Source organism: Lemur catta, chromosome 11 (genome assembly GCF_020740605.2).
Source record: "Lemur catta isolate mLemCat1 chromosome 11, mLemCat1.pri, whole genome shotgun sequence".
Taxonomy (NCBI): Eukaryota; Metazoa; Chordata; class Mammalia; order Primates; family Lemuridae; genus Lemur; species Lemur catta.
In genome coordinates this window covers 42,444,171-42,516,259 of record NC_059138.1, presented here as the reverse complement: position 1 = coordinate 42,516,259, position 72,089 = coordinate 42,444,171, and the positions used below count along the sequence as shown (strand labels likewise).

General features: G+C 35.9%; 1 long non-coding RNA gene across 2 annotated transcripts; it reads right to left on the bottom strand.

The window, feature by feature from the left end:
• Positions 1 to 41,987: 41,987 nt before the first annotated feature.
• LOC123647573 lies at positions 41,988 to 64,623 on the bottom strand. 2 transcript variants are annotated; one of them, XR_006738286.1, is made up of 2 exons: positions 63,584 to 64,623; positions 41,988 to 42,457 (listed from the first exon to the last, which is right to left on the bottom strand). It is a non-coding gene; the product is annotated as an uncharacterized LOC123647573 (long non-coding RNA). The 2 variants fall into 2 exon arrangements; XR_006738287.1 differs by having other exon boundaries at positions 63,628 to 64,623.
• Between the last annotated feature and the right edge of the window lie 7,466 nt (positions 64,624 to 72,089).

Genomic DNA, 72,089 nt, shown 5'->3' with positions numbered 1-72,089 from the left:
TCCTTCTGAAATCCTCTCTAGGATTTCAGTGGGGTTATTGCATCTATATTGAGTTCATTGCTCCAGAATTCTTTTGGCTAGTGTTTTATAAGCTTATGAAAGGAAATAGAAACTAATAGTCCATTAAAAGTGTTTACTGTTTTAGATTTACACTAGTGGCCAATTCCCATGGAAGAAAGTAGCATTTTTGTTTTCTGATTGAAAACAAACTTTATGCTGTGACATATTAATCCCCAGTCCTCGCCAATGAAAAAATAGATATGTACTTATTATACAACAGAATTTCACTATTCCAATTTAACTATATAATATGACTACTTTACTAACATAAAAAACAAGTGTCTACTCATATTGCAGTTGTGACAAACATAGCACCTCTCTATTGGGCATTTGCTTATGCAGGACAAAGGCAATGTCTGCTCAGTTTTGTATCTACTGTACACTATATATAGTCATAGCATAGTTCCTAATGCCTATATGCTAATAAAAATACATGGAATAATTATTTTTGTTATTGTTCATAGTGTCACATAATAGTAAGTTTCAAGAAGCATGGGAATGACTGGTAAACAAAGATAAATAGTTGCTATGTTTTATGTCCTCCTAAACACCGTTATTGATGTTATAAACATCAGTTTTCCTGTGTTCCTTCCTCTTTCGTCTCACTCTAGAAGGTACAATGCTATCAATTCTATCTAATAATAAAAATAATTAATAATTTAATGCACAATTATAAATGCCAGACATTATGCTAAGCATCATAAATGTATTATTTCATTTCATCCTTACCGCAATCTTGTGAAGAAAGTGTTATTAATATCTACATTATACACATAAGAAAAATGAGATTTCAAAGAGAAACAGTTACCAATCAACACTCATGTGCACAGATGGAAGTAAAGCTCAATGGAAATCATGCAGCAGGGCAGGGGGAGGAGGGGATGGGTTAAATCACACCTAATGGGTACAATGTACACTATCTGGGTGATGGGCATGCTTATAACTTTGACTCAACCCATACAGAAGCAATCCATGTAACAAAAACATTTGTACTCCTGTAATAGTCTGAAATAAAAAAAATACAATGAAAAAGAAAAATAAATTAAAAATCAATCAATCAGTAAATAAATGAGAGACAGTAACTAAATCACCCAGTCTTAAGTGTCCAAGCTGGAAAACAACCCAGCATGTCTAATTACAAAGGCTGTGCTTTCCACCTCTACCCCAAACCACTCCCTGTTTTGTGTATTTTCTATTATAATTCCATATTTTCCTCCATTTTCATTGCCATGAGATGCAAGCCTCTATCATTGATCCTCTACACCACTGGTACCAATTGTTAAAGGACATTTCCTAATAATCAAAATGATCACAATACTCCTATTATTAATATATATCAATGTGAAATCAAAAAAATCAGATAAAATCCACATTTCTGCTTTGGCAAACAATGTCTTTTATTATCTATATCTAGCATACTTTTCCAGCCTCTTTTTTTTATAACTCGTCTACATACTAGATTTCTATCTGGCCCTACAGTATCTGCAATATGCTATATTCTCATTTTATCTCTGTAAGATATATATTATTATTATCATTTTACAGTTAAGGATACTGAAGTTACTAGCAGGTTAAATACATTGCTCAAGTCCCCTTACATTTTGATGGTAGAACCATAATTTTAAGCAAGGAAAACTTTGATTCCCAATCCTATGTTACAAACCAGTCTACCACAATGCAAATATTAAATAACTAAATATTTTTTTCTTTAGCTTTATCCAGTTTTAATCCTATCATCCAAAATGCCAGGCTCAATATCCAGATATTTATCAGTAAGTAAGACAATGTAATTTATCGGATCACCACATCTTACCTTAATGTTTCCAGTACCATTGGAACTTTCATTGCCAAGTTCATCGAATGCCCTGTTTATATTTACAATAAATAAAAACAATGTTACAATAAAACAAATATAATATACTTCTGCTTTAATTGATTTTCTATTACCTAAGAATTAATTTGCAAAATAAATATAATTAGAGGATATTTTAACAAGATACAGGAACAAAGAAACACATTAGTTACAAACATAATCAAGAACACAATTTCTTAGGAAGAAATCAAAACAATTTTTTATATTATCTACTTTTTTATGTTAATCTGAACTGAAGCTGAAAACACATTAGATGTTTTTTTCAAACAATAGCTTATGCCAATGTTTATTATCCAGCTTCCTTGGGCACCAACTTAAAAAACCATTTTATCTTTGGCATAAAATTTGGCATAATCTTGTTGTAAAAGATTAATCCAGACCAACAAAATATATTTGCTCTCATTATTATATCTTTATTATCTTCTCTATATATTGTATTTAAAATCTAATTCTGGAGTCTTTGTGAATGAATGCTCAGGCAAGAGATTCTGTGTAAATAAAAGTTGTCAAGATTATAGTTATTTTGGGTGATGGCTTAAAGTAGTTGATACATTCTCTTTGAATGTAATAGCATAATAAGAAAAAATATCCAAGAAATTATATTAAAAATGGACATAATCCAAATTATCATTCCAAGAGAAATTCACTAACTTTATATGATGCCTCTTCCAGTAACTAAATGAAGAAAGCACACATAATTATATAATAGAAATGATGTAATGATTAATGGGTTGAAAGGAATAAGAGAATGTGATTCATCAACAAAGATACATTTTAAGGAAAGAGCAAAGGGTGGATTGAATTAAGGGGCTATAATTCAATAGTTATCATTTCTGAAGCTTAGAAGAAAACTTTACCATAAAAAAAATGAAATGGTAACAATGGTTGCTGATGAAGTCAGCTGGCACAAGCTCAATTTTTTTTTTTCTTTTTGAATGGGAAAAGAGAAAGTAAGAGAGGGAAAGAATGTGAGAGAGGCTGTATGTAGTAAGAGATTAGAAAAGAGAGGGAAAGAAAGATGCATTTCTTGTATGGTAGAATTCTTATTCAAAAGAATTTTGGAATAGTTCTCTTCTGGATATATTTTCTCAAAGACCAAATTTGAAATTCATCTGTAATCTGTGGAATATGGTGGCACCTCAAGTCTATTTGTGTAAACTCTATGCATAATTGAATTATCAAGAAGGGAAGTAAAAAAGGAGCTAACTACAATTGTAAAAGGAGAATGTGGGACCAATAGGATCTACAAACTGCTTAAATTCTGTTTTCAAAGATAAGGTGTCCTCCACTTATAATTTAGCAAAGTCTAAGCCTCTGTCACAATAGTAGGAATTTTATGATTCAAGTAAAAGTTTCTTATATTCTTGCTCTAAGATCTACCTGACATTATTAATTAGCATTTTGCTAAATAAAAGTTTGCAAGCCTGAGCATATCATTTAGCAACTAAAATGCCTCCAGCAGTTTAGTATGTAAATGTGTCATAAATAATTTTTGTTGACTACTGTAAAATTAATGCTATTCTATTTATTTTCTTTTATGATATAGTGCCCCTTTATTTTCATAAGACTTTGCTGTGAACTAAGACAAATCAAAAATGAAAACTTCACAATGGCTTAAATTTAGATACAATGCCTGTTGGGAGTGGAAATAATATAACATTTGGAGACATGAGTCAATGGCATAATGGATTGCAGACCCCCCCCATTCAACATGGCCCTCTGACTCCCTCTCCTTGATTTATTTATCTCTATAATTACACCTTCTAATATACTGTGCAATGTATTTATTTGCATTTAGTATTCTATCAACTCCCTCATCATCAATTATAAAATGTATGAGAGGGATATATTTGTAGAATGAATGAATGTTTATAATAAACAAAGGTATAATTGAACAAGTCATTTCTCTCTTTTTATTAATATTTTTGGACTATGATATGGACTGAATATTTGCATCTCCCCTGTAATTTATATGCCCTAACCCTCAATGGATGGTATTTGGAGATAGGGCTGTTGTGAGAAAATTTGGGTGAGATTAGATCATGATGGTGGGGCACTTATGATGAGATCAGTGGATTTATAAGAAGAGGAAGAGGCCAGGCATGGTGGCTCCCACCTGTAATCACAGCAATTTGGGAGGCTAAGGCAGGAGGATTGCTTGAGGCCAGGAGTTTGAGACCACCCTGGGCAACATAGTGAGACCCCCATTTCTACAAAAAAAAAAAAAAAGAAAAAGAATAAGAAAAGGAAAATCTCTCTCACACTCTCCTTCTCTCTCTGTCTCTCTTTCTCTCTCTCATTTTGATTCTATGGGCAGGCACAGAGGAAGGGCCATGTGAAGACACATGGACAAGTTGGCTGTCTGCAAGGCAGGAAAGAGCCCTTACCAGAAACTGAAACCTTAATTTCAGACTTCTCAGTCTCCAGAACTGTAAGAAAATAACTTTCTCTTATTTAAGTCACACAGTCTGTGGTATTTTGTTATGGTAGCCCAAACAGACTAATATAAGTCAATAAACCCAAAATATATTAGTTGAGAGTCAATATGTGCTTGATGTGTCAATGTGGGTGATATGTGTGATGAATAGTATTCATTAGGTTGAATAATATTCTCATCTTTGATGAAATGCCTTGGTGATCTCTTAGTAAATTTCTGTTCTGCTAGAGACATTACATGAACAATCATTATGTAAAAAATCTTTAACAACAGATTTAAAGTACATATTTTCTCTGATTTGTTTATGGAAAGAAAAAAATTGAATCAAAATTAAAGGAAATAATTTGTATGCATGTTTTAAAATGTACTATATTTTCTTATATTTAGATCAAAATACAGTCACTAATTTAATGCATATTTATGTTTTTATCATGCCATTTTTGAAAAGTTTTCATTTAAGAACATGGTGAGATATTTTTAACGATCATATATAATTATAAAAAATTACTTGAATTTACTAATTTCAAAAACAAAATGCATTAACAAGGAAAGGAGTGTTTAATATATATTCCAAAAAGATATTCTGGGTTTTATTTATGTAGAAATAAAGTTATATATAAATACTTTGAGATTTTTATCTAAATATGAAAATTGAAACATAGGAAAGTACATATTACATACCAGATATAACCATAAAAATAATAAAATCTCTTCAGGGGATAGAAAAGAGTACCAAGTGAAAATTCTTTAAAAATATAAACTGGAAAATCCTTTCTTTTTAAGTTCTTTTCTTTCAAAGAAATAGATTTTTAGGCTTTGCTAATGGTTAAATATCATTCTTACACATAAAACCATGTTCTTGGGTGGCAAACTTGAATGCTTCATAGACCAGTAGGGTCAAATGATTTTCTTTCCTTTTATTTATCATTTGGTTTTATAAAAGATTTGGGGAATAGAATTCATCATCATTATATTTTCCAAAAGGGATCCAAGGTAGAAGTTGAGATTAAACACAGAGCACAGTTAACTTTCATCTTGTTTACCATGGTATTATGTGCCCTGATTTAAAGGCTATGGTAGTTAGTGGTGCTTTTCAGGGTTATTCCTGGTTACCTTCTTTCTGGGACATGGTAGAATTTCATTTACCCACCCCTGTGAAGTTAAATGTGGCCTTGTGACTTCTTCTGGAATTATTGTCACTACCAGGGATAAAGATTTTAAGTGTCAGCATGTGATCCCCCATGTTCTCTTTCCACTTCCTCAGCAATTAGTAACATTTCAGATACCGATTCTCCATTATCCTGAATTCTGGAGTAATGATAACATAGAGCAGACCCCTCAGCTGACTCTCAGTAGATATGTAGAATGTGAGAGAAATAAACCTTTGCTATATAAAGCCTCTGATATTTGGGGGTTGCTTGTTACTGCAGCGTATTCTAACCTGTCCTGAGCAATACAAAAATTGTTACATTAAACTGTGTACTACTATTTAAGAAAATAGAGTATGCAATCTTAGCTTCAGGTTTAGCTTTCTGTCAGCAAGATAACTGTCATGGTATAAATGAGGGTGTGGTGCTCATCAAATCCTTCCAATTGAACTCAGGGAAAAGAAACACTGGAAAGTATCATTTTTCTTAAATCAAGAAGGTGAAGTAAACATTCAGATAAAAATGTTCAAAAGAGAGGCTTTTGCTGTTGACTTGCATGAGTTGTAGAGGGATCAATGGAAGATTTTCCAGAGATGGGGAGAATATGACATGGAGTCAGAAAAAGTAACGTACAGAGCTAAATGGGAATTAGAGCAATGAGTAATGAGGAGTAATAGGTGTCCTGGCTTTCTGTGGGGTTTAAAATGAGGAGGAACGTAAAATATTACAGATAGTTCTGATGGTCTAAGGATGATAATTTTGGAAAGGCTGTGAATATTGAGGTAAAGGAAGGTTGTGGTGTTTCCAGGGATATATAGGATTCTGACATTCATATATGACTTCTGTTAATGGAAAACTCATGGCTTCAGAAGAGGAAGCTTACTCCTGCTATGCAGGCATTTTCTAGATACCCAGAAACAGAGGTCTGCAAAGAGGTGATTCTTCCCTAAGCACCTCAGCTGCCTCTTGACTTCTGCTGAAAAAGCCCTGTATGCTCCTTTAGGGGCAGTCTTTCTCCAAGTATTAATACATGGGCACTATGCTAATAGTATATTAGAGTTCTCCGCTTGTGACACTTCTTTCTACCTTGTGTTAGTAATATTCGTGTACAAGTTTTATTTATCTTAATGGACAATAGGCGTCCTGAAGGACTATATGACTCTGAATCATTTTAAAACTTGTCATATAGCATCTGAAATGTGATGGACAGAATATTCGTTCTTTAATTCAATCAATATTAAGTGCGTATTTTGTTCCAGGTACTGTGATAAACACTGAGAATGCAAAAATGAACAACATGCACTACCTGATCACAGTAATCACTAAATTGAAATCTAGTAAGGAAAATAGATGTATAAAATGGATTTAAAATATTGTATGGTGAAAAACTGGAAGAAGAGAGCACAATGAAAACACATTTGGAGTATGGAGTCCAAACCAAAGTGGGAGGTCAGAAAAGGTTTCTTAGAGATGTTAAGTTGTTAGTGAAATGAGAAGTTATCCTGATAGAGAATGTGTTTGTGTAGTAGTAGTAGTGGTAGTAGTATTATGGTGGTGGAGTAAGATTGGGCAAACATATCGTGGAATGATGGAATGGTGGTGCCATATGCAAAGGGGTAGAGATGGAAGAGGGCATTAGTGACTCAAGAACTACATGAAAAAGGAGTCTTGAAAAGTTATAAAAGTCTTTTCATGCTATCCTAACAAGCTTAGAACTTTTGTGAGGAAGTTGGTGTAGAATTTTGAGTTGGATGTGACAGAATCAGATTTGTATTTAATGACAATCACTTTTGTATCAGTTATTGGACTGGAATAAGGAAAAGCCAATAGCAAGAGGATCAATGTAGAGGGTAATGTCTGTATAAGTATTATTTAGAAACAACTCCAATTTCCAGGAGTACTAATTTATTGAGAATATTCCAATTATATTTGTCAACTAAAAGGCATGTGGATTTAGGTGAGTTACCTTAGACTTTATTACAGCTTTTCTCTTATGACTATTTTTGTTTAGGGTTGTTGAAATTAAATTACAGGGGTCCAAGATAATCTAAAGAATAATTGAACCTAAATATATAACATTGAGACTAGACATAGGGAGGCTATCCAGTGAGCTTGGAAGAAATCCTAACTTAATTGTGCTATGTGACAGAATTTTAAACAAACAACCCCCCTCACTCAACACCAACATTCCAGTTCTGAACCTCATCCACACTCAGCATTTCACTCCCCTTTGTCTCTCTTAGTTTAATCCCTTGGGTTGTTTCTGGGAGTGCGTTTCTCTCCCACCACATTTTAATGTATTCTGAGATCAGTCTAATTTTTATGTCCCATACCACAGATATTGGAACATACTGGGTTCTAAATAAATGTTGCATAAATAAATAGGGAAAGCAAACTGGAACATTTTCAACCTATTTGAAAATTTTCTTGATGATTCAAACACTAGGAGTGTTTTAGCTTGCTCAGGCTTTTATAACAAAATACCTTAGACTAAGTAATTTATTAATAACAGAAATGTATTGTTTACAGTTCTGGAGGCTGGGAAATCTAACAAAGTGCCAGCAGATTTGGTATCTGGTGAGGGCTCACTCATAGATGGCACCTTACTGCTGCGTCCTCACATTGTGGAAGGGATGAACAAGCTCTCTCAGGCTTCTTTATAAAGTCACTAATCCCATTCTTGAGGGCAGAGCTTTCATAACCTAATCACCTTCCAAAAGCCCCACCTATTAATATCATCACCTTGGGGGCTAGGTTTCAGCACATGAATTATACGGGGAAACAAACATTCAGACCATAGGACTCATGCAGAGTCCTTCTGAGTAATGACAGGAAACAAATCATTACACAAATGAAAGCCCATCACTTGTTAAATGGAATTATTCTAATTAAAAAATAGATAGCTGTAAATTGATTTCTGAGAGCATACTGTTTTTGATGTACCCATGTGAGTAAAGAAAGAATAATTGGATCATTGGTTTGTTTGAAATGTTGCTTGTGGAGATCTTCTGAAAATATTGCCCAGTTAAATGCCCTTGTTAATTGTGTTAATTTGAAATGATACTTCTGAATTTTAAATAATACAATATAGTGAGTAATCAAAACTACTTGTGATTAGGCTGGGTGCGATGGCTCACGTCTGTAATCCTAGCACTCTGGGAGGCTGAGACAGGCGGATCCAGATCGTTTGAGCTCAGGAGTTCAAAACCAGCCTAAGCAAGAGCAAGGCCCCATCTCTACTAAAAAAAAAAAAAAACAAATATATATATATAAAGAAATTAGCTGGACAATTTAAAATATATCGAAAAAATTAGCTGGGCATGGTGGTGCATGCCTATAGTCCCAGCTACTTGGGAGGCTGAGGCAGGAGGATCGCCTGAGCTGAAGTTGCTGTGAGCTAGGCTGATACCACGGCACTGTAGTAGCCTGGGCAACAGAGTGAGACTCTGTCTTCAAAAAAAAAAAAAAAAAAAAACTACTTGTGATTAAAATGAATCTCTATTTTGTATTCTAATATATATTAGCCCTTTAAATGAAATCTGGAATTTTTTTTTGCGTGATAGTGAATGAGACCTGAAGTCACAATCCTATGCTTGTGCAAACATTATTTTGAGCTAAGCCCATCTCAATGGGTTGTAGAAGGGAACTATAAGGACAAAATACTATCTCTGAATCTTAGCACCACTGGAATACATTACACTGTATTAAATCACCCTCTGGTTTTATGAAATGTAAACAAAAAGTAATGAACTGAGATAAAGTCAGACAAAGAGAAAAATATGTGCAAATCCAAAAGCACAAGGAGAAAGTAACTGCTTAGAACACTTCAGGGATAAAATAGGTATTGTAAAAAGCTCCTATAATCAACAACTATTTTTCTGCATCATCATAACATTCACATAGGTCTCTATTTTAGCAAGACTCTACTTACCATACTCATCTCTAAATGCACCACACCTCCTCTTGAAAAGCCACTCTGGACATGATTGCTGGTCTAATAACAAACACCAAATTCTGTAATATTCACACAGGAAATTTCTTCCCAGTGTTACCATACCCACCTAATTTCTGCCTGCGTCCACACAGCTGGACAGGACTGGTGAAAAACAGAATCTCACTGACTGACCTCACTTCAAATTTATGACTATTAAATCAAGGGGCTCCTCACTGCTGTCCATAAGTATATTATAATCCCCAAACCATACTTCTAGATGGCTATTTCATACTTTCACCTCTCTCCTTGAATACTCTCATTTATCTTTATTCTCAGACCATATTTTCTATTTATAATATAAAAAAGCAATGAGAAACTCTCTCAAGTTCCTACCACCGTATCTACCCACCAGGAGCATCAGTGCCCTTATACCTTAATAAACTCTCCTGGCTTTTAGCTATGATCAGTCCCTCCATTTTTGCTCAATTTCCTATCTCCTCTTATCTGCCTCAGGATATCTCTTAAGCAGTTCTCGCCTGACTCTATAACATCAGTGTTTCCTTTTCCACTGGATTATTCGATAAGCATAGAAGTATGTTCTTATTTCTTCATCTTAAAAAAGTACCCTCTCTTTTACTCACTTTCCTCTAAAGCTACCTCTGTATTTTTTCTGCTCCATTTCTAGCAAAATTTCTCAGAAGAATTAGCTGTGCTTGCTGCTACAATTTTTCTTTCCAGTTGTCTCTTGTACTCACTCCAATCAGGCTTTTGCATATCGTACTTAACATGTCCAAAATTGAGCTCCGAGTACTGCTGAGACTTCCATATGTGTTGTTCTTAAAATTTTTCCCATCTCATTTCTCCACTTGCTCAGTCCAAAACTTTTGGAATCATCTCTTATCCTCCTTTTTATTTTCCCACCCCACAGCCAATTATGCCCTTAAAATATATTTTTAAAACAGACTCATCCTTCCGTTTGCACTCCTACCAATTTGGCCCAAGGTATACCATGTACCTTCACCTGAAACCTGAAACCTTGTAACACCCACCTTATTGGGCCTCTTGCTTCTGCTTTTGCCCTGTGTCAATCTGTTTTTCACATAGTAGACAGAGCATGTCAATCTCTGCTCAATATCATGCAATGGTTTTGCAAGTCACTCAGAGTAAAAAGAAAATTCTATCTTCTAGGCCCACAAGACCCTCCATGAACCAACCCCCTCCTCTATTTACATCTCTGACATTTTATTCAGCACTGCAGCTGCTCCCTCTTTGCTCCAACCATTGTCCTCTCACCATTTTCCCAACACAGCAGACATGCTGCCATCTCAGAGTCCTGTTACTTATGAGTCCCTCTGCCCAGAATGCTCTCCTCAGCTTGCTCCCTCATGTCCTTAGACTGTTGTTCTACTCAGCAAAGCCTTCCCTGACTACCTCATCTAAAATTCAAACCTGCCACCCCACATCTCATCTTCTTCCCCTGTTTTATTTTTCTCATAGGTAGGTATCACTATCTATTATACTATATCAACTATCATAGATAGATAAAGATATAGATATAATCTTATTTTTCAGACTTAGATATGCTTGTAAACTGGATTTCTAGGGGAAAAGACAACCTTGATTTGTAGCATTTGCTGAATTCCACAGTGTAGATACTCTAACCATGACCAATTTCAGACTACCAACAAGATGTCACTGAACACAGAGATGTGAAGACATGCTCAGAGTCAGCTCTTGTGACCTGATGGGAGCTAGCTTCAGCATACCACAGCTTGTCTATTTCTCTTACTAGATAGAATATAAGCAACATAAGGAAAAGTATTTGAGTCATTTTTTTTTTCACAATTCAATCCCCAGTGTCTAGAATAGTGCCTTGTATGTAATAGGAGCTTGATAATATTTGTTGAATGAATGAATGAAGAAGCCAGGAGAATTCAGATGAAAGTGTTCTCTTATAACTGGGAGGAAACAAAGAAATTCAACACAGCAAATGGCACTTGACCTGGGTCATAAAAATCAAGGGGATTCTGGACATATGAAACATATGGGAAGGAACTTGAGAGAGAGATTCCAAGTGGAGGATTTAGTAAGAGTATGGTGAATAAGTGGTGGGAAAAAAAGGTAGTTTAATATAACTGGACTAAAGAGTATATACATAATAGAATATAATTTCATTCAGCTCACTCTGAATGATCACTACAAACATATTTACTGTAATAACTCACAAATCTTACTCAGAATTTTCAAGTTGAATTTTAAAATGCTATAATAAATTTCAATATACAATAGAGCAGTTGTGACTAAATTATCTCCTAGCTAGGATTTTCCCCACATTGTTGAGGGAAAATGTCTTCCAAGAAAGTGAAAAAGTCTACAAATAAACTATGTGAGTATATGAGACCAAAAAAGCCTATACATTTGGAAGAAAATTTAGAAGTGATAAAAAATACTGAAAGGGATAAATGTGTAAAGGACATAGCTTGGCACCTACATCTACTGTCTGTGTTATTTTGCTATGTGTGAGAAGATTTTAAAAATTGTGATAGTGTTGTTGTTTCCATAAAGACTCACCATGTTTCTCAAGCACAAGATGATATATTTGAAAAACTAGAGAAACATCTTTTGCAGTGAATTGATAGCCACAATAAATGTGGGATGCCATGAAGTGCTGCATTGCTATGGCAGAGTTCTTGGCAGAGTTCTTAGACATCTTTGAGGATCAGCAGAAGGTACTAAAGAGAGAGCGGATTTGGTGAAGGCAATGAGTTTTAAATCAAGTCAAGGATGGTTCAAGAAATTTGCGTGGCATGTAAACCTACAAGATGTGCACAACTTGGATAAAGAGCCTTCAACTGATATTGGAGCTGCAGTAGTTTTCCCAGTGAATTGCAGAGACCAAATGGCAAAAGTGCTGATAGTACAGTGCAAATTTTAAATCTTACCAAAACTTGGCTTTTTTTGTAAGTGCATGACCTCTCATATATTTATCTCAGAAGATGGGAACTAATGTGCCAGGACTTGTTACCAGGTGGGTTATATTGATAATGAACCTGAGTTGTATTAGAAAAATATCAAGGCCAGTCTTAACCTTGGGGAAATTCATTCTCCTCTTCCTCTAACCACATGAATCATATATTAATACAGTTGCAGAGAAGTGGGAAGAATAATAGATAATCTCTAGGTTCCTTACTGAAAAGGAAATTAAGACTACGTTACATAGGTTCTTGAATACAAAGTGGGTTGAGCTTTATTATTTAGATACTAAAGAAGTTTCTTTAAATACTAAAGACTAAAAATGTCCACCTAAGGAAGTGATGTGGTAAATTTTGTGCTTTTAGAATATTTTATCTGGCAGCAGTGTCTAGAAAAGATGAGAAAAGAGAGAGATTGAAAATGGAGAAAACAGAAAGCTAATGTTTTCATATAAGAGAGAAACAATAAAATCCTGAACTAGTAAACTAGCAGTGGAATGGAAAAAAAGTCATTATTAAAAGCCGTTGTTTGTTTGGAATCTATATAATTTGGGAACTGATTGAATTTAGGAGCAAAGATCATACAGCATTTCAAAGTTTGAGAGAGTGGCAGTACAATAACTTTAATTTGGCAACCCAGAAAGAGAGGTAGGTTTAATAATTCAATAAATATTTATTGAACTGTTACTATGCACCAGGCATTGAGCTAAACACCATGGATTAAAAGATGAATAAGGCATAATGTTTTCCCTTAAGTAGTTTGAAGTTTATTGGGCAAGATGTGAAGTAAGATGAAGAGTGAGATTTTAGAATGAATTTGAGTTGCCAAGAGATCCCCCAGGAAAAAATGTTCAACAGGCATTAGAAATGTTAAACTGAAAATATATTTAAGTTTATTATCCCATTGATATTCTTTATTTTAGTATAGTAAAAAGTTTTCCCTCCATATTTGCAGCTGTGCAGTGAGATCACCACTAGTATAAAGCTTAAGGAATCAATTTTGTACTTTTTTTGTTATATAAAGTGTCTTGTTAGAGAAAAATGCAAATAAAATCATTTTAACATAATTTATCATAATAAATCTATTCTAGGTCCCTATTGGGTTATAAATTTTATTATGAAAGATCTGACTTTGGAAAAGAAAAGTTATAGATGAAAAAAGAAAAATTGAGCATGTGATCAGGAAAAAAATGAAACTGCTTGCAATTTTAACCGTACTATCCTGAATTCTGTTCTGTAAAATTGATGGACTCTATCTTTGCCTGCTTATCTGATTAATCCTAGTCAGACTTTACAGGGAAAACAAAATGGAAAAACTTGCCCATTTTTAAGAGGGCATGCCTGCCATAGATGTCAGAATCTTCACCAGCCTAGAGCAAAATGACCATGGTCAGTTTGTCTCTGTAGTCTCAGTATCACATTTTTGCCACTGTAAATGTATCTCTGACTGCAATCTGCCATTGTATATTAAAGTTCCCACACATATAAAGGCACTGGATATAGCTTCAAATATCTAAACTGATGTTAGACTCATATATAGTCACAGTTACAAATATTTCTCACTGTATATTTCCTCTTTCTCACCCAATTCTCCCCTAGTGTCACTCAGAATTTGTTATACAGAGCAATATTGGGAACCTCTAAACTAAAGTAATAGTTGAAAAAAACCTTTTTGGAAAATACCACAGCTATTAATAGATGTATACATTATTTCCTTGCTATATGATCATTTCTTTTTTTTTAGTAATGAAAATTCATGCAGCGGGAATCAGGGCCTTTCATTCTGATATTCACTGTGTTAGGCACATTCCTCAGCATACCATTGCAAGTGAAGTGGTGCTTATCTTGTTCCACACACACTAGTCTCCTGGAATGAGAGGATTCCTGCTCTGAGATCTGTTGACTTGGCAAATGAAATTAAGGGAGAGACCTTAATGAAATGTTTGTTTAGAAAACAAAAATGTACAAAATATTCCACATATTTGTAAATTATGATATTTTTGCTCTTGTATCTTAAAAAAGCAACTTTGGTGAGATGTGGCTCCTGGTTTACTCTAAAGTAACATTTTATAGGTTTAAATGTGTTATCTATATGATATGATATGAGCTACATATAAGAGCTATACATATGATATATATGTGTGTGTGTGTGTGTGTGTGTGTGTGTGTGTGTGTGTATGAGGGAAGTGAGTAAAGAGTTAGATTCCAGTAAAACTTAAAGTACAGTTTGGTAAGTGGCTTTAGACAAACCTTAACAGCTCATTGATTCCTATCGTTATAAACAAGTAATGGAATTTTCACATTATAATCATGGCAGCCTAGCTAGACCTCTTCTAATTTTCAATTAAAATATCCATAAAAATTCGTAAAAGGAAAGAAGCTAGAGCCACAATTTGGACTGATAATACCAAAAAATCATATCCCAGATATCTAGTGAACGATAGCTAAGTGCATCACTAATTATGTTGAGTTATTTAAAATGCATTTCTGAATTGCACATGTTCTGCACTCTTAACCAGATTAATTTTAACTCTAAAGAAGGTAAAGTGAGGCTTTGACTTACACAACTGCTGGGTCCTTGCTTCAGGGCCCAGGGAATGTGAGGAATGTAAACTCAAATAGCCAACCCTTGTTCCACAGCATAGGAACAGACAGGAAGTGTACCTTTCATTCTCTCTATGCTCTACCTATTCATGCTGACTCCAAAAAATATTTAACTTCTTTTTTTCCCTAAACATTCCTACTGACAGTGCAAATGTGAACAGCAATAGAGATGGAGTGCTGAGAGGTGGTATGCTTCACTGTGAGACGGATTGTAGCACTAGAAAAGGCATTGGGGTGAGAGGAACAATAGGAAGTGTCTTGGGAGAATACAAAGTTAATATGGTACTGTGGCAAAAGCCTATCAATGAGAGAGACTGAATATATTCACATATGATAAAGATAGCACTGCAAATAGAGGGAAAAATGAGTGAATAGTTAATACAACTTGTTAAAATACTCAGATAACAAGCAGACAGACAAGGAAGGAAGAAAAGAAGGAAGGGAGAAAGGAATGGAGGGAGAACAATTGGATGTCTTTTACATGTTAAGTGAAAGTTTAGATGATTTATAATTTACATATATATTTATTAATTTTTCCTTTGTTTTATTAAAAAAAGGAAAATTTAAAAATAGAGAACACATAGATAAGCAATATTAATACATATTGCTTGGATTTTTATTCTGGACACTATGCCAAATCATTTAAATATACGTTTCATTCCTCACAAGTATTTATAAGCACATTAATGCCATAACAAATCATGACCTAGTGAGAGATGACATACGAAATAAAAGAAGGGTTTAAACTTAGGAAATGTTTTAACATTATGCATCCTTTTAGTAGATCTCAAAAAATCTTATATTCATTTCCATGGATATTTAAAATTTGGAGTTTGGCAAAATTAAACATAGTAAAATAAGAATAATAAAATATATCTATCTTAATGCCAAATGCAGCATTATGCTTCCTGGGAAAACCCTAGAAGAAACTCCACTAAATTCAGGAACAAGATACCGGTGACATTTATCACTACTAGTATTACCATTGATTAATCATAAAAACTACTAGAAACTAGCAGTGATTGCCTCATTTGCTATTTTAGTTGAGGAGATGGATCAGCACAGATGGAGATAGGGTTGTGTGATAGATTTTATTTATTTATGCTTTATAAATATTTGTTATTACTTTCTGGAATAGGATTATACTCTCCTAACCTATTGACATCAGTCTCCATCATATATTTTGCTTTGGCCAATAAATCATGATGCAAGTGATGTTGCTCACTTCTAGGTAGAAGATTTAAGCAACAACCATGATTAGTTTAAAGATTATTTTTCAAATCATTAAGAAAAAATATTCTTTTAAATAAGTGATGATGTAGTAACAAGATAGCTTTAGAGAGAAAGAAAACATTGGATTCACTCCTCACAGCAACCACCAGGCTAAATTACCAATGTATCAGAGATATGAATGTAAAAATTGAAGTAATGTAAATATCTAAAATTGTCAAGAGCTGAGCTGTAGAGAACTGAGCTGCCAGGTATCCAGGTGGTAAATTAGGACAACAGACCAAAGTGAAAGTAACAATCTAGCCTTTATGCACTCACTGAGATATTTTAAACAAGAAGCTAAACACGAAAAAGCACCAAAAGCACCACATTTTTATACTTCCCCTAGCATTGTCCAGGGGCAGAGTCAGGGTCAGACAGATCAGTGCAGATGGGGGGAATCATCTCACTGCCCAGGGAGCTCCAAGCAAAAGGCTCCTGCCTTTGTATAGCCCTGGGAAACAGGGAAGGGAAAGGAGAAACGGCTAGAACTGGAAAGGTACTGAATGTTGAGTCAGAGGGAAGAAAGTGTCTTCAAGGCCTCCTGATAAGTGGTATTGATGACAGAGGCATTGTAGAAAGTATCGAGCCAAGCATGTCCTCCCACCCCGACCCACCCACACACCAATGAGAGAATCACAACTCAGATCGTGAAGGTCCTGTAGCAAGGTCATGCTACATGAAGTGGAGGATTATAATAAGCCTTTTTAAAAACACCCCGTGGTGTGCTACTAGGACCTAATTGAGACAGAGTGCCTGATCATGGGACACTAAATGAGTAGACAGCCAACTTTGCCATATTCATACAAGGCAATGCTACTCAGCAATAAAAAAAAAAAAAAAGAAGACTAGCTACACAAAACAATATGGATGGGCCAGGCGCAGGGGCTCACACTCTGGGAGGCCGAGGCAGGTGGATAGCTTGAGCTCAGGAGTTCGAGACCAGCCTGAGCAAGAGCGAGACCCCCCATCTCTACTAAAATTAGAAAGAAATTAGCTGGGCAGCTAAAATATGTACAAAAAATTAGCCGGGCATGGTGACGCATGCCTGTAGTCCCAGCTACTCGGGAGGCTGAGGCAGAAGAATTGCTTGAGTCCAGGAGTTTGAGGTTGCTGTGAGCTAGGTTGATGCCACGGCACTCTAGCCCAGGCAACAGAGTAAGATTCTGTCTCAAGAGAAAAATATGGATGAATCTCAAAACTTTATTCTGAGTGAAAGCAGATAGGTACAAAATAATATATATTGTAAAAGTCCATTTATATGAATTTCTAGTACTGAAAAAAAATTTATAATGTTATAAATCAGATTAGTAGTTGTTTGGGGTTGAGGAAGGAACAGGCTGATTCTAAAAAAGCATGAGGAAGATTTCTGGGATAATAGGAATGTGCTGTATCTTGCCTGGGGTAGTAATTATATGAGTTTTTACATTTGTCCAGGCTCATCAAACTGAACGAGTAAATGCCAGGATTCTTTTGTATGCAATAAAATTGTTTTTAAAAAGGACTCAGAAACCAACTTGAACAAGCTCCCACTGGCAAACAATAGGAGAATTTGAACATTACCCCCAGACTCTAGAGTTTAAACCCTCTGTACCTCTCACCCCTTTCCCTGTGGTTTCAGGGAAGGTCCTGACAGCAGATGAAAAGGCATGTGGTGTGCTCAATGTAGGATGATGCCAGGTTCAATGAGTCTGATTTCCCATGGAACTGTCCACTGCGTCGGCAGCTAAAATCAGAGCTGGATTAAGCCACTTTGATGCCACAGCACCAGAAGCATCTTCAACAATGGGGATGCTAATATCAGTACACCACACATAAAATATTCTTCCCAAAAATTTCAACATGAGTATGACTAAACTTTTATACCTTAAACTAATCTATAGATATAGTGATCAATTCTAGGAAGGGAGAGAGGGAGGAACAGAGGAAGAAGGGAGAAGGATAAAAAGCATTTATCAGGCATTTGATTAAACTTGAATGTTGACTCCATATTTAATGATATTTTAAAATTATTGTTAATTTTTCAGATACTAATTTTTATTGGTTGAATTTTGTCACCTCAAAATTCTTATGTTGAAGTCCTAACCCCCAGTACCTCAGAATGGGATCTTATTTAGAAATTGGATCATCACAGATGTAGTTAGTTAAGATGAGGTCATATAGAGTAGGATGGGCTCCTAATCCAATGTGACTGGTGGTGGCCTTATATACAGAACTCCATGTGAAGGGAGGGAGACAGACGTAGAGGGAGGATGATGTGAAGAGAACAGGGAGAAGATGACCATCTGCAAGATGAAGAGAGAAATCTAGAATAAACCCTCCCTTCACAGACCTCAGAAGGAACCATCCCTGCCAACATTTTCAGAACTAAGACAAAACATGTGTGTTGTTTAAGCCACTCAGTTTGTGATGCTTTGTTACAGCATCCCTAGCAAACTAACACTGATGAAATGCACAGTTTTCTGGAGAAAAATTAAATGTCCCAAATTAAAAATAATATGGCTAGGTAATGAATAAATGCTCATCACTAATCATCAGGGAAATTCAAATTAAAACCACAATGAGCTGTCACCTCATGCCTGTTAAAATGGGTATTATTGAAAAGATGAAAGATAAATATTGGTAAGGATGTGGAGAAAAGAGAACCCTCACACAGTCTTGGTGGGAATGTAAATTAGTATAGCCATTATGAAAAACAGTATGGAGGTTCCTCAAAAAATTAAAAATAGAACTACCACATGATCCAGTAATCCCACTACTGGGTATATATGCAAAGGAAATAAAATCAATATGTCACAGAGATATCTGCACTCACATGCTCATTGCAGCATTATTCACAACAGCCAAGGTATGGAGTCAGTGTGTGTCTATCAACAAATGAATGGGTAAGAAGATGTGATCTATATACAAAATGACATAGTGTTCAGCTATGAAAAAGAATGAAATTCTGTCATTTGTGACAACATGGATGAACCCGGAGAACTTTATGTTAAGTGAAATAAGCCAGGCACAGAAGGATAAATTTCGCTTACTTCTATGTGGAGTATTTACAAAATGAAGCTTATAGAAACAGAGAGTAAAATGGTGGTTATGAGAGGCTGGTGGAGTGTGAAGGGGTGGAGGGAGGGATTGGAGAGTTGCTGGTCAAAAGACATAAAATTTCAGTTATACAGGAGAAATAAGGTCAAGAGATCTGTTGTACATCATAATGACTACAGTTAATAACAATCTATTATATAATTGAAAATTACTAAGAGAGTAGATTTTAAGTGTTCTCACCACAAAAAAATGAATATATGAGGTAATCCATATGTTAGTTTGATTTAGTGATTCCAAACGTAGGTATATCAAAACATATGCGAGTATGTGAGGTAATCCATATGTTAGTTTGATTTAGTTATTCCAAATATATATATATAAAAATATCATGTTTTATACCATAAACATACATAATTTTTACTTTTCAGTTAAAAATATAAATTACAAAAGGAAGAACAGACCTATATAGATAAACAATTATGGATAAAATTGAAAAAAAAAAGGATTTTCTTCTTAAAACGATGTAATTTGTGGAATAGTTTTTCTGGAATGTCTATTCAATATTTCATGGAACCATAATTGTCATTCTATATAAACTTTTCCAAAGTGTGTAAAAGGCATGACTGTACCAACTCATTTATTCATGAATATAAATGATATTAAGGATTCTTAGGTCTAAGGACAATTCCTCCTCTATGCCTATATTTAAGGAAATTATAGGAGCAAATATTACATCCACTTATGTTCTAAATACTTTGCATACATTAATTTATATAATCCTCTAAACAGTCTTTGATGTATGTACTATTATCCCCATTTTACTGATAAGAAAACTGAGATACAGAGAATTAAGTAACATGTCCAATATCACATATCTGAGAAGTAACTGGGAGTGGAATGAGAACATGGCAATGTAGCTCTGTAGGCTATATCCCTAAACACATTGTATACTGCCTCCCTGTCCTATTTTCATTGTAGCATACATATAGGATATAAAAGGTGGAAAAAGGAACACTTAAGTGCACAAATATCCATCTATGTAATGGAATAGTATCAATTTACCAGAATAATTTTTAATAATCTTTAATGATATGGGAAAATTATCATGAACAGGAAAAACAACATAATACGATACATTAAAATTAGCTTATTTTGCATTTAGAGTCAATAAAACAATAAGAAATAAGAGTAATTTGATTAAACATTTTAAGTAGGCTGAAGAGCATTATTTCACATCATAAGTAAACTAAGTGAATTTTTTTATAAATAAAAGCTTTTCCTCATAAACATTTTGCTTTTCCTTAATATAAAACATCATGAATAAACATTATTATAAACCCCCTGCTTAGTAATAATCCCTAAAGTGACAGTACATTCTATTGTAATGCAGTATAGTACCTCTTACCTCCCTTATCCCCATTCTCACTGTTTCCCCAAAAGTCTTTAGGTAGTGTGTAGATACTTTGAAATTCTTGGTGCTTATTAATTGTAAATATTGTCATCTGTACTAAACCAACATTAAGGTAATAAATTTGGCATAAAAGCTATATGAAACAAAAGGTAAGATTAGCAAAGTAGTGTAGTTAGTGCATTCCTCTCAGAACTCCGTGTGACAGAACAGACTATTAGAGCTTAAAAATAATACCCCATCCCCAAATGCTATGTATGTTCACACTTAATGTGTTGTGGGGAAAAATATTCTCTTTCCTATAAAGGCTAACATACAATTCATGCTTTTTAAACTACTGAATTTAAAAGGGAATAAAAGGCAGACTGCATTTGCAGTACTATGGAATTCCGAGATGTTAATGTATTAGTAGCACTCAAAAGTGGAAGATAACTTCCTTTGAATACCCCATTCACCATCTCTTCCATTTCTCCTCCTCCTTTTGTCTTAGTCAGTTTAAGCTGCTATATACCACAATACCATAGGCTGGGTGGGCTTAAACAATAAGCATTTATTTCTCACAGTCCTGGAGGTGGGAAATCCAAGATCAAGTGCTAGCAGATCTGTTATCTGGTGAGGGCACACTTCCTGGTTTGCAGATGGCCATCTTCTTGTAGTATTCGCAGAGAGACAGAGAGAGAGAGAGAGAGAGAGAGAGAGAGAGAGAGAGAGGGAGATGTTGAGGGAGAGACAGAGAGCACTCTCATGTCTCTTCTTACAAGGGCACTAATCACATCATGAGGGTTCATCCTCATGACCTAAGGCCCTATCTCCAAAAAGCATTACATTAGACATTGGGGTTTGAACCTAAGATATTTAGGGGAACACAAACATGCAGTCCATCCCTCATCCTTGGTATGAAATGCTGTCATGTTACCCACTGGCAGCTGAGAGGCAACCCCTTTTTTATAAGTAGAAAATGTATATATTTGACATTTTTTAGCACTGTTTATACCCATCTCTCAACGTCATATGTCATGTACCCCATCTTATGGATAGGACTTTAACAAGGAAGCTGAAGGGTCTAAAATAATTTCAATAGGGTATATGCCACTAAAAAAAGCATTCCTCCACTCTTCCTCCTCTCATCCCATTCCCCCACTACCCCCCCATTTATTCCAAAATAAATGTCAAAGCAAACTGGAAAGAAAATGGAATTTCCCAAAATAATTTTTCTAAGCACCTATCTAAAAAAGGAAAGACTTGGGTGAAGTGAATAATGGTACATTATGGAATAATTATTTGTTTATGTGTTTGTGTCTATGTACATACGTGTATGTATACAGCAGGACCTTGAATAATGTTCTTTCATTCAATATTGTTACTATTAATATTATAACATGGATTAAAAAAAAAATTTCCTAGCCAGGGCTACTGTCTGTGTGGACTTTGCACATTATTCCCATGTCTGCAAGTGTTTTCTCCAGGTACTTTTGTTTTCTTCCTTATCCCAAAGATGTGTGCATTAGGTTAGTGGTGTATCTAAATTGTCCCCGTGTGAGTGAGTGTGAATGCTACCTGTGAGGGAATGGTGTCATGTCCATGCTAGGGCCTATCCTGTGCCCTGAGCTGCCAGGATAGGTCCCAGCCACGCATGACTCTGAACTGGAATCATTGGGTATATAATTATCTTACTTGTTTTTATTATTTTTCTTAAATGTGTATGTAGTTCAGATTTATTTCAATGTTTAATATTAGAAGTGTTTTAGTCCTTATTTAGATATTTAGTTATGTTTTGTGACCAGAAATATACCGGATGAACTTAACTCTTGTTTCTATCAATTAGCCTGTGCTAAAGTTGGTTTCCTTATACATCATTTTGCTTAAAGTTACAGTTTCTAAGAAGCTATGGATGATGTTAAGTGGGGACTTAATGTATATTAGTTTAGGACATTTCAACTACAAAGAAATATAAGCTCATCCTTCTTTCCTCCAAAAACTACCTCTGACTCCTAAATAACTGCCTTAAACTATAAATTTGGCCCCAGAAATGGAAGGGAGGCGGCTGAAGGCTTTATCAAGTTAATCAGTAAATAATAAATACCTTCTGATTGTTTTAAAATTAACTTTTCAGATAACATAATTGCAAAATAGAATTTATAATCTTCCTTTTACTTCCCACTAAGTCATACTCTAATCTGAAATCAGTAGTAATATAATTCTATTTTCATTGAGGTATAAGTCACATAGCATAAAAATCACTAAAAATACACAATTCAGCAGTTTTTATTATATTCACAAAGTTGTGTAACCATCTCCGCTATCTAATTCCAATATAATTTTATCATCCCCAAAAGAAATCCCATATCCATTAGCAGCTATTGCCCATTCCCCTCTTTGCCAGCCCCTGGTAACCACTAGCTCTGTGGATTTACATATTCTAGGCATTTCTGATAAATGGCATCATACAATATGTGGACTTTTATGCCTGGATTCTTTCATTTAGCATAATATTTTCGAGATTCATCCATGTTGTAGCATACATCAGTAATTCATTCAGTTTTATGGTTGAATCACATTTTATTATATAGATAAAACATTTTTATCCATTCATCAGTTTGTAGACATTGGATTATATCCACTTTTGGGTTAGTATGAATAATGCTGCTACTAATATTTATGTACAACATTTTGTGTGGATGAATGTTTTCAATTCTTTTCATTTCTTTGCATATATACTTAGGATCATATGGTAACTCTATGTTTAAGTTTCTGAATAATTGCCAAACTATTTTTCAAAGTGAATGTAGCATTTTATGTTTCTGCAACAATGTATGATGGTTCCAATTCATCCATGTCCTTGCCAACACTTATTATACTTCATATTTTTGGTTACAGCCACGTCATAGGGTGCAAAGTGTTAGTTCACTCTGGTTTGGGTTTGCATTTTATTATTGACCAATGATATTGAACAGCTTCTCATGTGTTTGTTAGCCATTTGTGTATCTTCTTTGGAGAAATGTCTATCCAATTCTTTGCCCATCCTTTAAAATTGGCTTATCTGTCTTTTTATTGTAGAGTTGTAAGAGTTCTTTACGTATTTTGGGTATCAATCCTTCATCAGATATATAATTTTCAAATATTTTCTTCCATTCTGTGGGTTGTCTTTTCATTTTCTTGATAGTATCGTATAAGCAGAAAAGTTTTTAGTTTTGATTAGCTCAAACGTATCTACTATTACTATTTCTTTAATTTTTCATGCTTTTTGTATCATATATGAGAAACTATTGACTAATCCAAAGTTATGAAAATTTACACCTGTAGTTTCTTCTAAGAGTTTTATTAATATAACTTTAGCACTTTCATTTGTGACTTTGATTTGTTTTGAGTTAATATTTACATATGATATGAAGTAAGAGTCCAGCTTCATTCTTTTGCATGTGAATATCCAGTTTTCCCAGCAGCTTTCTTTGAAAGGCTATTCCTCCTTCATTACATTGTCCTGGCATCCTTATAAAAAAGTTAATTGACTATAAATGTCAGGGCTTGTTTCTGGACTCTCAGTTCTATTCCATTGGTGTGTAAGTTTATCTTTATGCTAGTACTACATGGTCTTGATTATAAGCTTTGTAGTAAGTTTCAAAATTAAGAGGCATAAATCTCCCAATTTTTACTTATTTTTCAAGTTTGCTTTGTCTATCCTGGCTCTTTTTCATTTCTATATTAATTTAAGGTTAGCTTGTCCATTTCTATCAAAAAAACAAACAACTGGAATTTTGCTAGGAATTGTATTAACTCTGTGTGTGTGTGTGGTTTTGTGTGTGTGTGTGTGTGTGTGTATAGTCTTAACCATATTGTCTTCCAACCCATGAACCCAAGGTGTCTTTTCGTTTACTTAGGTTTTCAATTTCTTTCAATAATATTGCACAGTTTTCAGTAACAGGTCTAGCACTTCTTTTCTTCAATTTATTCCTAAGTGTTTTATGCATTTTAATGCTATTGCAAATGAAATTTTCTTAATTTCATTTTTAGACTGTTCATTGCTAGTATAGAGAAACATAATTGAGTTTTGTATCTTTGCCTTATATCCTACAACTGTGCTGATTCAGTTTCTTAGCCCGCTATACCGGCTGTCCCCAACCTTTTTGGCACCAGGGACCGGTTTCATGGTAGAAAATTTTTCCATAGATGAGGCAGGGGAGGATGATTTCGGGATGATTCAAGCCCATTACACTTACTATGCAGTCAAATCTCTCTGCTAATGGTAATCTGTATTTGCAGCTGCTCCCCAGTGCTAACATCACCACTTCAGCTCTACCTGTAAGGTCAGTAGTAATCTCCTGCTTTTCATTCCAGATTTTAGGAATTTAAATCCATTCTCTTTTTTTCTTGGTCAGTTTAGCCAAGATATGTCAATTGGTTGATTTTGCAAAGAACCAACTTTTGGTTTTACTGATTTTGTCTATTGTTTTCCTCCTTTTATTTTACTCATTTTCAATATAATCCTTATACATCCTTCCTTCTTCTTGCTTTGTAATAGTTAATTTGCTCTTCTTTTTCTACTTTCTTATGGTAAGAATTTAGGTTTTGATTTAAAATATTTCTTCTCTTTTAATATAAGCATTTGTAGCTATAAATTTTCCTCTGTATATTACTTTATGTGCAACTCATATTTTTGGTATGTTGTATTATAGCTTTCCTGAATCTCAAAGTGTTTTATAATTTTTATTGTGATCTATTTATTTATTTAGGAGTGCATTTAATTTACATATATTTGTGCATTTCAAAAATATGTTATTCTATCTAATGATAGTGAATTTCATTTCATTGTAGTCAGAGAACATACTTTGTATCATTTTAATTCTTTTAAATTTACTTAGACTTGTTTTAGAGCCTAATATATGGTTTATCCTGGAGAATATTCAATGTGCATTGGAGAAGAATTTGTATTCTGCTCTTGTTGAGTGGGGTGGAGAATGCTATAGATATCTGTTAGATCAAGTTGGTTTATAGTGTTCATCTTCTGTTTCTTTGTTGATCATCTTCCTAGTTGCTCTATCCATTATTTAAAATGGAGTATTTAAGTATCCAATTATTATTGTTGAATTTTGTATCTATTCCTTCAATTCTGACAGTTTTTCCTTCATGTTTTTTGGGACTCTGTTGTTTTTGAGGACTCTGTGAATATTTTTAAGTAATCCCAAATTCTACATGCAATTATTTCAGTTAAAGTTAGGTTTGATTATGAATGACAAAGATACCAAAACAAGAGTGGCTAGATAAGATAGAAGACAATCTCATTCACAACTAAAAAGGAAGTAAAAGAAAGTAGTCTATGGTTGGCATGGATACACCACAGCCACCAAGTACCCAGACTCCTTTAAACTGCTTTAATTACTTCACTAATGTGCACATGGCTTTCAATTCTCAACATCACCTCATGGAGAAAGCTGCTGAAATGCCAGCCATACATTCTATCCACAACACAAGCAGCAGGAAAGGGTAGGAAGGGGCAAAAGAGGCACAGCTTCCAGTTGAATTAGCTTCCTAGGCACAGCTTCCAGTTGAATTAGCTTCCTATAAGCAGCCTTCTTAGAAGTTCCAGTTAATGCTTTTGTTTGCTTAATCACATGACCACTTAGCTTTGAAGAAATCTAGAAAATATAGTCTGTTGGCTGTGCGCATATCCACTACCTATAATATATTACAGATTATAGGTATATATTAATATATTATAAGTACACATATACATATGGGAGTATATAACATATGGCATATCTGTAATTTTTAATAGAGGGGGTTGTTAATAGCAAAGAAGGAGAAATGGATTGGGGTCAGGCAGCAAGAAGTCTGTACCGCAAGATGCCCAACATGTTGAGGTAAAGAGCAATAAACGTCCTGTGGATAAGGTGAACTTGACAGTGATCTGCCCTTGGTTAGGTCTTCTTTTGGTGATTCCACCCCAGCTTTGGCCTCTGAAGAGGACATAGGCAGTATATTCCCCTCTAGTGTATGATTACTCCTTTGTTGAATGCATATTAAATCTTTATTTCTCAGCATTGGGGAATTTTTTCTATCAAATGATTAGAACTAAAAATATAAGACTGTTGTGTATTTGATAAAGCTCTGCAAGCAGTGTATGACACAGAGGTTGTGGGTGAATGCCAATGAGCAGGGAAAAGACCTGCAATCTAATTTGATATAAAGTATATCTCTACAATTGTGATAAATTAATATTTAAGATTGCTTGAATTCTCTGACCCTGCTCTCCATAAATACATTTTTCTTTGAAAATCTATTTTTGATTCTGTACCTCTTGTTAAAAAATTGTCCCTTTATTTTTAAGTTCTGCTACTGAAATTATTGTCATCATTATTATTCCTACAATTAAAAATGATGACATCTGTTTAGGAATGTTCATTACAAAAAGAAGAGAAAGGAAACTTAAGCTTGAAACAAATCTTTATCCTGACCCTACCAGGTCAATATTTAATTTGTTCAGTGGGTAAGAATTTTTTAATGTACATGTAAGCTACAATGAGCAACTTCTCTATAACTCACTAGTTTCACAAATCAAATTATGTTTTAATTCTTATAGACCTGGGAGAGAAAAACAGAGAAACAGAGAAATCTGTGATCTCAAGTACTAAATAAATGTGAAATTAAATTAACAGATAAATTGAAATTCTTTTGACAAGAAGAGTTGATGCTTGTTTTCTAAGGCTAGGAAAGCGTAATTCCAGAGAAAGCACATTTTATAATAAAACAGATGAAACCATCTGGAGAGACTACACAGTGTGGATGTCTCTTTAGGGTCTAGTCCTACCTTTTATAAGGCCATCCAGAATGATTTCTGCCTTTTAGTCAAAGAGCCTTTTAGCTAAGATTTTTGTACAGTTGTTCAGTTTCCAAATCCTCTGAACATCCACTTAGCTTCCTTAGCATGCAGAGTATTTTCTCCTTTCCCTATAGATACTATTTTTTATTGATGTATTCCTATCTATTCTTTTCTGTTTATTTGAGAAGAATAGAGATAAAAACGGATGATTTCAAGATGATTTCAGTATTTCTTAATCCAATATTTGCCTGCAAGGAGACCTCCTGTGAAACTATAAACTCTTTGGAAACTATGGATAAGGTCATGTTTAGTTTATGATAATCTCCTTCTTACATTGTGGTTCCCTTTAATAAACCATCAAGAAGTCAATAAAGTTGAGTACATCCTTATAGCCTTTTGGTGATATTATGGGGAGTTAAAGGACAGGGTAATATAAAAACAATGAAGTCTTTTTGAATTTACCCCTCTGCTGACTCACTGTCAAGAGGAGAAGTAGCGAAAGAATAATAGTCTTGAAGATTCATAGGTTAAATATGTCCTCTTACCTTCCCAACTCTCTCAACAGTACAAACCATAGTGCATGGCAATTTGTAGTAATATATTCTCAAAATTTCAAATAAGTGTATAATTAATATAATGATTGGGAGCTTGGATGGACTTCAGAAGAACATTCTAGGATGGGCATTGGCAGGCTGGTATCTCATTGTGAGTGATATTAATACATGGTTCCTGGTCATCATCAAGTATTGTATTAAATATACATATACACAAATACCCCTACGTATACTCACACATTCCCACACCCATGCATACACATTATCTGAGAACACATATTAATCCTCAGTAGTAATACACACCAAAATCATATTTTTTAAAAAGAAACATTTACTTAAAACAATATAATCTACTGTGAATACTCTATTTTCTACAATTGGGCTAACAAATTCTTAGGGAAGGCATCCCATATGATTTAAGGTAGAACAGAACCTGTATGAGGATATTTATAGTAACCCCATGGACCAGGGAATGTAGACAAACTCATTCTTCTAGTAAAAATATATATTAACCAGGAATTATTCTTCTAGTAATAACACATATTAACTAAGAATTTAATATGTATATATTATATTTTTAGTTAAGTGTGAGATCTTTGTAAGCATGGAATATGTCTTGCCTTAGTATTTTGAGAGTATTTCGCCCAATAACCTACAAACGAACATGTTTTCTAAAATAAAAAAATCTTTTCTCCCCACTTAAAAATTTTTTATTAGTTAATGTTTATTTAAAAGTCTTGCCAACAGAAAAGAACCAAAACTCTATAAAATAATGTAAACAGGCTGGGCACGGTGGCTCATGCCTGTAATCCTAGCCCTCTGGGAGGCCGAGGCGGGTGGATCGCTCAAGGTCAGGAGTTCGAGACCAGCCTGAGCGAGACCCCGTCTCTACTAAAAATAGAAAGAAATTATCTGGACAACTAAAAATATATATAGAGAAAATTAGCCGGGCATGGTGGCGCATGCCTGTAGTCCCAACTACTTGGGAGGCTGAGGCAGTAGGATCGCTTAAGCCCAGGAGTTTGAGGTTGCTGTGAGCTAGGCTGACGCCACGGCACTCACTCTAGCCTGGGCAACAAAGTGAGACTCTGTCTCAAAAAAAAAAAAAAAAAGTAAACCGTTTTATTCTGAGCCAAAGATTTGTAACTGTGACCCAGAGAGCCATGCCCAAGAAGCCTCGGGCAAGTGATCTCACTGTGGTTAGGTAACAGTTGGATTTTATACATTTTAGCGAGACAGAAATTACACATAAAGTCATAAATTGATACATAGAAAGTATACATTGGTTTGGCCCAAAAAGGCAAGACATCTCGAAGCAAGGGATTACAGGTTATAGGTGAGTTTAAAGATTCTTTGATTTGTGATTGGTTAAATAAATGAAGCTTTGTCTAAAGGCTTAGAATGTTTTAAGTTAAATAAGGAAGTCTGTCAATTAAAGACAAGCCACAGGACATACACTCAGAGTCAAGTAATCTGTTAAGTAAATTAGTGACCTGCAGGTGTGATCTAAGCTTTGTCTTGTATAGCCTTAGGCCTGTTGGTAAATTAAAAAGGATTATCTCCAAGAAGGGAGAGGGGCATGATGAGGCATGTCTGACCTCCCTTCTCACGGCCAGCAACTCAGCTTTAGGGTATTTCTAGGCTCCCCTTGGCCAGGAGGGGGTCCATTCAGTCAGCTGGGGGGCTTAAGATTTTATTTTAGTTCATGGTCTCATGAAATTATAAAAATCACATTTATATATAAATTTAATGAAAACACTCTAACCATTGAATGGCAATTGAATGCCTTTCTCTCACTTGCACATAAACATCATCCTAGTTTCACTTCCATTAGGTAATTAGCAGGAAAGTTAGGATAAGAAAGTAGAAATAAACAGAATAGCCTGTCTTAACTTCTGGAATAGATTGATAGTAATAAAATAGAACCCAGTTTCCTGACTAATGTTGTATGAAGAGTTTCAAATTATTCTCTGTGATAAAATAGCACATTAATGTGGTCAGTGAGGTTTCCTCAACTGATCTATAAGTTTAACAAAATATCAAGCAGATGCCTCCAATTATTTACCAACGATTCATCCTTTAACCCCTTACAATGTGGTTTTTTCCCACAATACTTTGCTAAAACTACTTTATCAGAACTTACCAATGGTCTTTTTCAGGGTCTATCTCTCTTGAATACTCAGCAAGAGAGGATTATACATTCCATCACCACTTTTTTGAAGCACTCATCTTGGCATTAGAATATGCTGGAAGTTCTGGTAATTCTTTGGTCTCCTTCTCTTTCCCCTTCACTGGATCTTATTCCTTTTTTCTTTCTTTATTTTTAGTTTTATTTTTTTGAGACAGAGTCTTGTTCTGTCACCACGGCTAGAGTGGAGTGGCATCATCCTAGCCAACTGCAACCTCAAACTCCTGGGCTCGAGCGATCCTCTGATCCTTCCAGCTCAGCCTCCTGAGTAGCTGGGACTATAGGTGCGCACCACCATCATTTGCTATTTTTTTTTTCCAGAGGCAGGGTCTTACTCTTTTTTAGGCTCGTCTCAAACTCCCAACCTCAAGTGATTCTCCCACCTAGGCCTCCCAGAGTGCTAGGATTACAGGTGTGTGCTACGGCACATGGCCTTCTTCCTTTTCAATGCCACAAAATGTGGGTGTTCTTCGAGGACCTGCACTTGGTTTCCTTCTTTTGCTCTGTACAGTTACCTCCTCTCTTATATGTTCATTATCTTCTCCAGAAACTAAGATCTTCATGCACATGATTCCCAAAACTGTATCTCTGACTCCTCTCTTCTAATTTGATCCTGAGGTTACAAATACCAGCTAAATATTACTACAGATGTTGGAATATAGTGATCAGTAGAGTAGGCAGTGAAAAGATATAGAAGTGGGCTTCTGTATTTATAGAGAGATACAACACTTATTAATAGAAAGACATGAAGCAGGGGGGGAACTGTTAAGTTCCATGAAAGACTTACCATATGTTTACTATGTAATTTCTACCTTAAACCAAGGATAATTGGTAAAGTTATTTTTAGAAAAAGAGATTTTTTTTCTAAATATTTTTTTGTGTCTAATTTTGTGCATTCTTGTAGTTATAGAATATAGATTGCATGTTTTCAATTATTTGAATTCTTAGAAAACTTCTTTTGGTGCAAACATCATCATTATTGGTAACTGTTTCATGTGTGCCTGAAAGTAATGTGTATTTTCTGTTCATTTGTTGTAATATTCTAGATGTGTTTATTAGGTCAAACTATTAATCATGCCATTGAAATCTTTTCTACCATTATTATTTCCCATAAATCATATATCCATTTCTATAAAATGTGTGTCCCTTTACTGTGTTCCTCCATAATGATATAAGTTATTACTTCTTATAGTTTAAAGCTATATGCTGGGCTGCATGCTGACTATTACAATATTCCTTATTTACCTTACATTTTTTGTACATATATAATATCCTTCTTTGATCTTAATTCTCACTTTGTCCTTTACTTTTTTTCTAAGATTTCCAGACGATATTTTCTAGATATATTTTTTCATGCCTTCATTATCAACTTTTCTGCATTTTATTTTTGAATGTATGTATGTGTTAAGTCAATATCCTTTAGACAATGTTGCTAGCTCCAATTTTTAATACAATCTGAGAGACCTTGTCTTTTGATTGATAAGTTTTACCTACTGTAACTAGTGAATTCACCATAAATTATTTTTCTTACTAATGTATTAAAAGTTGTTTCTGTGCTCTTATTTTATGTATTCTTCTTACTACAATTTTTTAAATTTTGTTTCCTAGTTTCCTGATTTTAATGAGATGATTCTTATGAGTTCAACTATATGCATTCTATTTTTATTATTTTGATGATTAATATTTATTAAGATTCTTTCAGACAACATTTATTGACCATTGACTATGTCCTAGGAAATGCTCTAAGCACTGGAAATAAAACAGATTTATATTTTGTTTATGTTTCTCTATCAATAACTTTATGAATAACAATGTTTCCCCCCAAAATGGACAAAATGTTAACAAAATTCCCTTCTCATCTTCCTCTCTTCCCCAAACAACTTTCACAATATTGGTATCATTTAAAGTTTTAGTATTAGATTTTTATGCTTCCATGAATGCTTAAATTATTGCTTATTTGTATATCAACAAATTCTACTTTGGTTTTTACATGTTCTTCCCTACCATAGTAGTTTCTTGCTTATGGAATCAGTTCCTTCCTGTCAATAGTTAAACCTCTAAGAATTCTTTCAATGATAGTTTTCATGCTGCTAGACTTTCTGATAACTAGTATCTTATTTTTGCTTGAACATTGAAATGATAGCTTAGCTGAATGCAATATCGGGTTCAAATTCTTTTTCTTGAAAACTCTTATATTCAGTGCTGTTGTCAAAGCTAAAAGGTATTGGATTTTAGTTTCTTTGTGGATAATTTACTTTTTCTCTTTGAAAATCATCAGAATTTTTTTTGTCTCTCATAATCTTGAAAGTAACTATACTATCTAAATGAGGATGTTTTTCTACTTATCTCTCCTATTGAGTTCTTTATGTGCCTTTCTAATCTTGTTTTACATCTTTCATTAATTTTAACATCTTATCTGTAAGTTTTCTTCAAATATTTTCTCTACATGTATATCTTGTCTCTAGATAGGAATTGCAATTTCCATTCTCCATATCTTTTGACTTCTTTTTTCATTTGTTCTATCTCTTTATTCTCTGCTAATGCCTTCTGAGAAACTTCTTCAACCTTATCTTCCAGCTCAGTAAATCATTCATCAAATATATTCAACAAGCTCTCTTCACCACCATAAGTAACTAGAAAATGAAATGGAAAACAGATGCCATTTGTGATATCAACAAAAACTACCAATTGTCTAGGAATTAATTTAGCAAAGATTTCCTGAGAGGTTTATAGTATTTTCTGAAAATTCTGTTTAAAGATACCAAAGCAGATCTGAATGAATAGAGAAATCTAACATGCAAATGTATACAATGAATAAAATTTGAAAGATTTTAATTGTCCTTAAATTAAGCTATGAATTCATTGATATTCCATTCAACACCACAGCTAGATTTTGGCAGGAACTTGACAAATTTATTTCAAAATTTATACAGAAAGGTAAGTTTCCATGAATTGCTAAGGTAAATTTACAAAAAGTTTAAAGATGGGAAACCCATCCTATTAGATATTAAGAAATTACATCACCAAATGACAAAATCACCAATATACTGGTTCAGGGACAAACTAATTGACTGAAGGAATAGAAAAATAAGAATTGAAGCAGACTACTTGTTAAATGATGAAGTATATATCACATAACTTTAGGGAAATGGTAGAAATTTTTGTAAATAAAACTAGAAGCTTGATTTACCATTTGACAAAAAATAATGTTGGATCTCTGCCACATTCCATTACAAAACAAAAATTAACTTCAAATGGATAAAAATCTTATATATAAAACAATCAAGCTTACTGAAGATAATCTTTACTGAAGCAAGATGTAAAACCCCAAAGCATAAGAGAAAAGACAACATAATTTGACTTTTGACTAATAAAATAATTGGACAACGTAAGTAAGGATTTCTATTTAATAATGGTCACTTATGCAGATTTGTTCCGTTGGAAGTAGACCACAAGAATGGAGATCTGTGAGCAATAGGTTTATTATGGAGCATTCTTGAGATTAACACCTGCAAAAGGGAAGGAAGACGATAGAATTGGTTGGAGGGAGAAGCAGTGCTATGGAAAGGCTAGGCCCAAATATCGCTGGATTGAGGAGTCATTGGATGCAGGCTGCCCTGGGAAGAAAGTGTGAACTTGAGTGAGGCAATTATCTTCAACCAAGGCATTTACTGATGAAAGATGGTTATTATAAGCTGTCTGCAAATATCATTCATCATCACTGAGGGAATAAGCCCCTGAACAGGGATCTGAGTGGTGCATCAGAGTCCATTTCAGTCACCAGACTGAGATTAAATGATAGCCAGGGAGTAAATACAATAATAAATAGTACGAATTAATATATAAAATATTCAGTGAATTCCATAAAACCAAGTAGAAATTACTAGTGAAAAGAACATAACAGAAGGAAAACTTTAAATGATTAATAATTATATAAAGTTACCCTAACTTCATTAATAATGAGAAAATTAAAAAGCATATATTAAGGATATTGACCTTAGTATTGTTTGTTTTAGCGAAGAATTGAAATAATTTAGATGTTGAATACTAATGAAATGGGTAGATAATATGTGGCACAGATATTTCTAATCATCCCTTTAAGTGCATCCTACAGATTTGATAAGGTAGTACTTTCAATTATTTCTTTCTAAATATTTCATAATTTCCATTGCAATTTTTTAACACTTAAATTATTTCTAAACATTTATTATTTTCTATATAGTTTTTCATATTAATAATTGACTTTTAATTTTGTTTTACTGTGGTTAATGAAAATGGTCTTTATTATAGCACCTCTTTGTTTTATCCCCAAGAGAGGCAGTACAAGACCATTCAACCACAGAGTCTCCCTCATGATGGTTGCCAGATTCAAGCACCAATAAATCTTAAGGGAAGATGGTTAGTGAAACAAGCAGGGGTGCTCGCTGCTGCAACTAGTGCCAAGGCCATAACTGATATTCATTACCTTTCTCCTTCACCAGCCATTTTATATTTGTTTCAGCCTTAGCCATCTCTTGGGCTGATCTGGGTGGCTTGCCTGGCAGGGAGACTCAGAACTTTACATCTTATGGATCAAAACTTTACCCCTTAGTTTTCCTTTCCTTGTGTGGCAGCCATCTTACAAGATGGAACCCCAGTGACTCACATCCCCAGTATTTAAGCTCTGGTGTAGTGCCCTCAGGCATTAAATAATGGCTATCCCTGGATGACTGGTGGAATATGGCAGAAGCAATAATGTATGACTTCCAAGGCTAGATTATAAAAGATATTGCAGCTTCTGCCTTGGTCTCTTGGAACACTCACTCCTGGTTTTCTTAGCCACCATGTGAGACATTCTCCTACCTTGAGAGTAATATGATAGAGAGATGTCATTTAGAGGCTCTAAATCACATGAGTCCCTGGGACTACACAAGGAGAAAGAGATGCATGGGCAGTCCCCAGCCTTTTCAGCCTTCATGCATTCAATTCATCCCTGCGGAAACCCCAGATAATTCATATAGCAGAGATAAGATGCCCCTGCTGAGCTTTGCACAAATTTTGCATTCATAAACAAAATAATTTATTGTTTTTGTCTTAAGCCACTAAATTTCACACAGAAATATATATATGAGAACACTTTTTCCAACCATGGTTGCTGTAGTTATCCATTTATATTTATCATGGGCATAAAAGTTCATAAATTCAGTGGGTTCTAGACAATATCCTCTGTATCCTCATTATGTAACAGCTGTAGACTATCCTGGAAATTAGGATTGATTACTCACACCAATACTATAACTTCTTTCTTTGCTTATTGGTCCACCAGCATGAGGATTGGTATCATCCCTGTTTGGTTTAGCATTGACATTTCACATCAATCTGCATTTGCACAAAGTTCTTTTCTTCTAGGTTAGTTGGCTATTAGGAGTACCACTCAAGGCCAAAGGTATAAGTTCAGATAAAAGTGTCAGCTCCGCAGAGGTAAGTGACGTGGAAATCTGGACTGCATGTTTGTGTAATTTACTATTGTATTTTGGCTATGCTCAAGCTGGAGCCCAGATGGTGTTGCTATATCTTTCCAATCTAGGAAATGGTGGATCATATAATGCCCAGCTCAGGAAAGTAAACCCCAATGACATAGTCACTTAGCATTCCCTGGTCAGGCTATCACTTTCCTAGTAGGACCCAGTATCAAGGCAGGAGTATTTTTTCAAATTTAGACTAGTGCTTTTACAGAGACAGTATTATCTTCCTCTAAAACCCCAGGGAATTCTTAGAGACTCACAGCAATCTTTTTCTTCACAGATGTTTCTACTTTCATCAAATCTGCTAGATCACAAGGCCCAAGTGGCTAGATACCTCAGGCTAGATCTTCTACAGAATCTTCCTTTCCTCTAGGCCCCACTCAAAATTATCAATTTCCAAGTCACCAAATACATGGGTCAGTGTAGTGTTATCCAGATCAGTGTATGCTCAAAAATCAGAACAGGCCTACTAAACGCTGTGCTTTCAGAGGAGTGTCATTTATAAAGTGAAAAAATTTCACTTTATAGTCTTAGAAGGAATGTTGTGGCATGTCACAGACCACTGGACCTCCAAAACTGTGGCTGTGGCTGTCCCTTGAATCTTCATGAGGCTCATTTCCAACCCCCAGGCACCTGTGTCTTATTAGGATATCTACTGTACTTTCCATTTTCTGCTCTCCAAGTCCAGTTATCATGATGTCATCAATGTAGTGGTCTAGTGTTATGTTGTATGGATTTTCAAGATAATCAAGAGACCTGCATTCTCCACTGTGACAGAGCAGGACAGCCTATCCCTGGGATACAGAGTCAATGGGTAGTGCTCTTCTTACCATGTGAGTAAAAACAGAACTTGATCCTGCTCATTGAAGAGAATTGGGGGAAAAATGTATCTGTAAGATCAGTAGTACTATAACAAGTGCCAAAGCCTATGTTAATCTACTGTCACTTAACCAAGTGGTAGCCTCAATAGCAGCTTCTGTGGCAGATGGTAGAATATAGCAGCTGCGAGGATGTAATTGGGTCTGCCACTTGGATAAATTTATAGTAATATTATGTCATCTGCCAAGATCTATTTCATTTCTTTAGGGTACGTACAGGTATATTAAATGTAAACATGATGTGGACTATCACCCCTACATCCTCTACATTTTTGATAGTGGTACCAATCTCAGCATTTCTTCATATTATGTAGTATTCTGATTTATACTTTTCCTCAGGATGAAATTGTGGTTTCTGAGGCTTCCACTTGGCTCCTGATGCCCTAATGGCTTTTATTCCACAGACCATAATGTATGAGTTCTGCCAGCTGCTAAGAATTTCTCTTTCCACCATGCACATGGGGACCAAGGAAATAACCACAGGTTACATCCAAATATACTTGGATGCACTGTGAAATACATTTGGGCCAAACTCCACCTGGCTTCCATAAGCTTAGTGATGGTGTTTCAGATCCCGTGACATCAGTGTCAGCACAGACGTTATATCTAACTGCCCTAGAACTGTCTGTGTTTTCCCATTCACTAGTGTTCAGTTTTCCTGGAAGTGGTTCCAGGGCTCTTTCGAGAATAATCAAGGGAATATTTACTGTATATGCTTGAGATGACATTGCAGACTTTTTTTCTCAAGGGGACCATGCTCTTCAATCAATTGATTCTAAATTTGAGAACTGACTTATGTCTGGAAATTGGATGAAGAACCACAGTTTTCCATTTTAGCAGCTGATATTAGCCTTATGCCCATCATTTCTGTTTTCTCTCTTTCTCCCTCTCATAGGCAACTGCCTATCTATCTCATGTCTACGAATACCACGACCTATCAGCAATTCAGGTTCCTGAAGGTCAAGGCAACTTAGTGACAAATCTAGTAATTATATCCACCTTGCCTCTGATGATTGAGTGTTACATCTTAGCCTCAGCGATTCCCTCATCTCCATCAATACTAAAGAGCTCAGTTCAAAAGCCATAGCTCCTACCATCAATAGCAGCCAGCTGAGCACAGCCACCACGAACCAAGCTTCTTAAAGATGGGTGGTGCTCTCACCACAGTTCATTGTTTATGGAACGTCCATTGGATCCACACAGGGATTTTAATCAGGTTTTGAGTCCTCGGGTGTGACATAATAAATCCATTCTAACATTTACATCTCTCCAGTTTTTCTGGCCTCTTCCTCAATACTATGTTAGGAAATTCCAGATTTTTCATAGTATTTGCTATATTTGAGTTTGAAGGTGCTATCCCAGCAAAATATTTTGGAGTAGACCTCAGTGTTGTTGCCAGATCATCAAATTCTGAGACTAGTGTGAGTGTCTCTGTTCAATAAATTCTCCCATATCTAGCCTTATGTTCTACCTCTTGTGGTGTAACTCTGAAGCTTTACTTTCACATTTGCTTCTTAGGTTTCTGCCCTTACTTATTAGTCAGGTCTATCAATTCCTCTGGTACATAAACTATTTTCTCCTGGAGATGCATTAAACTTTTCTACTCAGGTTGTCCTGAGGTCTAACTCTAGCTAATGAAGGCAGGTGGGTAGACCCTGAGGGAAATAATCATCCTGAGAGGCACTTATCTCAGATTATGTTATTGTATAGTTTCCTATGGCTAGGAGAAGGGGGCTTCTTCTGCCAGCCTGGAAGTTTCAGAAGAATGTGGGAGTTCAATAATTTCAGCTGTGTTTAACCAAATAATATTGTTTCAGGTCCCAATATCCCATCCCTTTCCTATTAAGTCACTAACATTAGCATAAGGGCCTTATGAGTCTGTGCATTCAGGAAGCATCAGGGCTCTGCCACCCTTTCACGAGATCCTGAGCCTGATTTTCAGCACATTCTGCCATGATGCAACGGGACATGAGAGTTTCCCTAAAAATTTCCCTGGAAGCCTTCTAGATTTCACATTGTTCCTTGTTTTGGCATTTGACTGGCCTTATCTTAGCATTTTATTTTTCAATATCTATAGTGCCATTAAGAGAAGTCAGTCCACACACTCTTTATAAATATTGTCGACTCCATTATTTTTAAAACTAAAAACAGCATATATTCCAATGCTTCTCCTTTTACCTGCACTTTATTCCAATTTAACAAAGGTGAAAATCTTAATAATGATGATGCCATTGCTAACAAGAAATTTTTACTATCCTGCTTACCACTAGAACTGAAATCCTCACTGTTGTCAGACTAATAGGCCAGCTCTAAGATCCCATCTTTATGGTCTACTTTCTAAGAACACTCCTGTTATCAACTATATTGCCCTGAGTTCTACAGAAAACAAAGCCTAAGGAAGGGAGAAAAGCCAATACAAAGATAGGTTACCATGCTGGGCACCACTTAGTATGTAGTATAGCTGTTTGCTCATCCATGTTGCATTATTTTTAAAAAGTTACATAAATGAGCAAATATTAGGGCCTTTTATCCAGGAGAAAAGGAACGTAAAGAATTTATCCAATCTCTCTTGCCCCCCACTGACTAAAGTCATGCCTCATAGAAAAATTAGTTCCCCTTTACACCTGGGTTGCACATGGATGAAGGGGCCAGGAAGACACTAGTGCACCTCATACCTCAGCATCAATATGAAAGCCTGAGACAGGTGGCAAGAGATACAGAGCATGGGCATGGGGCAAGATATCATGAATTGTGCCTGCAAAAAGTTTAGTGTTCATGCAGAATGTTAGTTTGTCTGAAGCAAGTGACCAAATGTCCAAAGACAGGTGAAGCCAAAAGATTTAACATGACACATATTTAAAATTTTAATTTCAATTAAGTTTCTGGAAGGAGCACATAACTGAACTTATTTTGCATTTAGTTCTGATGTCCTTCACCTGTTGATGTAGAAACCATTTATACTAACCATAATAACTGAATTTACATTAACCTCTCATTGAGTTGTATACTTTGTATTATTTTGCTCTTATCTTTGTGTTCAGTAATTTGCAGTGTGCACTTTGCTTTGTTGGCTATTGTATTCAGTAGTAGTTTTAAAAGAATGGAGCATTTTAAAAGTTTGATCTGGGCTTACTTTATATTCTTTAAAATTATACAATTTTTCTAGCTTCAAATACAATGAGGAAATGTAACTTTTAACCTCAATCTATGTAAAACAAGAAATTTAATGTGGTTTTATTGCCCTGCCCCTACACTTACAGATCTTTCTTAATTTAATATGAGATATAGATTATATGTTAGAGGTATAGATTATTATTCTTTAATTATTTTGTCTAATTACATTTTTTATAAGTGACATTTACTACACTGTATTAAATTATGTTAACATTTGTACAGAAATTAATTGGATTCACACATAACAAGGCTCACCATAAGAACATTTATTCCAAATTTTCCATTTTTTATTTCTCAATTTCAATTAAGTTTTGACTCTCCAGAGTATGTGTTTGCGTAAACTTTTCCGGAGTGTGTGTCAGTGCCATAATTTATAAAATCCTTGCATATCAGAAAATAAAAAGAATTCATTTGCCACCTGCTCCCTGGCCTTGTTGCTCTGCAGAAAAAGAAAAAAAGAAAAATCTTTGTAAACATTTCTCCATTATCTTTTTGTATTTGGTGTTGTAAAGGTTTAATTTTAAAGCCAGTCCAGAATTTGCATGAGGTTTCCTGTATTTTTTCTGATCTCTAGGTAACTTACATATTTTGGGGCTCCGTTTTTAATAAAATAATTTCTTTATCCTTAACATTTCAAAAAATTTATCAGGATATTTATGTTACTAAATATTTTTAATTAGGTTGCCTGCTTCAGTTCTGGATATTTTAAAATAATTTATTCTGCTTCCTATAGTAAAATCATTTTAGTAAGTGTTTTAGGGTAATTCTTCCCGTTTCCTAAGACAAATAATTTTTTTCTTAAGTCAATTTGTTTGCATATGTATTTTTTATTCAGAGTAGGTCTAAAAGTGGCAAGTTAATGTACATAATTTTAAGCACAATTTCTAGCTTTCAACAGGCTTGACTATAATGAAAAGGGATCTTAATCTATTGCCTGGTTCTCTGTCTTCTAAGATAGGAATTTACTTCTGAATTATTCAGGCTGTTTTTACTTAGAATTTTTTTTTCCTGAAGCAGTATTCCATAATCTTATATACCTCCCAAGCATTGCTCATAAGCATTGTCCTTACCTACAGTAGACACCACATTGCAAGTTTGGATGCACCTTTTTTTTCCTCTGACCCCTCTCTCTTCATATTCTTTTACTGGGAACTGAATATTCTGAGTGTTTGATGGCTATGGGTATACAGAGGGTAGTAAAATCTAAGAAGTCAATGTCCCTAGCTACCACTAAAAGTAAATTATATTTCAGGAAATGGATGGCTGTTCAAATTGGTGGTTGGCAAAATCCCTGCCTCTATGTACTAAGGATGGGTAGTGGGTATGAATTGCAACCTCACTCAGCCTTCTTCCTCCTAGGCACTGCTTACATTTGATGGGGAAAGTAAGTACATGCCTCCAGTTGTTTCTCAGTCCAGACAGTTCCAATGGAAACAGCTTCCAGACTGAGAAACAGTTGTTTTCCTTCTTTTCAAGTACTGTTTTTGACTTAGTAAACTTTTCATCTTCCTTCATTTTAATGGGAGGTTGAGAGAGTATATTTCAGAGGTGGCTTATGTGATATTTAAAGTGATTATTTTTATTCTCAGAGCAAACAACATCTGCATCAATAATGACTTTGAACAACAAAATGTCACTGTAGGGCTTAAGTTACTATTAATATGTGAAACAGTTGCACTACTTTCCCCCCCAACTTAAAGATTGATAGTTATGCTAGATATTAATTGTTTTCAATACTCAAAGTGACTGAGTGACAACCAGGGTGGAAGTCCAGAAGTCAGACAGGACATTGCTTGGCTCTATAAAGAAATATGTCTTTGACAGGATATTTTACCCACAGATAAAGTCAAGAAGTCAGAATACATACACATACACACATACACACAATCTAACCTCCAATGATGATAAGTTTAAGATAAAGAAATCATTAAATCATTTTCAGTAGGATATATTATGATCCATAGTAGAATTTGGGTGGGGAAATTTAAAGGAATTAGAGATAACTAGCATTGAGTGACCCAGAAAATCATGGTGCCTTCAGGCACCTTGAGTACACATGTATGCACACACACATGTACACTAACACACACATAATCACACTCATAGTGAGAAAATAACAAGATTCATCTTCATTCTTCATAAAATTTGAAAATACAAATATATTTAATAGCTTGGTTTTTCCAACCCATGGAGCAGCAGGCAAGAAAAAAAAAAGAAGAAAAATAGTCTGGTTTGATAACTAACAATGGTAAAAAAAATCTTCAAAATCATAATGAAATAAAGAACTCTGATTTTTTCTGAGAGTTGATTGAGTTAGGTCTCTGTGAGCCTCTCAGATTAATCCTTTAAAATGGATACTCTTACCAATTTAATGGATATTGTATGAATTGTGATATATTTAAGTGAATGAAATAGAAGTCCATTTCTGTGGCTTAACCATATAATGGCATCTTTTTTTTTTTGTAACAAGAAGTGTGAAAGTAGGGAATCTGGGCCCCTTCATTTTTTTTTGCTCCATCTTCCTTATGGAGAAGCTTTTATCTTCATGCTTGTCAAATCATGGTGACAAGATAGTTTCTCCTTCAGCTGTACTGTAGGCTGGAGAAAGAGAAAGGGACAAAAGGGGTGTCTGTATTAGAAAAGCAAAAATATTCTCAGATGTCCCTAGTGGGTCATGCCTATATCTCATTGCCTACACTTGTGTTACATGGTCTCCCCTGATGGGAAGGGAGTCAGAGAAGGTGAATATTTGTCTATACTAATACTAATATCTTTTGGACAACATTTAAATTCTAAATTGTAGGACCTATACCCTAACATTTCTTTTTCTTTCTTTCTTTCTTTCTATTTTTTTTAGAGACAGGGTCTCATGGTCTCGCTTTGTCACCCAGGCTGCAGTGCTGTAGTGTGATTATAGCTCACTTCAGTCTTGAATTCCTGGCGTCAAGCGATCCTCCTGCCATGGCCTCCAAAAGTGCTGAGACAACAGGTGTGAGCCACCATACCCTGCCTTCAAATAACATTCTTTTTAATGCCCACATACTAATAGTAGAATACTGTCTTTAAGCTAACCTTGGAACGTTGATTCAAGAAACTCTATTGTGTTTTGTATATCTCTGTTAGCCTTAACAACTAAAATTCAGTATTTGACCCATATGGTAACTCACACCTATAATTCCAGTGGTTTGAGAGGCTGAGATGGGAGGATTGCTTGAGACCAGGAGTTAGAGGCTGCAGTGAGCTATGATTGCCCCACTACACTCCAGCCTGGGTGACAGAGTGAGACCCTGTCTTAAATAAATAAATAAATAAAACAAATCTCCTTTAAATTTTTTTTAATTCAGTATTTGATAGATTAATTTTTAAGGTTTAAAATTGTCACCTTTTAAGAAATATTTTTCTGCTTTTATAAAAATAATATGTTTCTTAATTGCATTCTATCTTCCTCTAAAATGTAAATCTTAGGTTCTCTATTTCTCAAAATCAGTCTTTCATGTTGATAATTAAGAGGGACAGATTTTTTAAATGACATTTAGGAGGCAGGAAAAGAGTAGAGAGAGTGAAGGATATCTGTTTTAATGTTCTGTCTAAGTGGTACTCAGATGAGAACATTGTACATTTTCTGAATGCAAATTTAATAGTAATTCATATCTAACGTAATTCAATATTACAGATTTACATCTAATTTCAAATTCTCTGTGAATTCAATTAGAATTAATTCTATCTCATCTTACACATTTTATTGAACACATTTTTCAAATATAATTCTGATCCTGTTGATTTGAAATAATTTGTGTTTCATAAACATTTACAGGCAAGGATGATAGGGTATCAGATATATATCATGTGACACAGGGGGTTTAAATAAAATAAGATTTTCTCCAATTATAAAGGAAAACATGTAGCATCTTGCATATAAAGATTTTACCTTTATTTGCTTGCAGCTAAAGCATTCATCAAGAAAGTATATGTAGAAATTCAACCAAGAGAATTAAGCAAATAAGAATTTTAAAAATACAAGAAAACTCTGCAAAAGACAACATGCTCCATATGATACATGCACATATATAAATGTATAGTTTTAGATATGTGATATATGGACATATAAACATACGATGGTACTATGAAGAAGCAGAACTGACAAAATGAAGTCACCAAGCAACTCTCTTTTCTCTCCTAATGCCCCTTGAAATCTGCTCTATAGGGTAATTCTTCTCTTCCCCTGAATAAAATCGTGGTGTGCCATAGCTATCTTAAATAATAGAAATCCTCCTGGTACTTTAGTTATTTAAACTGTTCCAGCTTTGAAACTGGTAGGTGTAGCCAGAGCAATAATAAAAACCCCAAGTTTCATTCAAAATTAAAGCTTCTGCACTTGCCTAATCAGCTATGCTACAGAAGGCAGGCCTGTGGTATGAAAGTAGGGCCTGTATAGATGGTCCTGTATTTTCCCAACTTACCTTTCTTTCTCTCCTCAGTTGCTAATTCACACTGTTTCTGACCACACCCAGATTCAAGATGGGGGAGGGAAGAGATATGAGGGCACAGGAAAGCTCCTGCATGCTAGTACTTCTGTGAGCTGGCATTGCTGCTGCCTGGATTTGGCAGGTGTCAAAGCTGACTCTTGGGCTTCTTTCCCTTACAGAGTGTTTCAGTTCCTTGCAGGGTTCTTCAGACCATGCATTCCTCTCCTATTCTTTTCTAGGGATCCCTTGCCTGCACTTTACTGACAGTAATTTGGGTCTCAGCAGTCTCTCTTTCTTTAGATTGTCTCTGTTGGGATTCAGCTGCCTTTATGAATCCTTTGGGAACAAGTCCATTTGAGATGACTCCAGGACAGCTTTCACCCACATATGTGTAGTCTGCACCTTCTGTATGTATCTTTGGGCTATTTTATATTATAATTTAAGTTACTTTTCAAAATAAACTATGTTGTCATAACTGCTATTCTTTAGATATATAGAGATGTGATTTAATTAATAAAATCAAAATTAAAAGTAGAATCATAGTTTTTTCATGAAAAACAAAATAGTTTGTCATGAAAACAAAACTTAAAAAAAAACTATTAACATCATACATACTGGACACAGTTGTTGATGTTAAAAACATTGGAGGTCACCAAAATAAGCCAATATCCTTCTTTTACAGTTGAATAAAGCAAAAAATCAACTTAATAGCAAAAGTTGTTACTGGCCAGAGGCATAGCAAAGCCTTATTATGTAATGCACTCAAAAGACCTTGGAGTCTGAAGTAAAACCTAAATGTCCTTGAGCCCTATCTCCACTATGTATTAGTTATAAGAAGTTGGCCAAATTTAAAAGATGTGTAATCTCAGTTTCTTCTATAAAATGGGGATAATAATAGCTATAGCAATTATATTGTTTTAATGATTAAATGAAATGCAATTCATATATGTTGCATAGTACTTCTAAATAATTTCTATTTTTATTTTCCTTATAAAACTCATCAAATTTTGATTTTTTATTTTTATTATTATTATTCTGTTTTTAGAGACAAGGTCTCACTGTGTTGCCCAGGCTAGAGTGCAGTGGCTATTCACAGGTGAGATCCCACTACTGATCAGCGTAGGAATTTTGAACTGCTAGGTTTCTGATCTGGGCTGGTTCAGCCTTCCTTAAGCAATCTGGTGGTCCCTTGCTCCAGGGAGGTCACTGTATTGATGCTCAACTTAGTGTGGATACCCAATAAGCATAGTGCACTACAGCCCAGAACTCATGGGCTCAAGTCTCAATCTCAGCCTCCCAAGTAGCTGAGACTACAAGTGTGTGCCACAATGCCCAGCAAATTATTAATTTTTTATTATGGCAAATTATGATGTTTTATTATTTTTTTATTTTTATTATAATAAAATTACTGTAATTTTATTATATATTATTTATATTACTTTTAAAATTATAGCTTCTTCAGATATTTATTTTCTTTTTATTCCTAAAGTTAAAATAACATTTATGAACATATACATATAATTCATAAATATTATACTTTTTCAGGTTATTAAATTATTATCATGCAATAGTTGGCAAGTATATATATGATGCAATATTAAATTGGGACTCTTTGTTTTGTTATGCTATAAAAACAAACTTTAAACTATTAAACAATGCTTTATTTTTTAGATTGCTTTATTATTTAGATTAAGCAAATAAACTAGTAAAAATAGGCCTCTACTTCTATTGAATTTACATTTAGGATTAGTAAACCAAGTAGAGAAGCAATTTTAATGTAATAGAGGCCAGACAGACCATTAGAGAAAAGTTCTCCATGTCCAGTGACATCCTGGGAGAAAACTCTAAGTATCTGGGTATATAATTACAAAGCTTTTTATGTTGCAAGTCTTGATTATTTAGATCTCCATAACTTCTCATCATATTCTTTGAACAAGTTATCCATGCTGGTAGCAAAGCAATAGTCCAGCTATTGCTAAGTGGAATTACCAGCATCATATTTGTAGCTGCTGTATTCATCCAAAGGGAGGACATTAGTATTGTTCCCACATAGACAGTGTCACTACTTCTTTCTTTTTTTATATCACCTTTTAAATATGCATTTATTTTAAGATTCTGAATGCTTACTTTGATTTTTCCATGTGGGTAGAAGTGTTGGCAAGATTTGGATGAGGTTTTTTCCCCGATCTTATTTTTCTACTGCAACACAGATCCAAAACAATACTGCAAGGGTCTACTATAAAATATCGAGATCACAGCTCTAGATAATATCTCCCTCCAATATCTAGGATTCTAAGATACATTATGTTTAACTATTAACGGAACCTATTTAGGATTGCTCTTTTCAAGACCAATATTATTACTATCTAGGCCCACTGTATGTAGAAAACAAGTATTTTCCTTCAAATATATGAAAACTAAAGGGAATTGTGATGTTAATTGGAAGTATTAGCATGAACTCATGGTTTTTAATATGTATGTGTATTTAATATATTACATATAAATACATTTGAAATCTCTCTCTATTTATTTCCTTGCTCTGTCTACTGAAAAGGCCTAGATGCAATGGCCCACCAAGAGCAATATACAAAACAAATATCCAAATCTTGATTTCTCAACATCATTCATCACTGAAAAAGAACCAGGGCTCCTTGAAGGAAAGGTAGATTGTAGAGGTGGGAAACAGAAATAACAAGATAAATCTGGAACATATTATATCAGAAAGCAAGGAAGGTCTTAAAGAATCAGAGAAACATGTCAAAAGGACAAGGGGACCAGCTAAGGGGGCCTCTGCTGGCCAAATCTGGGATAATTTGAGCATCAAAATAAAGAATGTTAGTAGTAGATACTAACCTACTAAATTAAACAAGAATCTAGGAGTCCAAACTGATATAAACTTTAAAAATAAATAAATAAAGGGACTAATATTAAAGGCTCATACATTTATTCACTAATTTAGTTCATTCAGTAAATTGTATCATAACATGTACCCCCAATGACTTCAAGGAGAACTTGTATGGTATAAGCTTCTCCCTGTCTATCTATAGACAAAGCCTAGAACAAATATCATTCATTTAGACACTTATCTCTTTAGACACTGAGCAAGTACCAATGTATTGGAAACACTGTGGGCAAAAACAAACAACAAACAATATTTTTGTGCCCCACGTATTAATATATATTTTCAATTCTGCATGGTTATTAATATTTTAATGTTGTATCTATCATCTGTTTTAGTACAATGCTATAATTTTTCCCAGATAAAAACTACTTTTGACTTGGCTTGCCAAAAGTCCATTATGGTATATTAATTAAATGGTCAGTAAACTGCATATGGCACCTTATCTACTGGTTTATTAGCTGAGAACTTATAAAGGAAGGTACCTGGGTAAATATGGAAGTTATTTGAAGGAAGTAGAATCTTTCATGACCTTCTATAAGGGCCTAATGTCTGTTAAATGAACAGGGTGCAATGCATTAGGTAGTTGGTACTCAGCATCTATTTTTCTTCCTTCTCATCTTAGTATTGCAGAACCTGGGAAACTAAAAACTGCATTTCCCATGCTTCCTTGCAGCTAGCAATCATAAGCTAATTAGGTTCCACCAACAAGATGCACTTGTTTGGAATGCAGATGCAAGGCTGAGGCCAACTTTTATTTTCTTTACTGGCAAGCACAGTGTGATTGCTTTTCTACAGCAGAATTTCAGTGTCCATGACGAGCTGTGGGGGTGTTGAGAGACAATTATGCTGGCTGGGTGGGCCTTTTGATTATGGCAGCAGGAGTAGCTCCCCTGACTTTCTTATCACTTGAGGAACTGTATTCATAACCAGTTACCATAAAGTATTTTTTTTTATTTCAGTGTATTACTGGGGTATAAACGCTTCTGACAAGCTTGCCCATCCCCCAGACAGCAAGCACCAACCACATCCATTAGGTGTGGATTTACCCATCCCCCCCACCTGCCTGACACCCTATGCATGTTACTTCCCATATGTACACATTAGTGTTGATCAATTAGTACAAATTTATTGGTGAGTACATGTAGTGTTTGTTTTGCCATTCTTGTGATACTTCATTGAGAAGAGGGGGCTCCAGCTGGATCCAAGATAATACAATAGGTAGTTCATCATTTTTTTCCTACCCTAAAGTATTATTAATATTTCTTAATATTTACCCCCAAATCAGGAGGATATCAGGGTTTTGTGGGGTTTGAAGCTTGTACAATTTAGCAGGCCTCTTTAAGAATTCAAAATTATGAACACAAAATTTAGGTCTAAAAATAAATATTCATTTAAAATAAGAACTGACATCACAACAAATTACTGAAATTACACAACAGATTGTGGAAATTACAACAAATTTTTAAAAAAGAATGCCACAAGTGACATAATCCAGAAAAACAGTATAATGCTATTTTATTAACAACCTGCCACATTCCATTAATACCTTTTACCTTACACTTTTTGGCTATGTATTCTTTGGTCAACATTATATAACAATACTTTTACAATATCATTTTCTATAGAAATAACAGAAATATAATCTGTCTTCTAACACCATTTAATAAAATATATTTTTTGTTGTTGATACCTTAGAAAATGTCTTTTTCAGCTTTGCAATTTGTTATTGAAAATATCATTTAAATGTTTAGGATTGTCTTTTAAATTGGGAAAATTTCTATCAAGTTTTCTTTTTATTTGAGACATTACATTAAAACATTATTTCAAGTTTTGTGGTACATGAAATAATCTTACATGCTCTTTGAAACAAGGTTAACAAACCAGTTTATAGATCATCTGAGGTCACTGTAAGGCTGGTGGCGGGCACCCCTCCCCTCCCTAATGGAGAAAGAAGCCCGTCCTACTCCTCCATACCCCCCCTAAAGCTGAAACAAAGAAATTCCTCACTCTTCCCGCCAAAACCTTCCCTCCAGAGAAACTCCCATCCCCCACCCCTAAAAAGGTATATAAGCCCACCCAGACTTCTGGGCGGGGCGGCTTCTCTGGTTCCACTCATGGGACCATGAGGCTTGCCCGGGCCCCTCTCTTGGGACCCGTTACCCCCACCCGGGAGCACCCCAATAAAGCCTCTTTACTTATCCCTTTCAATTCTGCTCGTCTTTCTTCCTCTGGCGCCACCCACTCCGTTCTTAAAACCTTACAGTCACCATGCTGACTGATGAACATGGGGTTGGAGGAATATTCCTGGGAGCCATCTTGCTACACCAGTACAACTAGCTATAACCTAATACTATACAAAAGTGACTCTGACCCATGTAAATGTGTGTCTGTAAGCTTATATCAAATGCTTTCAGACCTCTACTTATGTTTAGCCAGATCCTATGGTCAGAGTGGAAACAGCAGTCCCAACAGATCAGGGTTAAAACTGTTTGATTCCACAAATTTTTCAAAACCTATGACTGCATGAACGCATTGCTAAAGTCCTTCCCATGGCCATGGAAGGGGCCCGTGCAAGTGAGAGGTCCTGAAGCTTATGTTTTTTTAGGTTGTTTTTAACCTAGTGCTGCACATAGAAACTGGGACCAGGCTCTATTACCAGTAAATTTACCTCTGTTCATTTTTCCCAGGAGAATTTGTTCTCTAGAAAGCAATGGAAGGGTTCAGTTCACCCACTCAATCATTTAGCAAATATTTCTCAAGCTCCTCTGGATGTAGCCCTGTTCTAGGTAATGGGAATAGAGCAGAGAACAGAACAGGAAAAGTCTTGCTCCCAGAAAGCTTACATTCTAGGGAAAGAAGACAGATAAAAGGAAGAAAGGTACACGGGTGATTTTACATCATAGTAAGTGTTCTTAAGAAAACAGGGTCATGGGAGAGAGAATAGACTGGTGGAAGAGGTGAGGAAAGGGGCCATATTAGATAAGAATGTCTTTGTGAATTCTTCTGAGACCTAAAGGAGAAGAGCTCAGATGTGTGAGGATGTGAGGAAAGAATCTTCCAGGCCAAGGAAAGAGCATATATTAGGATCGCTTGAGGGTCAAAAACAGAGGTATAACTGGAATACAGTGAGCATAGGAAATTCAGTGTCTGTTCAGTTCTCATTATCTTGAAGTTCCAATTCTTTTTTCCTATAAAAAGCCCTTCAAAGGTATCTTTCACAGAAAATCTTTATTATTCATGTGTAGATAGGTGGATATGAGAGAAGGGTTAAAGAAATTGTGTAAACTTGAGTGACTCTGTGGTGAGATACAGAAGTAAAAAAGTGAAGAGAGAAAGAAGAAACTATCTTTAACTCTTTTCTTCTCTGTTCTCTTGATCTTCTTGGCTCAGTTCACTGTGAAGGTTAACTATAGCATTTCACTTATACAACTCCATAGAATTAGAAACCACCAGAGAGACATTTCTAAGTGAACTTCTTGAATGTTCTCACTTTATAGGTATTATCTCAGCAGGTTTGATATTGCAAAGAGACCAGTGGAAAAATCTCCTTGAAATCGAATCACTGTTCCTTCTTCCCAACTTTCTTCCCACATCTCCCATCATTTCTCCTAGTTCCTCATCCAGCTAATCTATTTCTGCCAGGCACTTAGGAGTTAGAGAAGTCCTCATTTACAAATTAATAACCCTCATTCTGGTAATTATAATGCAATAAATGTCTCAAACATAACTCTACCACTCTAACTTAAAGAGTAGAACAAACAGACCACATAAAGCATGCTATTATATTAAAGCATCATTTTCATGAAGTAGGAACTGGCTCTCAATGCCAATATATTTAAAAGTAGCCTGAAAATATATCACAAAGTATGCTAAATTAAAAATTTTAACTGAAAATTATTTGTCAAAAATTATTCAATCTTTTCATGAATATAGTCTGCATAAAATATGAATGATCATATTTAATTTAGTATTTTATTGTTTTAAATGAAATAATGATATTCTAGGGGATATTGATTTTTAACTAGAATAAATATGGAAACTTCTCTGAAAAATAAATGCTATCTTCAGTTAAATCGTAACAAAATATATCACATTCCTTTTTTTAACAATGATTTATTGAGTAACTACTATACTTCTAGTACCATGTACTATATAGTTGTAGTGCTTTATAGTACTACTACTATACTAGACCATATGTACCCAGAAATGAATTAATAATGTCTCTAACCTAAAGAAACTCACTAGTGATAAAAGCAGATGCATGAATTAGTAACTGCAAAGCAGTGTGTCAAATGCACAAGACAATGGCAGCAAAAGATTGAGCCATTCTACCGGGCCGTGGGCAGCAGACAGTGAGAGGAGGCTTCCTAAAAGAGGGAATGCTTGAGGTGGAGTTTAAGAGATGAGTTACAGTTTATCAGGAAAGAGGAATGAATGAGAATAGTAAACAAAGAAAACAGTATATACAAAGTCACAGAGGCATGCATTAGCATGCTCAATGGTAGGAAGGAGAGGAAGAATTAAATTTTAAGTAGGGACCAAATTGTGGAAAGCTTTATAAACTAACCTAAGAAGATAGTATAATTGAATGCATAAATTAATGAAAGTGAAAATTACCTACTCTCTGACAAGCCAACTTCCTGCCTCAGGGCCTAGATACTTCCTTTTTCTTGAGCCTTAAAAAGTATTTCCTCCAGATTTTTGTACAACTGGATACTGTTCATCACTCAAGTCTTGGCTTAAAAATGGCTTGCTAAGAGAGGCTTTTCCGTACCATTCACTTAAAGTAGTGCCACTCTAACTCATCCACTTCTTAACTTTCCATTTCCTTTGTTAGTAAAGCTTCCAATATAGACAGAATAGAAACATACAATAAATACCAGTTTTACAACTTTTGGTATCATACTCTCATCCCCTTGATTCTTGCAAATTAGACTGAGAAAATCGTGGAAATTGCTAAGCAACGTTTGGTGTAGTACAGACTGTAGGGATCTGTTAGCTGGCAACCTTCCCTATATCCTGTAATGAACATTTTTTTTTTCTTTATTTCAGCTCTTCATGGGGGTACAAAAGCTCAGGTTGTATACATTGTCCGTGTCCCGCCCATCCCCCTGAGTCAGAGCCTCAGGCGTGTCCATTCTCCAGACAGTGCGCCTGGCATTCACCATGTAGTCATACACCTCCATCCCCTCCCACCCCCCACTTCCCCATGTAATGAACATATTTTTTTCACTAGTAGCCATATGAGTACGGCTAAAACAAAAGAGACCCTTTCAGAGATATTTGCCTTTTATCTCAAAGGGAGAAAGCTCTAATACAACATTATCAGACAATATGACAAAACATAGTAAAACATTTGGGAGAGAATGGAAAAGATGCTTCTAGCCCTTTAAATCATATCTCATATGCAAATCTTTCTACCCCTGAGGAGAGACCTACATTTACCTCCAGAGAAAAGGACTGGGAAATAAATCTCCATTAGTACTGGGAAAATTTAAACTTCTTTTATTTAGCTTTTCCTGCTAAAGTAGGAGCTTCAGGAAATATTTATATATAAACTGATATCCTTTAAAATATTTGGAGCAGGCTTAAAAATGTAATATATTTGTTGTTCTTGTGGTCAGTAAAATATTTCAATGAGTTATTGAACTCTTGCAATCACATAAACAGACTAAATATGTATTACCTTTTACCTCTTCAATTTTGATGTAAAAAACCCCAAACAGCTATTGTTACCAAATAAATATTTCCTTAGTTCTAGTTCTCTTATCAAAATATTGTTGACAATAGAAATAACATTTATTATATTAATACTAAAAATATGTCTGTGAAATTTTAAGATTTTATTAAAAGACTTTAATATAAGCACAAAATTTAACTAAAACTCTAAACTAGATGAGATTCATTTATTTTATATACCATATATAACTGGTAATTAATAATCAATATTAACTGTAGATAAAAAACATTCATAATTGTACCTAAAGGGCATGGGTTAAATTTTATCACACATTTATGTAAAATTTGGAATTGTATCTCATTTATTTATTCATAGCATATTTTGACTTACCAAATTTGTATATTAAATAAAATTGCATTATAAATTTATGATATTCAAATTGTGGTAATATTTAGATCATTAAATATGAAATGTCTGATTTCAAATCAAAAGCATAGTTTATTATATCTCAACCAAGAAGCAGTACAATTAATCAAAGTATGCACCTAAACTATCCACACAGTTTTGCCATCTTAACAGTGGCTTGTTTATGCCAGCAGTGAAGAAGCCCAGAGAGCGAGTGGCAATGAAATCTTGAAAGGTATTTTCCACAGCTTGTTGGGAACTGAATATTTTGCCTTGCAAGAAGTGGTCCAAAGCCTGGAAGTGGTAGTCAGTTGGTGCAAGGTCTGACGAATACGGTGGATGACAGAGTTTGTAAGTCCAACTGATGTAGTTTGAGCAGTATTATTTGTGTGATATGTGGTCGAGTTTTGTCTTGTAAGAGGATTGGCCTGTCTCTATTGACCAATCTCGGCTGCTTAATCACAAGCATCCTCCTCTTTTCATCCAATTGGTTGCAGTAGACATCCAATGTAATAAATTGACCAGGTTTCATGAAGCTGTAGTGGATAATACCAGCACTGGACTACCAGACACCATTAGCTTTTTTTGATGAATTTTCGGTTTTGGACTGTGTTTTGGCACTTAATTTTTATCCAGCCATTGTGCCGAACACTTGCAGTTGTCAAAAAGAATTAATTTTTCATCACACGTGGCAATAGGATGTAGAAATGCTTCACCTTTGTCATAACAGCAAAGAAAGGCAAGTTTCAAGACGATTTCTCTTCTGATGCTCATTTAATTCATGTAGCACCTATCTATTCAGCTTCTGTACCTTGCCCATTTGTTTCAAATGGTCCAATATTGTTGGAATAGTAATGTCAAACCTTGCTGCTAATAGGTTGAGATGGACTCCCTTCCACTACAGCTTTCAGCTCTCATTATCCACCTTGGTCTCAGGTCACCCACGTAGCTCATTTTCAAGATTAAAATCTTCAGAATGGAACTTCTTAAATCACTGATGTACTGTGTATTCATTAGCCACATCCTTCTCAAACATTTCCTTGATATTTTGAGCTGTCTGCGCTGCACTGGTTCCACGATGAAACTCATATTCAAAAATAACATGCATTTTTGACTTATCCCTGGTTTCACAAAAATTGCTCCAAAAATTTTTGAAAGATAATCACAAGCCAAAATGTGTGTTTGCAAGACTGAGGATGTGCCTTCACAGTGAAAATAAAACAAGAAGTGTCAAACTGAAATGTCAGAGATATCAACTATCAAACTTAATACTTAAGGAAATTGGACATTTCATACTTAATAACTGAATAGTCTTCAAATATGTGACTGCTTGAGGGTTAGTGAATTATTCAAGAAAAATCTCAGAAGATGTTTTGAGAAAGGATCAGGTGTGAGGCAATCTGAGGCACAAATCCCATATGAGGCACCACTGGGAGAAGCTGACTGGATGAGCACATGAAATATTAGGAGTGCTCATGAAGGGAAGTAATAGTCCTATCATGTGCAGTGCAGGGCAGGCAGTATATGGAGAATGTGTTAAAAGAGCATTTGCAAACTAGGTAGTATCTGAAGATATTAAATAGAGAGACGGGGGCCTAGTCTTTGAGTACTAATTGCTGACATACGTATCACAGTGATGGCATTGACATTAATACTTAACGATTAAGCTAACATGGATTCACAATGAACAAGTCAGGCTTTATGAATAAAAACATAAATTGTTTTATTTCACTTGTTCTTTATGAACCTATGCTAGCATGTTACCAAATCTTTCTCTTGATGTCCTAATTTTTTTTGGTCAATAGTTTGTGAAGTTCATGTTTTTTCCTCTTTGGAAAATTGTGATAGCTTTGTTTTTCACCCATCTTCTACTGACTCCCCTGATGTCCACTTTTCTTCAAAGATTACAGACAATGGTTTTTTTAAACCCCCTGATTCTTTTATTTCCTTAGGACATAATTGAGAAAAGTTGGAAGACTACAATCCTCTAAAGGAATTAAATGATTTCCAATTATCCCATGACCTGTTTTAAACTACAGTTTTATCTTAAAGAATATTACCTTTTTTTCACTTTTAAAATCATTCTCTTCAATAGACAAAGTGGGAGACAATTGTCTCAGGATTTTACCACCTTTCCAGATGGCAATCTTTTTGCTTTTCTTGACCTTTTAAAATACCTTTTCAAATTTGGAGTTTACTTTGCTAGTATCAGTTGATTCTGAGCTTAATATAATAAATACATTTAACTCTTTCGTATTCATTGATAGTTATGTGTCTCAGTTTTTCCTACTGCTGTAGTTTTCTTCATTCATTCAGCCTCTGTGAGGAATACAAACATAAACCATGCGGTCAAAGAAGTTATAGCCTGGAAGTGAGGCTGAGATACATCTAGAATGTTATAATACAAGTCGGGAAAAAATGTGATGAAAAGCTTCAGGTAGCACATCATAAGAGTTCAGTAGATAAGACTACCTTTAGCTGATTATATATAAATAAAAAAACTGGCTGGTCATGGTGGCTCACACATATAATCCTAGCACTTTGGGAGGCTGAGGCGAGAGGACTGCTTGAGGCCAGGAGTTCAAGACCAGCCTGAGCAAGAGCAAACTCTAGTCTCTATTATAAAAAAATAAAAAAATTAGAAAAATTAGCTTAGCATGGTGGTACATACTACTCAGGAGGCTGAGGCAGGAGGATTGCTTGAGCCCAGGAGTTTGCATTTGTGGTAAGCTATTATGACACCACTGAACTCTATCCCAGGTGACAGAGCGAAGCCTGTCTCAAAAACAAAACAACAACAAAAAACAAAACAAAACAAAAAACCTTTCTGTAAGAGCTTTATTTAAGCTAGGCTTCTAAACAGTCCTCTATCCAAGCAAATGGTTGGGCCTCAAGAGAACTATAAATTACATGAAATTATATGTAATATTTGGAAAATATATATATACACACACTTGTGTGTAAAATACATTTAATATATATGTGTGTATATATGTAATACTGTAAATATATGTGTGTAATACAATATAAATATTGTGGTAGGAAGAAAAGGGCAGAGTCCCTTAGTATTCATCATATTCTGAAATACATCTATGACACCCAAAATTGTTAAAAGCAAACCATATGACACAGAGAAGAGTTTGGAGAGTTTTGCAAAATCATTAAGATCAGTATGATTAGAATTACATTTTTATTGCCACCAAATGTTCATTATCATTTTTGCTACTCAATAATCTGGCTAAGCAAACATGATGAACTTTTCTTTGAATTTCTTGAAATATGCTTTCCCAAAGTCTAGAGAATACATCTTACTGTTCCTTACTATTTTGAAATATGGTATGTTCACTTTCTTCCTACAACCTCCTTTTCATCTACAAGTTTTTCCACTATTTATAAAAATTAAGCTGAGGATAGTATAATTCCTTTGTTCTTTTACTTGTTTGGAATTGAAACTATTGTCATTTTAAATCAATAATAAAGTGATAAAAATAGGCAGGATTAGAATATGGGCAGTAGATATATTAAACTATATATAAAGTATCTAAAATTTGCTTTTAAATTTGGGAAACTGAAGGAATACACTGAGGAGATCTATAGAGAAAAAAAGATAAATTAAGATATGCATTTGGAAAGCAGAGGAAGTAATATGAAAAAACAGAAGCATTTAGAAACAGAAAATAGATAAGTAAATAGTGTTTCATAGAGTTTTCTACAAGGATAAGTGCATAAAATATGGCAAGATGGTTTTAAAAGATTTAGAATTCACAAAGTAGTAAGTGATATAAATTGAACTACTCACTTAATTTTTTTTTAAAAAGGGAGGATAGATACAGCTACTTGATGGCATGAAATCAAAGTACGTGAACTTTTGAAATGTTTTTTAAAAATCTAGTAAAGAATGCCTAAAAGTACAAAAGGGATGAGAATGTCTTTTTGAGTTTAGAAGAATGTGAGTTGATGATGAAAGGCTGACATCTAATAAGGCTCTAATAAGTAGAATGCAAAACAATGAAAAATAAATAAATTCAGATAATGATATTCAAACAGTGTGACTATATAAGATTTCATTAAAGGAGTACATTTACAGATCCAAAACAATATTATCCTGTTGCATTTTATGCATATGTTGAATACAATAACAAAAGCATCAAGTGCTCTTATTAAAGTACCCATTATCATTTATATACAATATTGCAATAACTAACGTCACAGAACAAAATTTTATGTTTTCTTTCTTGAATTGGTCAAATTTCTCTACACTTTATGAACTGCATAGTTAAGATGGAGCAATAATTTAAACTATTTGCTACTGTAGTTCTCTTTCTCCATTTTGTATATTCAGCATGGCCCATGAATTTCATGCAAAAAGGTGTTTCACAAGAACCAAAGTCATATCATTCAGAACTTTCTAACAACCAAAATGATCTAATACTCTCATAGATCTAAGTAGTCAAATTTTGCCTCTTCCTCCTATTCCTCCCCATGTTTCCAGATCTTTTGCAGAGAGATTAATTGACAGTACTGTTTAAGAGTAAATTCCTAAGTTGTAGAAAATTTGGACCATATATTCCCTTCCAATACTGACCAATACTAAAAAGTACTAAGATGGTTCTAAGAAATGCAGAAGCACAATGAATAAACATTAATTCTCAGTTGAAGTGAAACAGTTCTGACCCTTCCATGCAATTTTAATTTATATAAAACTAAAAGATATAATCACCAAAATATTTGAGGTTTTGAGGTAAAGAGCATTAGCACTATAAATGCAATTTGATATAATACCAGATCACATATGCAATTCTTGGCATGTGTTTTGAGGAGTATAAGTGCTTAAACCTTCCTCTCACTAACTGCAAATTGCCTGAGTTTCTCAGCATTAGATCTTCACATTGGAAGACAGTTTTCTTCACTGTTTTTTCTTGTCTTATTTACCCAGTAGAGGATGTTGTAAACCACAGTTCAATGTTTTTCTCTTTTTGCATTTTCCACTCTGCTGCTTACAGCCAATGAGTAAAGGTTTCAAAGTGTACCCATGTATATCTTTGCAGCCCAAACTCTCTCCAGAACTTGGGCTGTATTTCCAGTTACTGGACTTAAGCTGGGCACACCCACGGAGTCATGGGGCTGAGCCAGGAATGCTGGCAACCACCAGATAAACATGACAAATCCTCCTGTAACATCATTTAGGCACAGTTTGGGGAGAAAGCCATATTTTATAGTAGTACAAATATGAATGAACCTATTACAGAGCAGAATATAAAATCCATATGAATGTTTGGATGAAAACTGGAGACTTGAAATAGAATTGCTTTTGGTGGTGTTAGGTGAGTATATCATTGTTAGAGGTATTTTAATGGAAAAGTCTGAGAGACACCATACTGTGCTAAATATACCTTATAAATATGGATTCGTATTTTTGTGTGAATATTGTAACAGATGTGAAGGAAATTTAATAGGAATGACCATAGACAAACTATGAAGCGGATCAAGTTTGTCTCTCACCACTATCATCACCACTGCCACCATCTGTCAGACTCTGCCCAGATCCAGTGCTGTCCCCAGCTCTTAAAAGAATCTGGTTTCTTTTCTTAACCTCAGCTTCATGGAGAAGCATATTTTGTCCTTTTTTTTTTTACCAATATGTGCTCTTCTGCATTCCATTATCCTAAGATATTACTATGCGTGTAAAGAGATAAGCATTTAATGCTATAGATAATAATTCATATTAAGGTGGTGGTTATATAATAAAATTTTAGATACCATCACCTTGGACATACCTCCCACTAGGCAAAATTGGGTAGGACATCTGGGTCAGCTGCCCTAGGCCCCAAACATGGTGGGAGATTGGCTCAAGGCCAGCCCTGTACATCACTGCTCTAACCTGAGTATCATTAAATTTCAATTCTGAAATTCCTGTCTTTAATTATATTTCAAGGGACCTAGAATAGATGGTATTAATACAAAGAGGCCTCCTTTCATTTAGGTTTACCTTGGAGAACCCACCTTAGCTTGGTGGCCCTGGGTTCCAATCACAGCGGTATGTGCAGAAATATGATTAGAGAGTCAGTCATAGGAGGATCAAAGCAAGATAAGGAGGTTGGATTCTGCTGTGTATTTAATAGGCAGCACTGGTGGATTTTCAACACAGAAGGGGAGGTTTCAGAAAGATCTCTCAGGCAACATAACAGAGCTAGAGGTTTTTGAGGTAAAAGGCAAAAGGAAGGAAAAACCACAATAACAGTGGGTATTGACAACCTGAACTGAGAAACAGGATAGGAGACTCTACGTCCTATAATTCTGTTGTAGCCAGAATAATGGTCTCTGTAAGAGAGGTCCACATCCTAACCCCTGGGACCTCTGAGTATGTTATGTGACATGGCAATGGGAAATTAAGGTTGCATGTTAATCAGCTGACTTTAAAATAGAGAGATTATGCTGGGTGGGCCTGATGTAATCACAAGAGTCCTGCAAAGTAGAAGAGAGAGTCAGAAGGAGAATTAGTGTCAGAGTGATAGGAAGTAAGGAGGACTTGACCAGCTCTAACTGGCTTTAAAGATGGAGGAAGGGGGCCATGAACCGAAGAATCAGGGCAGTCTCTAGGAGCAGGAAATGCAAGGAACAGGATTCTCCCCTGGAGCTTCCAGAAGGAATGCAGACCCTCTAATACCTTAATTTTAGCTCAGTGAGATCCATTTTGGACTTCTGACCTGCAAAATTGTAGATAATAAATGTGTTGTTTTAAGCCACCAAGTTTGTAGTAATTTGTTATAGAAACCACAGGAAACTAATACAAATACCCAATTCGGCCTTGGCATGAAGAGAGCTCTTGACTGAAAACTACACTGAACATTTACTACTCTCTGCTAAGACGTGGGACATGTCTGCACACCTCTGATGAAGGTTTTTCTATATGAGGTACACTACACTTTGGCCATATTGTCCACGGTTCCTTATCTTTCTTCCTCAAACACGTACAAATTTCTTAACATATGGATAGACTTTTTGTGTGTGTTGATCAATCAAGTGCTGAGTTTTCCATACACTTCTGTTCAGTTAATTTAAAAATAATCAGTATTAGGGACTTTAAATGTAACAGCATTAGGAGTAAGAGCTTTAAAGTCACACAGAAATGGATCAAATAACAACTTCATCTCCTCATTGGTAGTGTGACTTTGGGCAATTTAAGATATCTGAGCCTGTTTCCTCATCTGTAAAAAGAAATAGCGATGTCTTAAGTCACGATCCCCAGAATCACACTCTGAGATGAAGATTATCTGCAAATGATTTACTAAAGAAATGCTTCCATAAGGTACCATAGTAAACAAGATAGGAAAGAAGGTGATTTTAGGCAAAATCCTAACATCAGCATAATCCTTCAGGGGAGCCTTGGGATATAAATTATATCTCAGATTTTCTTGCTTCTAGAGAAAAGAGGGCTGGGCTTTTGTAAAGGCAGTCCTTGGCAAAAGGCATCCTGAGAGAGAAGTAAGCTCCCAGGTGGTTCTTTCTGGCTCTCTGTGCCTGTAGACAAAGTGAGTCCAGGAGCCTTTGGGCAGTCTTCCAAAGATAGTCTCTGGGGCAGGCTGTGAGAAGCAAAAGAACACAGAAGCGAGGGAAGGGCACTCAAATGCAAAGGGATCCTAGGAGATCTGGATGGAATTTGACTGCATCCACCACAAGCATCTACCTCACAGAACTCTTCTGGAAACTGAATGCACTCATACCTTTCTTTCTTTGGTTTTTAGGATTCTGCAACAATTTTTCTTTTGAAATAGCATGCAATATTTAGTGTCATGTTCTGCACACCGAGTGCTCAGTGATGAAATAATCTTTCTTGATATAGCATCAAATCCAAAAGGGTAAAGACAATGGAAAAATGAAGTAAATTTGAAGGGTACCATAATAGAAGGAAATCAAATTAATCTGAACCTAGCATTTCAAAATGGTCATAACTTCAGTCATATTTTTCATAGAGCTGGAAACCTTAACAAAACTGAGATTTATCACGACCATTTGGTTTCATCTTTGAAAAGTTAGTCAAAGCCAACCAACCAACCAACAAATAATACATTTTTTATGACAGTAAGTCTGACAAGAAATTCTGTTTTATACCCCCCAGAAAAAAAATCAAACAAATCTCTATAATATATGTAATTCTTTTTTTCTTAAAGAGAATATACTTATCTTCTTCTTTGCTGTCCTCAATTCCCATGATGATAATTAATACCTTTAATTTTGATAGCATTTTATGGTAAATACATTCACATTTTATATGATGCTCAAACAACTTTGTCATATATATTTTCACCCCCTTTTTACAGATGAAGAAACAACCTCTGAGCAGTTAAGTGACTTAGTCAAGGTTGCACAAGTAAAGTCAGGATCCCAATTTCTGACTCCCAAGATAGTGCTCTCCCCAGGGTTCCCTTTACTACAGTCAAGGTCCATTCAGGAGACCAAAGCCACACCATAATTTGAAGAGAAACAATTTAATTAAAAAAAATATTAACTAGGTAGTAAAAAGGGATTGACTATTAAGAAAGGAAAAGATACCACTAAAGAATACAGAAATAGCTGCTACTATTCAGGCTGTGGAAGAATTTAGAAGAACTTTCCCACTCACCCTCCACCCTACGAAGGCAGTCAGACCTCACTGGAGATAATATGGCTGTGGCCCACTTGATGGTTAAGAAATCTGTTGAGGTGTCACACACTGGGCTTGTGAAGAAACCACCAGCTACACTGCCAGTAAAACTTAGCTAGGAAGCCGCCCACTGACATACTAGTGAGACTCATTAAGAAGCCACATACTGGGGAACTGGCCAACTTTACTAGAGAATGTGTTGTATTGGTCTTTTGCACACCAACGGCCATAAAGCCACTCACTGACCACCATACCATAGCAGCAAGCAGAAAAGCACTGAAACCAACAAGAGGAGCCTCTTCTTTTTGCAGTGTTCCTCTAACCTTCTACTGACAAAGCCTGACATTAAGCTAACAGACCATAAAGAAATGTTTACAGATTCTAGCTCTGATATCACAATTTAGGGCAAAGAAGAGTGGATATGGAGCTGAGGAGCCCTAAATTAATTGGCACATACCTCCATGACTCTCCTGGGTTCTAGAGGGTAAACACGCTCTTATGCCAAACCCCTGTTCCATTTGTTTTGTTTTCCTAATGGCCTCTGAAAGAAAGAGCAGACCCAACCTTTGGGCACAGTCTGTACTGTGAGCTGGTATGATACACCATAGATGTATAAGGAGAGAGTTCAATGTAGTGACTTGAGACAAGGTCTGAAGCCAAATCACTTGGGTCTGAATGTTAGCTTCACCATTGACTAGATTGCAAAAGTTCTTTCTTGTATAACTCTGTCTCTTTGTTAGTAAATAAAGGAAATAGATAGATAACAGTGCCTACTTTATTAAGATGTCAGGAGAAATACATATATGTAAGGCCTATAGTACAACGTCTAACATGTAGTTAGAACTGGATAAATATTAGTATTCCCCATGTATGGTAGCTTGTAATTGATGTTAAAAAATACATATTCAGTTCTCACTATCAATTTCTATTTAGGATCATTCCTCCTTATGCTAAAACCCAACTTCTTTGGGTGAGACTGGGCTTTGCTACAAAGTCTTGCCTACTCTTAGGCAAAGCGTGCAGCTCTGGCTTCCGATCCTGGCACTGCCCCTGGCTCACTGAATAATCCTCACTAGTTGCAGCCAACTCATTGGGGATCTGTTTTCTCAAGTAAAAGAAGACACACGGTTAAACAAATCATCTATCTTTAAGATCTCTTCCAGTTCTGACTAAATTTGATCACCCCCATCTCTCCCAAATAGTGAGTTATACTTAAGAGGGAAAAAGGAAGGAAATTACCATTTTGAACGCCTACCCACCTGTGCCAGGCAAGCACTTTGCATGCTTTACCTGGTTTCATCCTTACCACATTCCTATCAGATTAGTATTTTTAACCATATTTAACAAGTGAGAAAACTGAGGCTCTGAGAGGTCAAGCTGCTTACTCAAGGTCACCCTCTTTCTTGGTAAGTTGCAGAGCCTGGATTCAAACCTGGTCTTTCTGTTTGGGTCGACTAAACATTTTCAGCTGCACTTCTTTCCTCCCACACTACCTTCATCTCAGACATTAAGAATCCTAACTGCTCAATGCTTTTCATGTTCTGCTTTAAAGAGATGAGTGGGTGTACAACTTTTTTTTTTGTCTGAAACGTATCATTTGAAAGTTAAGCAAATGAAATTCATTTACCAGTTACAGGAATTAAAAAAAAAAAATCACTCCTAGTGTCTCACAGGAAATTAGCGTTCCAGTGAAAATCAGCAGCCCTCTCGTCCTCGTGCTTCTGTTCTTAACTCTCCTCCAGGATGCAAACTTGGTGAAGGGAAAGGAACCCTGTTTGGGGACCAGCGAGCTGAATTCCAGCCCAGTTGTGCCGCTCTTTTCACCCTCGGAGCCTTCTTCCCTTTCTCGGTCGCAGGGGGCTGTTGGGCTAGGTCTTCCTCACGTGTCTTGCCCAGGTGCAAACCTGACTCTGGAGGTTTTCCCGGTGAGGGTGTGCCTCCGCCTTCCCTCCGCCGCGGGGTCCTGGGTTAAACTGACCATTTCTCCGAGGAGGCCGCTCACTGCAACCTCCCCCTCCAACACCCCCACTCCCGTAGCCCCTTTCTTTCCGCTTCTATTGAGGAACAGTGAAGACCGTTACCGTGTGCCCTAGAACCGCCGTTCACCAGGCAGCCCCGGCCTCCGCTAAGTTCCTGTCCCGCCGAGCGTGCGGGCGGGGCCGGCACCGCTGCTTCACCTTCTCCCCGGAGTTAGGGTAACCGGCCTCCAGTTCCCCAACTTTCCCCTTCTCGGAGGGGAATTCTGAGAACTTTGCGAGGAACAAGTGATTACACAAGTGAAGAGATGAAACCTCTCTACACGTGAACTCTTGCCCTCAGCACGGCTTCCCAGCTCCCGGGCCTTCTCCTGCAATCCCACGCCGGCCCCCCAACCCCGGCCCGTTCTCACGGCAGAGTCCGGCGCCAAGAGGCTCCCAGCGCTCGAAATGTGGCACCAGACACCAGGCGCGCCAGCTGTCCCGGTCCCGCTATTTCTGCTCCATCCGAGCCCAGGTCTGAGGAAGTCGCGGCGTCCTCCTCGCACGGCAGCCTAGCGCACGGCTCGGCCGTGCCGAAGAAAGGTCCGCACTGGGCTCAAAGGCCCTTCCTGCCCGCCTCCCCGTGCCGGGCCTCGGCTCCCTCCTTCCCGGCTCCCGCCTCCTCCCTTAGGCTGCCAGGCGGACCCAGCCTGCCTCTCTCTCTGCCTTCACTACCGGGTCAAGCTGTGGAGGGAGGGAGGGAGACCGCGGCGAAACCCTCCCTGGCTCCCCAACCGGCGCGCGCGCCCCTCCTCCCTCTATATCCTGCTCCCTCCTCCCCTGCCTCCTCCCCTCCTGCCAGTACAGTACAACTAGTACACACACACACACACACACACACACACGCACACGGACCCCGCCGCTGCCACTGCAGCTGCCATGGATATCAGCTAACAACACACACTCAGGCGCGCGCGCGCGCTCCCACTCGCACCACGCAGGAGTGGCCCCCGGCATCCCTACCCTCCTCCCCACCCCCACTCCACCCGCTCACCAGCTCGGCTACTGCTCGCTCCGGCTGCCGCCGCCGCCGCCGACGCCACCGCCACAGCTTCCTCTGCTGCGGGGCCACAGCCTTGAGTGTCATTCAAGGGACAGCACAACCTCACCCAAGCTCTCCTACCTCTGCCCAGCCGTCCCTCTCATCCTCCCCCTTCCTCGTCCACACTCCATCCAAAGAAGAGAGAAAGCACCGAATAGGGAGGAGGAAGGCAAAGTCTGTTCTTTTCATCCCTTGGCCCCCTTGCTGCTCCATCCTCATTTTCTCACCACCAACCTCCCTACCCCAAAGGAACCCCAGGAACTGAGGCGACCCACCCCACTGCCATGTCCAAAAGCTTGAAAAAGAAAAGCCACTGGACTAGCAAAGTCCATGAGAGTGTCATTGGCAGGAACCCGGAGGGCCAGCTGGGCTTTGAACTGAAGGGGGGCGCCGAAAATGGACAGTTCCCCTACCTGGGGGAGGTGAAGCCCGGCAAGGTGGTCTATGAGAGCGGCAGCAAGTTGGTGTCGGAGGAGCTGCTGCTGGAGGTGAACGAGACCCCTGTGGCGGGGCTCACCATCAGGGACGTGCTGGCCGTGATCAAACACTGCAAGGACCCCCTCCGGCTCAAGTGTGTCAAGCAAGGTGAGCGCAGCGGCTGGCTCAGTGCTTTGCCAGGCAGCGGGACCGCTCGGGGCGCAGGGCAGTGGAAGGGTGGGCGCGCGTGAGGAAAGGGGTGTGTTGCGCGACTGTGGGGTGGGGTCCAGAGAGGACCGGCAGTGCAAGCGAGCTTTGCCAAAGATCCGACTGAGGGGCTAACGGGAGGGGAGGGGCAGGTTGCCTTGTGGCGTGCAACTTTCTTTGCGCAGTTAGACCCTCTCCTTTGGAAGATGTTTGGCCTGGTCTGACCTCCTCAGAGATCCCGGGGCAAATTGAATGTGCGTCAGTGGCATCGCCCGCAGTGGATGAAGAGCTTTTGGGGAAGGACGGAAGGGAAGAAAGAGGGAGGGAGGAAGGGAGAAAAAAGAGGAAGGAACAACTTGAGGGTGCAGAGGCATCACCAGCGGGGCTGGGAAGAGCAGAGGGTGGTGGGGTGGGCGGAGAACTGCGTCCAGCGTTTCGGGAGCTGACAAGAGACGCCTAGGTCCCCAAACGTCCCCTAAGGATCCCTGAACCACTGATTGGCGAGGAAGGGAAGGGGTAAATTGCTTTGGGCGCTTTGACGGGTCTTCTGTAACTTTTTCCCTGCTTCACTCCTCTGTCCCCCTCCCCCGCCCACGGTCGGTCGCGTCATGTGGGCATCGCGCGTCACGTGCGCACTGACTAACCCCGGCGCTCACCCCTAGCCAGCCCGCGGGAGGAGGCTCCGGAAGAAGGCGCGGCGCTGGGAGCGCTTTCCAGTGTTGGGGGGTCAGGAGGAGAGGAATGGTTCCCGGAGTGTACTTCTCTCAGGGGTTGTCCTCCTTCAGTGGAAGTCTTCTGTGGCAGAGCTCTCCCCTGGCTCCGGATTTGGGGGGCGTGTTTCTGGGGAGGAGTTGGATGGAGATGCCAGGTGGTTATAACTCAGGCTCCCTCAGTTCCAACCTTTGATGAGCCTCCCTCAATTGAAGGCTGTGATGTGGATTTAGGGAGATTGGAATCTTGCAGAACTCTATCACTGTCTTTGCTTGAAATTATGGTCCGGAAAGAGGAAAGAAAGGAGTTTGGATAGAGGACAATTTTAACTAGAATGAAATAGTGTATTTTTGTTTTCCACACGCCATTGCGTACTTTTTTCTAACTCACATACACACATTTCGTGTGCAGTATGTATGCATGTATGCATATGTGCTGCACATGCGTACTGTCTAAGGGTTTGTTGTGTTACATTGGCCTGGCTAAAAGATGGGATTGAGCTTGCCATTGTGGGCATTTTGCTACTTAATCCTATTGCTTGATCAGCTACCAAGAAATGCTCTTAGGGAGATGTTCCGTCCTATAAAATTTTTGTCTAAAAAACTTGCTTAAAAGTAAACAAGAGAAATAGAAGTCTCAAGCAAAGTTCCTTAAATGTAAATTGCCATATAAGAAAGCATTTTCATTGGGGATCCTTGAATATTAATAGCTGATGTCTTGAGATAGGCTAATGGGAACATTTAGTTGTAAGTCAACATAGCTTACTGCTGAAAAACTGAGGAATGCTGTGATACTGAAGAATATGATTTAAGTAGGAGGGCAAATAGAGTATCTTGATGTTTTTCAAGATAACACACCCAAGGCTCAAATACAGGAGTTCGTGGCAACATATTTGATGATACTACCTTAGAGCCATAGACACAAATATAAAGTTCTGGCTTTGGGCCCAAGAAATCTACTACACAAGTAATGACCATGGTTTTGTTGGCAATAAACTTGATATTTGTAATAGAAAGTGACTTCAAAGTTAATGCATTGTTAAATTGGACTAAGAGGAGTGTCTTACTAAGGGAGGTGATTGTCCTATTATAGTTTGCAATGATCACCACATCTTAAATGTTATATTTAATTCTAAGAACTACTTCCTGAGGTGGACCTTGGCAAACTGTAACAGTAGTAAGGAATAATAAATCCAGAAGAAAAAGAAAGGGAGATTATTGTATGTTTTAAATATATTCTATGAAATTCAGTGGAAAGATTCAACTTGGAAAAGTAAGAGAATGAAATTATTAAATACTGAAAAACTGTCACATAAGAAAAAGAATTCTATCTTGTTATAGTCCACAGGACAGAACTATGATGAATGTATTGAAAAATTAAAAATATTAATCATTTTTACCTTTATTAAAAAGATGAACTTTCTAACATAGCTTCCCCAAAATCTGTGAGCAATGTTGCAAGTTGAGGCTGCTATCACAGTGAGTGTTTGTGAAAGGCCAAAATGATCATATGCCATGGATTCCTATATAAGATGGGGACCTGGACTAGATATCATTTAAATCCTTACATAATTTGATCTAAGGTGGTCTCTGGTCACTCAACTTCTATATTAAGTTTTATTTAGAAGATTGTTGCTTTTAGAACTCATAGAATAAATACATATGAAGTGATATATTTAGTGGAAAATCTCTTTCCATCCTATAGTAATCCTCAGTTCTGGACTTTACTGATTCATTGATGATATATTCTTGTAATGTTCACAGAGCTTCCACAGGAACTTGATTCATCTCCCGAATCACTATTGACTGAAAAAAAATTGTTTCTTTTACCTTTTGTGGAATAAGTACTCCTCTTCTATATTCTTTTTTTTATTTTATGTTATTTTTTAATTGACATAATAATTGCCCAAATTCATGGGGTACATAGTGTTGTTTTGATACATATATAGTGGTCAGACCATGGTAATTAGTATATCCATCATCTCAAACATTTATCAGTTCTTTTTGTTGGGAACATTCAATATCCTCCTTCTAGCTATTTGAAATGGTATAATATGCTATTGTTAACTATAGTCATCTTACAGTGGAGTAGAACACCAGCACTTATTCCTCCTACCTAGCTGCAATTTTGTAGCCTTTAGCAAATCTCTCTGTCCCTCCCTTCCCCCTGTCCTTCCCAGCCTCTAGTATCCTCTTATTCTTTTAAGTATAGTGATCCATATATACTATTCTTTTGTTGAAATCCTTTTCCTTATCAATAGGTAGGTTTATTTATCATTATAAGCAAAGTGAAATTTTTAGAACTTTTAATATAGGGCCTGCCTGTGTGTCTTGGGTATCACTACAGATTTCACTTGCTGGAAAATCATTTAGAAACTCTTGGCTCAGTAGATATATTTCTGGAGAGCTAAACTTGAAAACTTCAATATGGTTTGTTTAGCAGTTATATTTTTAAAATATTAATGAAATTGATTTTTGAATATTCATTAACATATTGAGCATTATATGGAAACTACATGCATACCCGTAGCTAAACTAAGGCAAATTTTTTAAAGAAAAGGAGAGATTTGAATAATGAGGATATTGTTAAAAAGTGCACTAGATAAATTGCATTATTTACTCAATTTTTATTTGTTTGACTAATTTTACATTATAGTCATGATAATTTTAAATTATCACAATTTTAAAAGAAGATGAGCTACTAGGATTTTAACACAAGCTAGACAAGATATGCATCATAGTTTTTCTACAACGTTTAAATATCTTTAAAATTGTTTTTAAAAGCTGTTTCATTAAATTCAAGGGATTCCCTTTTTTAATTTAAGCTGTCTCCTTTTAATCCACACAATAATATACCATTTATGAAAAATACCATTTATTGTCACAATTCTTTTTTGTAAATTATGGCTTTTTTGTTTATAATAATAAACTCACCAAAGTATTTAATTCTAAATTGGCAGTTCTCTTCTATGATCTCATTAATGCGTCAGACCCAGTTGAAGAAGGTTACTTGAGTGAGCTGTGCTGAAGTGGTAAAGGTTTTCTTTTTCTCTTTCTTTTTCTTTTTTCTAAAGTTTGACACTGCGGTTCACAGCAGCCAGTTACATAGACCTTTGTGTCCTACATTCCTTGCACTATGGCTGCTAATTCATCTAATACCACATAGGGACCTATATAGCCTGGACTTATTTTCCCATTTAATATCTCACAATGGAAAAGAAAAGGCAAAAAAGTTTTCTAATTCTTCCCATGTGGAAGATGGGCCAAATAAGGCCTTTGAAATTCAGTTCTAGAGAAGATCTACATTGCTTTCCCTCCCACTGTTCCTTTCAAAGACACTTTCAAAGCAAAGTAGATTCACATTTAAGAGTCATGCTTTCTTCTTGACTGACTTCAGGCTAGTATAATAGAGTTAAACCTCTATGCTTCTTTTTATTTGGAAAGGTAAAAACAAATTATGTCAAATTTTCCACCAATAAAGATTGACTTTCCTCCATAAAAATGTGAGGTTAATGAATTTTATTGTTCAATAAACAATGAAATTGTTTAACATTTTGATCAGTTAATTATCTTAGAAAATAAAGTGTCCTTAAGGTTTTCGAACAAGGTTAAGAGTCAGTTCCCTTTGAGCATAATTTATGAGCAATACCACTGTTGTTTTTTGGCAATACAGATAATTTAAATAATATGACCTTGAATGTTAAATATGACTATTTGCTTTTTTATATGTACTATCTCTGCTCTTAACATTTACACTGTGAAGTCTTTTGGCACATTTATTATGCTCACATTCCTTTTTAGTTGCTTGTAACTCACTATTCACTTTCATAATAAGAAAAAGTTTTTCACATTTGACATCTATGACTAATTGTAGGTTAAACAATGGCTTTCAAATACATAGCAGGTCCTGGCAGAGTCATTTTCCTTAGGAGGTAGGATAGAGTAGTGGTTAAATGTACAATCTCTTAAGTACACTGCCTGAGTTTGAGTCCTGAATATGCCACTTAGTGCTAGCCATAAAAACAAACCTGGGGTGGTAATAATGCTTTCAAGACTATTAGTTAGATAAGGTGTGTATTTAAATTTGTAATATCCTAAATTAAAAAAAATAAATAAATAATGAAGTGTTTGGCAGATAATAAGCATTGTATAAATTTTAGTAAATGTTATTTCAAACATATTGATCACTTTGAGCTAGTGACATTATGAAATGTTTTTAATTTTTGAGATATTTTACTCTTAATTTCAATTAATTGAAAAATATGAAGTGATTGACTAATAGTATGAGTAATTTGCAAGTTGTATTCTTGAGGTTTTTCTGTAGAATAAAATAAATCCTTTTCTTTGAAAAGCAATTTCTTTGAAGAATAATGTCATTAAATACAATGGAACATGTTTTCACCTTTTAAAAATAACTTCCACTGATCCTGCATTTATGTGTAAAGATCTGCTATTTACTATTTATTTTATATTTTAGCCATATTTTATTGTCATCTAGAAATTTATTCCCTTTGTATTCACATCTTTCCTTCCAAATAGTTGGTAAGTATATTGAATTGTTTACTTCAGGCTTGACAAGTATAGAAATCCTATTGGAATTCATTAATTTAAGTTCATGAACTTATCTATATTTCTAATGCATCACTATAGTTAGATATAAGTATCATGTTTTAAGGTGTAACTTTTACTTCTCAGCTAGAAATTAAGTACCTCATAAAGAACAACAATAATAAAGGAGAAATAATTCATAAGTGTTCACAGTCAACAGTATATAATATGGAAAAATGCATCAAATTCAACAAGAAGATACTTTGCATTTGTGAGAATGATAGTAGCTCAATATAAATCTCTATATTAATACTGTTACAAGATGAAGAACAACAATATTTCCATTACTAGCACCTCAATGATTTTAACATTTTAGTTGAATTAGTCCCATCTTAGAATTCAGTATAACAGTCTGCTTTGAAGTTCTAGTGTCCAATATTAATTTCTAAAATCGTTCTTACCTACAATATGGCTATTTATCATAAGAAGCATGAAACAGGGTCTTACAACTTTCTTTTTAAAATTATTTATTCCATTCAATTCTCAGCTCTTTCTCTTCTGCCTCCAGTAAGTATTAATGCTATACTTCCTTTAATAAAAGTAAATTATGTTTTATGGAGAATTTAGTATTATGTTCATAATTACTGAATTCACTTTGTTAATTAAAGACTTATATAGGGATAACATCTGCTAAAAACTATTGTACAATGCTCATATTACTGTAGAGAATTAATAAAAATTATTTTCATTATTGCACTCATTGACACTTTATCTACTATTTTTAAAAGGACCCCATTTTGAGATTAACTTTTTTAAAACTTTTAAAAATTTGTGTTAATTTTACTATATAGCGACAGAAGGAGAAGTAAGCCTGTGCAGTAAAAGATATCTTATCTATATTGATTTTTTAATGACAAAATTTGTGGAAGAAATTTTATCAACCTCTTAACTTTCTTTAGTGAAACACATACATATAACATCAGGAATTTTTTTTCATAAATACCCGTAGATTGTATTAAGTGACTCTGTGAAATGAAGTAGGAAGGAGCAAAACGATGTAATTTAAAAAGCCAAAGTGTTTATTTTTAAAATTTATTTTTTATATTACATCGTGATTGAAGAGTTTTCTTAAAACATAAGCTTCCCAAACGTTGCATTGAATTGTTTGTATTGTCATGGATCAAGGGTAAC